At 38.7% G+C, this 72089-nt stretch overlaps 2 protein-coding genes and 1 long non-coding RNA gene across 11 annotated transcripts; 2 read left to right on the forward strand and 1 right to left on the reverse strand.

The window, feature by feature from the left end:
• The first annotated feature begins 9597 nt into the window (after positions 1–9597).
• Positions 9598–19300, forward strand: LOC107775323 (uncharacterized). Its single transcript, XM_016595050.2, has 8 exons — positions 9598–9753; positions 9923–10419; positions 11233–11611; positions 12133–13523; positions 14579–14692; positions 16877–17031; positions 17652–17762; positions 19042–19300. Exons 2-7 carry the CDS (start codon positions 10009–10011, stop codon positions 17698–17700), a joined length of 2499 nt encoding a protein of 832 aa, XP_016450536.1. The 5' UTR covers positions 9598–9753; positions 9923–10008; the 3' UTR covers positions 17701–17762; positions 19042–19300.
• Positions 19301–22101: 2801 nt separating this feature from the next.
• On the forward strand, positions 22102–42878 carry LOC107775324 (L-aspartate oxidase 2-a, chloroplastic). 4 transcript variants are annotated; one of them, XM_016595053.2, is made up of 10 exons: positions 22441–22584; positions 24192–24305; positions 25196–25388; positions 25488–25631; positions 26018–26372; positions 33006–33248; positions 33443–33499; positions 33607–33687; positions 41202–41263; positions 41687–42878. In XM_016595053.2, the coding sequence occupies exons 4-10, from the start codon at positions 25501–25503 to the stop codon at positions 42690–42692; spliced, it is 1935 nt and encodes a 644-aa protein (XP_016450539.1). In that variant the 5' UTR covers positions 22441–22584; positions 24192–24305; positions 25196–25388; positions 25488–25500; the 3' UTR covers positions 42693–42878. The 4 variants fall into 4 exon arrangements, with proteins under 4 accessions (XP_016450538.1, XP_016450537.1, XP_016450540.1 ...); XM_016595051.2 differs by lacking the exon at positions 24192–24305 and having other exon boundaries at positions 22209–22584; XM_016595054.2 differs by lacking the exon at positions 25196–25388 and having other exon boundaries at positions 22350–22584.
• A 1329-nt stretch (positions 42879–44207) lies between these two features.
• On the reverse strand, positions 44208–56824 carry LOC107775326 (uncharacterized). 6 transcript variants are annotated; one of them, XR_012694320.1, is made up of 7 exons: positions 56165–56824; positions 50977–51041; positions 49343–49474; positions 47384–47511; positions 46256–46327; positions 45189–45286; positions 44208–44726 (listed from the first exon to the last, which is right to left on the reverse strand). It is a non-coding gene; the product is annotated as an uncharacterized LOC107775326 (long non-coding RNA). The 6 variants fall into 6 exon arrangements; XR_012694323.1 differs by lacking the exon at positions 49343–49474; XR_012694318.1 differs by lacking the exon at positions 49343–49474 and having other exon boundaries at positions 46191–46327; positions 47349–47511.
• Positions 56825–72089: the final 15265 nt, after the last annotated feature.

Below are 72089 nucleotides of genomic sequence, written 5' to 3' on the forward strand. Positions count from 1 at the left end.
TGACCGCACGAGTAAGTCCGTAAGGTGTTTTCTAGATCATATGAATGTTTGGTTTGGAGCCCCGAGGGCTCGGGTGAGTTTTGAGTGGGGCCTGGGAGGTCTTAGACATTAAAAATGCAGGTTCAGATATTGCAGGCCCCAGTGCGGCCGCGGCCATTTCCGCGCGGTCCGCGCTGGCAGGTGCTTTCCTGTGCGGTCCGTGTGGTGGGGTTCAGAGGGTCGGTAGCCAGGTCGACAAGCGCGACCGCGCACCAAATCAGTGCGGTCCACGCTGGGTGGGTTCAAAGAGCCCACTTCTTTCCTCCCTCGGCGCGACCGCGATATGTTTCTGCGCGGTCCGCGCCAGCCCCCACCAAAGTATATAAACTCGGGATTTTCAGTCATTTTTCCACTTTTCAAAAACCGAAAACATAAGAGGCGATTTTCCAAACAACTTTTCTTCTCCAAAACGATTGGTAAGTGATTTCTAACTTAATTCCTTTATTCCTTGACATCTTTTAACATGATTTCAACTTGAATCAAGAATTTTCATAAATGGGAATTGGGGGTTTTGGTTAGAACTTAGGTTTTTCTTAAATTTGGGGAGTTGGACCTCAAATTGAGGTCCGATTTCAACACGAAGCATATATTTGGATTCATGGGGGGATGGGTAACCGGGTTTTGGTCCGAACCTCAAGTTTTGACCATGTGGGACCGGGGGCATTTTCGACCTTTTTTGGGGGAAAAACCTTGTAAAAACCATTTTTATGCATTTGGGTTAGTTCCAATAGTATTTATTAATGCATTCAAGTAATTTGTGACTAGATTCGAGCGGTTGGGTGGTAAATTCGAGGGGTAAAGCTATTCTAGAAGCGTGAGTTGAGTTTGGAGCATTTGAGGTAAGTGGCTTGTCTAACCTTATGTGGGTCCCCTTAGGATGTGCTATATTTGATAATTGAAATGCCTTGTACGTGAGGTGACGAGCGCGTACTGGAGCTAATTGTTGAAAATACGGTTTTTCCTTAAGTATTTCAATTGAGTTCTTTTCTTGTTTTATTCTACTTGTGAATTTAGCATGTTGCTAGTCTAGAAAGGCATGTTTAGTTGACTTAATTGCCTATTTGCTTAAATTGCCTGAATTGCATTACGTGAAGCATGTTAGGCTAGAAGTAAATGTTTACTTGGTACGAAATTAGCGTTTAATTTAATATTCTTGTGTTGCTGCTCTGTGTTTTAAATTGGGACTATGGGTTAGATTCCCGGGAGATTCCCCCTGCACATTTACTTTGGGACTACGGGTTAGATTCCCGGGAGATTCCCTTTGGGACTACGGGTTAGATTCCCGGGAGATTCCCCCTGCACATTTACTTTGAGACTACGGGTTAGATTCCCGGGGGATCCCCCGCACATATATTGAGGATACCGAGAGATTCTTGGGATACCAAGAGATCCCTAGTACATATTGAGGATACCAAGAGATCCTCGGGATACCAAGAGATCTCTGGCTTATATTGAGGATACCGAGAGATCCTCGGGATACCAAGAGATCCCTAGTACATGTCGAGGATACTAAGAGATCCTCGGGATACTTAGAGATCCCCGGTTACTTTCCTTATGGTTTGCTTTCATCATTGTTTCCGTTATTGTACTCTTATTATCCTGCATAGATTCTTACTGTAGGTTCTCAATTGCACTACTTATCTTATCCTGACATCTTTATATTTTATATAACCTCAGTAGGGCCCTGACCTTCCTCGTCACTACCCAACCGAGGTTAGGCTTGACACTTACTGAGTACCGTTGTGGTGTACTCACGCCTCTTCTGCGCATGTTTTCATATGCAGATCCAGGCACCTCTACTCAGGCGCACTATCAGTGAAGCAGGAGGACTACGGAGACTTCGAGGTAGATCTGCTGCATCCGCAGACCGACGGGTCTCCCTCTTTATTCTATCTTTAGTACTTAGTTCTCTTTCCTTCCGTTTGTTAGATATTTTGGAGTTTGGAGCCTCACTATACATTTCTGTAGCCTGTGTTTTCCCGTGAGTTTCCGGGTTTTGGGATTGTTTTAGTCTTGAGATATTGAGTCGTATATGCCGAGCGGCATTCAGTACAATTTCCTTTTTAGATAATTAAATATGGTATTCTATTTTTCCGCAATTATTATGTTTCCGCAAGTGTTAGGCTTACCTGGTCACGGAGACTAGGTGCCGTCATGACATGTTCACGGTTGGTGAACTAGGGTCGTGACAAACAACTTCGCTTTCCCCATAATTTAACTCTATACGAATGCAGAGCACCACACGCGAACCCGATGCACTGGTTGCTCACACCTACGAGATTGCGATTGTCCTTACGCGACCGTGAAGAGAAATACTTAAACTTCACTGCTGCCTCACTTACTCTACACGAACGCGTCCTAGCACACGCATTCGCGATGCACAGTCTAATAACTATACACGATCACGTCCTCATATTCGCGAACGCGAAGAACAACCTTAGCTGGTCTCTCAGGTACTCTACGCGATCGCGAGACCTCCCTCGCGAACACGATGAAGGAAATGTCTGCAGCAAAACACCAGAAAATTTTCCAACTCTCAAAGTCCAAAAATGATCCGTTAAGCATCCGAAACTCACCCAAGGACTTCGGGACGTCAACAAACATTCCAACCAATCCTAAAACACCATACGCACTTAGTCGAGCCCTTAAATCATATCAAACAATTCTAAAATTCTGAATCACCTTCCAATTCAAACTTAAAGAACTTGAAACTTCAAATTTCTACAATTGATGCCGAAACCTATCAATTCACGTCCGAATAACCCCAAAAATTGCATATAAGTCATAATCAACATTACAGACCTACTCCAACTTCCGAAATGAGATTCCGATCCCGATATTAAAAAATCCATTACCGGTCAAATCTCCAAAAATCTGACTTTCGCCATTTCAAGCCTAAACAAGCTACAGACCTCCAAAATACAATCTGGATACATCCCTAAGCCTAAAATTACCCAACGGAGCTAACGGAATCGACGGAACTCCATTCTAGAGTCGTCTTCACACAGTTCCGACTATAGTCCAAATTCTAAGACTTAAGCCACTATTTAGGGACTAAGTGTCCCAAAACACTCTAAGAACCAATATAAAACCTCCCGATAAGTCACAATAGCAGAAAATAGATACCGGGGAAGTAGTTAATAGGGGATCAGGGCTATAACTCTCAAAACGACCGACTAGGTCGTTACAAAAAAATAAGATATTAAGTAGTTCGATCTCTTTAATGCAACTTAGAAATTGGATCTTAAACATAAAAACTTGTTCTTCAAATTTTAACAATCTAACACACGATTAGATGCCCAAATCTACTCTAAATGAGCTCAAATTTGAATTAGTACTTTCAAATATCATAAAGAATAAATCATAATTATCAAATTGACAAAACAACAACAAATCTATCACTCATTTTGCAACTAAGAAGAAGAAGAAATCCTAAGCACAACCTATAATGGTGTTTTTCAATTAAGTAGAAGAAGACATAACCAGCTTTTGGATATATGGGACATGGAGAAGAAGAAAGCAACATTGTATAACGACACAACCGTTCGTTTTGAACATTTACATTTCGTTCAGTTGTTTGAAGTCTTAAGTAACTTCATAAGATGTATTATGGCTTGCGTGAATCGTCAGTTTTGGTTTTCAGGTGATGCACGATTGATTTGGAATAATGATTCTCAACTAGGAAGCTTTAAGTTGGACGAGTTGATCAAGTTTGACTTTTATGTATATGAACTCAGATCGGAATTTTGATGGTTCTGTTAGGTCCGGATAGTGATTTTGGACTTGGGTGTATGTCCGAATTTGCATTTGAATATTTCTAGAAGGTTTTGGCACTATTTGGCAAAAGTTGAAAACTAAAGGTTTGGAATGTTCATAAGTTTGATCGGGAGTTGACCTTGATGATATCGGGTTCAGATTGTGGTTTTAGGGATTGGAATAACTTCGTTATGTCATTTGGGACTTATGTGCAAAATTTGAATTCATTTTGAGTTGATTTGATGAGGTTTGCCACGAGTTTTTGAAGTTGAAAGTTCAAAAGTTCTTCTAGTTTGATTTGATGTGCAATTTGTCGGTTCGATGTTGTTATGTGTAATTTGAGGCCTCAAGTAGGTTTGTGTTATATTTTGGGACTCTTTGGTGCATTCAGACGGGGTCCCAAGGGGCTCGAGTGAGTTTCGGACGTGGTTCAGATCATTTTGGATCATTTTGGCTATACTGGTTTGGCTGGAACCTAGTGTGACAGCATCTGTGGATCCTTGGGCCTAGGTGCGAAGTCGCAGAAGAAACACTTATGGCCAGAAGCACAAATTGGAGCTTGGGGCAGGAGTCCGCAAATGCGGTGATTTCATCGCATCTGCGAAGGCGCAGACGTGGTATCTTAGGATCAAAAGTGCAATGGGTGTTGATGCAGAGCATTTCCTCGCACATAAGAATGACCATAGTTGATTTGGGGGCCCATTGGTAGGCCCGATGAGGATGTGTATTTCTATACCGGGTCAGATTTGTTGACTCAGCACTATTAGTGTTGAGGTGTGTGTCATTCGGTTAGAGTTGAGCTTGTTCGTGCTCTGATATGTTCTATGTGTTACTCTTCTATGCTACGATGAGTTATGATCTGTTGGTCATATGCACACATTATATGGTTTTGTTTGGTCCTTGTAGCGGAATTCAAGCGAGATGGCTCTTGGGATGTTAAATGGTTGATTGTACCTTGGTTATGATCTTTCTGAGTTTTGATATATTGTGTTATTCGCTTCTCCATGGTTATGGTCATGCACTTCGTGTACTTGATGTCGAATTGCCTGTGGTTGTTGATTTTGAGCATTATAACTCGGGGTATTTCATGTGGACCGATGTTTAGATTGGGTCATGCATTGCAGGTGGAGTTATGTTGGGATATGATCCTTTGTGTTGATTTCGCGTGTTTTGATTCTCCCTTGTATGATGGATTCATAGCATTGTGCTTGTGGTGGTATCTGTTGAACTTGCGGAATGGTCCTCTCATTTTAGTTATTTTCCATTTTTGAGTACATTTGAATTGTTGTTTCTTGATGCACGAATTGCATGGTTTTATGTTGTATTGGTGTGACATATTAGTAGAATAGTTGTGTTTGATGAGATGAGGTCATTGGACCTAGAAGGGGTGCTATCGGATTTGATTACGATATATTTGAAAGAATAATATCAGAAGTTGGCTTAGAATTTTGCTATGGTTCTTGTCGGACGAGAGAGAACTCCATGACTTGTTGATCCGACGAGTGATTATGAGTTTTATTCGTGTTTCATTCACCATTGGCAGGGTACGAAGGCTTGGAATAAGGTTTTAGTTGATATTAGGTTTGTTACCGATACCAGGTTTGTTTTGAGGAAGCTATTGTGGTCAGAAGTTATTGCTATGAGTATATGAGTTTATGTGGTATATAATGTGATTACATCTTGGGTTATGGTTATAGCTCGGTACAACTTGTTCAGACTTATGCAGTGTTTGGACTTGGGAATTGGGTCTTATAATAAATTTCAGATGTTGAAAATTGGGTTTCAAGGTTTATGGACTAAGGTTGAAGGAAGAATCTTCAGTTATGTTGAGTTGGTGGACTTATATGGATTGGGGTGACGTGGGATCACCCTCGAGTGTGTGCATGATAAGGTTACACCGTGATTTGATGGTTTTGTAACGACTCTTGGCACGTTCGAGGACGAACGCATATTTAATGGGGGAGAATGTAATCAACTGGTCGTTTTGAGCATTTACATTCCGTTCAACTGTTTGAAGTCTTCAGTAGCTTCATACGATGTATTATGACTTGTGTGAATCGACAGTTTTTGTTTTCAGGTGATGTAGGACTGATTTGGAAGAATGATTCTCAACTAGGAAGCTTTAAGTTAGAAGAGCAGACCAAGTTTGACTTTTGTGTATTTGACATCAGATCAGAATTTTGATGGTTCGGTTAGGTCCGGATAGTGATTTTGGACCTGGGTGTATGCCCGAATTTGCATTTGGATGTTTCTACAAGGTTTCGACACTATTTTGCCGAAAGTTGAAAATTTGAAAGTTAGGAATGTTCATAAGTTTGACCGAAAGTTGGCCTTGATGATATCGGATTTGGATTGTGGTTCGGGAATTGGAATAAATTCATTATGTCATTTGGGACTTATGTGCAAAATTTAAATTCATTCCGAGTTGATTTGATGAGGTTCGGCACGAGTTTTGAAAGTTGAAAAGTTCTAAAGTTTTTCAAGTTTGATTTGGTGTGCGATTCATCGCTTCGATATTCTTATGTGTAATTTGAGGCCTTGAATAGGTCCGTGTTATATTTTGGGACTCATTGGTATATTCGGACGGGTCCCGAGGGGCTCGGGTGAGTTTTAGACGTGGTTCAGATCGTTTTGGCTATGCTGGTTTGGTAGGGACCTTATGTGACCGCACCTGCTGAGCCTTGGGCGCAGGTGCAGAGCCGCATAAGCGGCACTTGTAGCGCAAAAACGCAAATTGGAGCTAAGGGAGTCCACAGCTGCAGAGATTTCATCGCATCTGCGAAGGCGCATATGCGGTATCTTAGGCCCAAAAGCAGGACATGCGCTGATGCAGAGCATTTCCTCGCACTTGCGATGTCATAGAAGCGAAATATATTCCGCAGGTGCGAGATGTCTGGGATCTATGATTTGTCGCAGAAGCGGAGGTGTTGTTACAAAACCGTGATCGCAGAAGCGGTATGATGCTGAGTTGGGTCATTTTCGTAAAAGCAAAGGTTGGGGCCGCACATGGGTTCCGCATAAGCGGGAATATTGTCGCAAGTGCGACTTACCTGGGCAGACTCACAATATATCGAGGTTTTGGCTCTTTTTATCATAATTTGAGATTTGGAGCTTAGTTTTGGCAATTTTTGTAGAGGATTTTCATTGTATGGATTGGAGTAAGTATTTTTGACTCGATTTTTATTATATTCCATGATTCCATTTTCGAGTATAGTATTTGATTGATGATTTTAGAAGAGAAATTTAGGATTTTTGTCTAAATTTTTCTAAAGTGAATAATTGAGATTTGAACATCGATTCGGAGTCAGATTTGAGTAAAATTAGTATGATTGGACTCGTAATTGAATGAGTTATCAGAATTTATGGGTTTTTTCGGATTTCCATGTGCGAGCCCGGAGTTGACTTGGGGCTTTTGATTAAAGATTCAACCTTTATCGATTAGATTTGTTCCCTTTGATATTATTTGATGTTTTAGCTGTTTTTGACTAGTTTCGAGCCGTTCAGAGGTTGATTTGCACAGGATGGTATTTCTAGAGTGTTATTTGGCTTGCTCGGTATTTATTTTGACTTGTACGAGGTAAGTAACATTTCTAAACTTGGAATTGAGGGTAATTATCATTTGGAACTATGTTATCTATGATGTGTTGAGGTGACACACATGCTAGGTGACGAGCGTGTGGCGTACACCATGGTAATTATGATTCAAGTTGACTTTTAGACTAGTACCAAACTTGTTCTGCTATCATGTCCTGTTATATCCGTATTTTCCCCTACTTGTTGGTTATTTGAGCTGTGATTCATGTTAGAAATTATGTTTAGGCTATATGCTGATTCGATTGAGAATTAATAAGGCTATTTCTATTATTTTGAGTTATCTGATTTAATTGTAATTATATACTCAGTCATGGTTCTTAATTTTCATATCATATCTTAGTCTTAGCTCTTCATTCATTGTTATATTGTATTTTGTTATTGTTTTCCATATGTGGTGCTATTGGGCTGAGTGATATGAGATTGTGAGCCCTTGAAACTTGAGAGGTTGATGACTGAGGTGGGCCTTAGAGCCGTGTTGAGAGTGTTATTTGGATCGGGATGCACGCCGCAACAGGCCATATTGGCTTTTATTATTATTATTATTATTATTATTATTATTATTATTATTATTATTATTATTATTATTATTATTATTATTATTATTATTATTATTATTATTATTATTATTGTGTACAGGTTAATGTAAGCGACCTGCCTTAGACTTTTGATTAGCGCTTAGGCGGGATCCGCCCTCCGGAGTCTGACATACCAGCAGTGAGCGCAGTCATAGTGATATATATACACGTGCTTTGGTGAGAGGCTTATGGGCCAAACACCCGTACATTGCTGAGTAATTGTGTGTATGGGATGTAGTGGGTATTTGAGACGGACAACGTGAGTACGTTGAGGGTGAGAGTACCTGGGGATATCATCGTAAAATCATTCATTTGACATGTAGGCATTGAGATATATTCCTCATGCTAGATGGTATATGATAGTTGATGACTTGACATGTAGGCACAAAGATGTATTTTTCTCATGCTAATTGGTAACGAAAATTTTTATTTGGTGTTGTGAATTGGGAATACAGTTCTTTTGATAAACTCATGTTTAGTTGATTTTTAGTTGTAATATCTGGACTTGACTATTATACTTGGAAAACATGTCTATTTTTTCGTAAATGTGAACGAGCTAAGCATGATATCTTTTGAGTTGTTACTTTTACTGCCTCCTTTATATTATTATGAATTTATATTGGGTATTGATGTTGGACACTAACCTTCTTCCGAGCTCGTCATTGCTTTTAACCTAAGGTTAAGTTTGTTACTTATTAAGTACATGAGGTCGATTGTACTCATACTATACTTTTACATCCTGCGTGCAAATTTTAGGGCTGATGTTGCTATGTTTGGCGGGAGCTGACATCGAAGAGGATCCTGCTTCCGGTTATAGCTGCCTCTTATTCTTGGTAGCTTTAGATTTGTTAATCTGTTTATGTATATTTTGAACAGATAATGTATTTATTTTGTACCAGCTTTGTAAATTCTTAGTCTTAGAAGCTCATAACTTGTATTACCAATCCTTAGAATTTTATATGTAAAGCTTAGTTAGTTTATTTATTGACTCCTGTTATCCTATTTGAGTTGTGTTGTCTATCATTTGGCTTACCTAGCGGGTTGAGTTCGGTGCCATCACGACTAGCGGGATTTTGAGTCGTGATAGCCTCTATTTAACAGTCATCATCACCAAATAAAGCAAGTCAATCTTCTCCTTATCTCATTCGCTAATTCGGCAGGGTGATGTGGGGTTTGAGGGGGAGAGGTGCTAAGATTAAATGCAATTACGCATAGTAATAGGCATGGCTGTATTGGGTATTTTTGTTTGGGATTACTTTTCATATCGCAAGCGTTCGATAATATTCAGCTAATAAAATTATTTTATACAATGTCATAATTTTGAGAAATTTAGATTCGTCAAATACTTAACCATACTATTTAATATTTTATATAGCAAAATAACTTTTTAACTATTATTAATGTTTTCTTCCGTAGCTACTAATGCAATGCATAGTTCAATTATATTTTAAAAAATTGTATCTAGTAAAAAATCTTCATTAAAATGTGATACGATGGATTAGGGCATAATATAATAATAATAATAGGTGTAATAAACGAAGAAGAGATTAGCACGGAAATAGGGCGTGCAGCAACTAGTGCTGGAAAGTAAGAAGGAAAAAAAAGTAATAATACTAAACCCGGGTTCGAAGTCGAGCTCCATCGGTTTTTCTCTCTCTAAAAACAAAAACGAAAGGCTTCCCTGCTCCGAGGTTGCGACCCTTTCTCTCTCACGCACACACCTACTCACTTACATTACACACTTCACAAATTACACCACCAAAAACAGCACAACTCGCAACACAAAAAGGTAGAGTATAATTTTTAACCCATCCCTAAATCTTAATCCCCCTTATTATTTTTTCAAATTTTCTCACAACGTCACTCCCTCCCTCTTCCTCCCTCCCCCTTTTTTCCTCTCTAGGGTTTCTGATTCTCCCCTTCCCCCCTATGGCTTCTTTTTTCTCTCGTCTTCACAGGTTTCGCGAAGGTTCCACACTAATTCAAATTGCATTGCAACGGCGTCGTTTTTGTTGCGTCGTCCATCAGGACTGCCTAGGGATTGATGGATTCAACGGTAGATATTCAGGCGGAGCTCAGATCGGACGGTGTGGGAGATAAGAGGCCGGCGGCTGATGATGTGGAATTGGAGGATGCACCGGCTCCGAAGAAGGCGAGGGGCAGTATGGTGATAGGGACTATGAAGAAGGTTGCTGAAATGGTGCTTGTACTTGCTTCTATGGGTAAGATACGAGGAGGTAGGGTTCCTACTGCTGCTGAAACGGAGATGATGGCGGTGGCAAGGGAAAAGTTGGCTCATGTATGCCAAACTTTCGCACCCAAGGATGTGTTTCCACGCGATGCTTTTGGTGCTGTCATTGAGGATCTTGGTCTTAATAAACTGAAAGAACAGAGGTTAGGGTTTCGCCCTCCCAAAATGTCCATTGCTGACAAGTTACTGATGGCTAAAAGAAAGGTAGCTCAACTTTTTGTTTCCGTATCCGCTCAAGTCGTATTTACTTTTTCCACTGATAGAATCGAAATGAATGATGTATTTTAGTGTTTTAAACAAGTGTATGTGCATAGCAAGTATATTGAGTACATAAGCGTGCTTGTTGTGTTTAATTAGTGGATTGTTATTGGTATGCTCGTTTGTTAGTTATGATACTTCCGGGAAAAAATGATTGCCCCAATGTTTCTCAAAGAAGGGTGGTGAAGTTGGAGGTTGTGATCTTCTTTCTAAGTGTAGGGGTTGAATAGCATTTTTCAATATACTTATGGTTTGAGCCGTGGAATCAGCCACTGACGCTTGCGTCAATGCAGGATGCCTACTTCATATTCTCATGGGATGCTGCCCTCTCCCCCCCTCCCTTCCACCGCCTTTTTTTTTCTTTTTCTTTTTCTACATATGCTTATGATTTTTCTTGCAGAAATGCAAGGTAAGGCTACGTACAATAGACCATTGTGGTCCGCCCCTTTCTCGGACCCGCGTATAACGGGAGCTTAATGCACTAGGCTGCCCTTTCTTTTTTATGCTTATGATTTAGATATCCCTAATTTAATAGGACATCGGAGATGTATAAATTTGCCTTTTTGAGGGATAGGGATTATATCCGGTGCATGTAGAACTTGATTTTGAAGTTGCAAATTAGATTCACTGTTCTTCAATTGTAAAGTCTTGCAATTTAGGCGATTATAGTTCCAATATAATCGAGTGGAAATTGATTTTATTGGGCTGTGGCTTATATATCTTATTGAGTTCTACTTTATCTTTCCCTTGTGCTTATAGTTGGAAAAAACTGAGGAATTTTCTGTACCCTCTGCCACATATTCATCTCAACGATCTCAAGCTAATACGGCTACAGCAATTGAAAACCGTGGTCCATCACATGTTGCCCGTATGGTTCCTCCCGATAAGCCAAGTCATGTGATAAATCCCTCTGGAAGCTTCCAACCTGCTTCACCTTTGGTTCATGGAACTTCGGCAAGCTCTGGGACTTTACCTTATCAACTGCCTACCAGTGAGGTCAGGCCAGTAATCTCTAGTGGAGTTGTCTCTGGTAATCCTGTAAGGGATTCTTCTCTAGTTGCATTGCCCAGAGTTGAAAGGCCAAATTTCAGAATGGATGGACGACCAAATGGATATTCCCATACATTGCAAGTTCAAGGTAACAAAAATACGTTCCTTTTAACTGTCAAAGGTGCTCAAGGATTTACCCTGGACTTGTATTTTGACTTCCTATATGGGGGATCTCTTATCCAAATTAATCATGGATATATATACAGAGGTAGCTTGTGGTGGTAGTATAATTGCTATACATGGTCATTTCATCCAAAAAGAAAATTGCTACACTTGGTCTCGTAGTTGTACCATGCATCAAACAACTTATAAAAGGGAATTCTATGTGGTTTCTTCATTAAGCATGCTTACTGATTTGCATCCTTCTCATTCTAGAAATTGATTCCAATATTAAAGATTACCATTTGTATATCATCATAGGAGGCGATCTCATTCTACCTTTATTTCATCTACTAATTCTTGTCACTTTTCTTTGTAGTAAGATGCATATAAAGCAATTTAGTATTCTGGTGTTGGTACGAGGACATTAGTGATTCCATCTTGTTCGTTGTTTAAACTTTTTATTCTTACTGTTGATCTGAATCGTCACAAGTATATTGTTTTTTACAGCAACTTCTGGAGATCACTCAGGTGTAAGAACTCCAACCTGGTCGGTGCAACCTGCGTCAGTTCCAGCAGCTAAACGTGGACCAGATAACAGGATAACAGCGCAGACAGCTATTAAAGTTGAAGGAGGAGCTGATGCCAAATCAGGTATGGCGCCCCAAATAACAGCATCTAGGCCATTTATTTCTCAGGCCACAGCCGGAAATCCACCAACTATTCACCCACGTTTACAAGGAACAAGCTTTGTCCAGTCTCCGCCTATGAGCAATGCTCATGCTGAAATTGGCAAGATTGTTCAGAAGTTTCTACAACCCCGGCTCTCGGAGCGGCCTGCCTGGACTCCTCCGTCTCGCGACTATATGAATGAGGCTTTGACTTGCCAAATGTGCAAGTCAACGATAAATGAGGTTGATAATGTACTTGTTTGTGATGCTTGTGAGAAAGGGTATCACTTAAAATGTCTCCAGACGACAAATCAAAAAGGAGTTCCTAGAGGGGAATGGCATTGTGGAAGGTGCTTATCGATGACTAATGGGAAACCGCTGCCTCCTAAATATGGTCGTGTAATGAGGAATATCAATGCCTCTAAAATGTCTACAATTGCATCAGCTGTTCAATCATCACCAGATAAAAAAGCTTCTGGTCCAGATGAGAAGGTCATTCAGCAGAAGATAATAGCAAATGGAAAGGTTCCTTTGAAGAACTCTCCTTCCGTTACTATGGCAAATAACGATAGGAATCTACCATCTGAGCCAAAGATGGAAAATGACAAAGAAATGGGAGGAAATATTATCACGTCAGGTAAAGAAAATATGGAGAATAAAGATTCCTTGAGATCCTGTTCAAATAATCTGACAGTCATTTCCGGTGATAAGTGCCTTGCTACATCTGCTGGTTCATCAGTTGATAGATCTTGTGAAGAGAAAGTGGTCGAATTGAAACCTCAGGCTCCTGTAAAATCTGAGACAGTTTGCCATTCATCTGATTCCTCGCAAGCTCTTAATCACCTGCAAGCTAATGACTATGCAGGGGTGGCAAACACGACTGAGATGCCATCTGAGCAGTATCATGAAACTCAGCCCATGGCCAGTGATGCTAGAGAATACAGCGCTAGAGCAAGTGTAGGTAACAGTTCAAGTGATGAATCTAAAAACATAGAGCAAGCTGTTGGGCAAATAAATCCTGCTGAAACTTCTGTAGCCAACAAGGATGCTGAGTGTGGTAGCTCATCATCTGATCAATTTCAAAATGTTGACTGGATTGGAAACGTTCTTCAAGTTGCAGATGACAAGTATTATTATCACTCTTGCCGTGTTAACGGATTCATATATAATGTTCAGGACTATGCTCTTGTTCGTTTTGAAAATGAGAGATTGATTCCTTCAAAGCTTCTGGTAAGAATTTACTTCATCTGAGTTTGACCTTTCTTTCCATTTAAAAAATTTATGATTTCTTGGTTTTTTGGGTAAGGATGATATCCAGGTAGGGGTAAGGTTTGCGTACACATTACCCTCCCCAGACCCCACTTGTGGGATTATACTGGGTATGTTGTTGTTCTTGGGTAAGGATGATTTACTTGTTCTTTATGTCAGTGTATGCAATATTTTGGCTGATTATCAAGTAAAAACTTTCTTGTATAGGGTCAACGATAACACTGTTTTCTTAACGAAATGTTGAGCATTATTTGTTCCAATGTTATAGCATTTCTGGCGTTATAACCGCTCTGAATTGTACCTCAACTAGGTTCAATGCTGAGAGTATTGCCTGTCATATTCTGATATGACCCATGTAGCTATGTCAGTAGCTTGTGCAGGTTTAGCATTTGCGTGCAAGTTAACATATTTCAACTTTGAAGTCCTACCAATATGCTTATGCAAATAATTCAGGATATCTTTTACTTAATTTCAGTTACTGTGACTCCTCTATTTTGGGATGTTTCAACATGCTTGACCCCTTTCCACTAAATACTAATAGTATACTTTAATAATTTTTAAACAGCCTTTATGAATACAAATTTATTCAACTATTCAATTTTTGTACTTGCTGATCTAATAGTTGCTCTGTCAAACTAACTTTATAACCATTATGTTAATAATCTTCTACGATTGCTAATATAGCATTTAAGTCACATGACATCTAAAAGGCTGTGTCCAGTCAATGCTGTCATATATAATGGAAGGAAGGAGTATAAAGATAGAAACTTTTATTTCTGTCATTGGGTGTGTGCAAATTTGTGCTTTTCCATATTGTTTGCTAACTGCGATGGTTCTGCTAACGCTATTTGCCTAATAAGCTATTATGTAAATTTTCCTGTTAGTCTTTGCGAGCATATCAAATATCGCAACCTCTGCATAATTATGGCCTCGGTAGTCTTGTTACCACATATATACTTTCTCTTGATATGTATCCCCGTGATTCATTTGGAGAAGCCTCGACTTTTTACTTGCAGACTATGTGGGAGGACAAAAAAGCGGGAACAAAGTGGGTCACTGTCAATCAATGTTACTTTGCACGGGAATTACCACAATCTGTAGGCCGCCCGTGCATGGAGAACAATAATGAGGTAAACAACTAATTAAATTTTGTTTTCTCCTTGTGTTTTGGTATACTTACTATGGCAAGGGATGCCATGATTTTTGATTTTTCATGATTGTGTGGTCTTTTGTTGTCATCATCATGCATGTAAATTTTGCTTTAGATAAACGCATATCTGCTTGAACGCATTGATGTGCTGGAGATGCAGTGTACTTGTGCATAGCTCATTTAGGGTTTAAAGCATTAAGGATGAAAATGAAGATGCGTCATCACTAGTAATGTCTGTTGAAGTTATTAGTGTCACCACCCTTTTTTTCAATTTGTGCTTTATCCATTTGGGTGTTGTATTTGTTTTTTTCTGAATATGGAGCTCAAATGAAACCTTGAATGATTCTAATCTATGTGGGAGGTTGCTATGAGTCTCAAATGTTATGAAGGGTTGGCGATGGTGAATGGTGATTGCTGTAGATTTGATTTGTTTAACTCCGATGATACTGATTTTGTACTCTTTTCTGTTAGGCTCTAGATAATTTCCTGTAAGAAGTCAAGTTAGAAACACCCTCCAAAATCCCGTCTGATGACCCCCCCATACCTATATCTATTCAACCTTGCCCTACTGGCCCACAGTCTTCTACCATCTCATCCCATAGCTGTCTGCCATCCCCATACCCCAAGCCCTAATTTTCAACCCCACCCGTCCGTCCATTTCTTTCCTTTTTTTCACGCATTATTTCTTCTCTTCTAATTTGATTATTTATGTATTTTTCCCCTGATCTTCTAAACCCCCCCTCTCTGGCGACCGTCTTTCCAACATCTCTGATACCTCACCTTGTCATCACACTAGTCTCCTTTGTTCCTATGTCCCCAAGCCCTAATTTCTCTTCCCCACGTCCGTCCATCTCTTTCTTATCCTAAAATACATTACTTCTTCTTCCAGTTTATTCTTTTTAAGTTTTTTGATCATATCTTGTTTAATGCTAATAAAAGATTTTAATTTCTTGTTCAAAATTGTCATCTAAATTTTCTGCTGTTTCCTTCTGCACTCATAGCTCTAAATTATCTTTTTTGTTAATTGTACATTTTGGCTTGTCGAACCTGTGTTCTGATATTTTCTTCTGTAATTTACCTGGTGAAATTTTGTAAAATTTGCCTAGGGGTATTTCAACTACAACAACAACAACATACCCAGTAAAAATCCCACTAGTGGGGTCTGGGGTATTTCAGGAATGAAAATCACAATCCATTATGTAAAAATCCCAATTTGATGCATATTCTTTTATACACTTCAATATGACAGGATATGATATCCCCCATAACCTCATCCTGCGTGCCATACGACAACTGGGGAAAAGGGTTCTTTAATCTTGACTTAAACCGATGGAACTTGGGGAGGAGTGATAAATTAGAGAAATAGTGTTGTTTTGAGACTGGAGGGACTATGAAAACATGCAGAAACTGAGAGTTGCTTAGAAGAAATTAAGAGAACTAAGAAAGGGAGAAGAGGGAGAGGAGCATAATAGAGCCTAGACAGGAATCACATGAGAATATTTGCAATATTCTCCCCTCAAGTAGTTTTGGGATAAGCCTTTACTAGGGGAAATTACTTAGTGACCAGGTAGGACTTGAAGGATAAGCTGTCCAGCAACTTTTTCAAAAGATCTCCAACCATTTGTCAACTAATCTTGCTGTCCATGTTTCAATACAATAAAATAAAGCTTGGATTGACCAAAATATGAAGCAATCTAAAGGCAGACACATACATGACTGGACTTGGAAGAAAACTACCCTAAACATTTTCAGGTGTAGAGTCCTCCTAAAAGACAGTATGAACTTATTGAGGTTTATCTTACATCATGTACTCTGTTTGAGAGATTCTAGTGTTCACTGCCGTTCTGTAGCAAGGGGGCCCTTTTTAAATTTGCAAGCAAAAAAGCGTGCTCTTTTTTGGTTGTTTGTTATTGAAAGCATCTTGAGTGATGAGTTGAGACATTTTTTATGGTAAACTAATGGAACAAGATACTGAATCATAAAGATGGTTGCATATGACTACAATTAATTGACTAAAGCTACAAGATTTTGCAGAAAATTTATCACATATAGCTTACCAACCTGCATCTTTGTCTATCCTGCTAACAATATAAATTTAGCATGCAAGAGATAATATATGTTCCATGCTGTAGAATCTTACGTATCACTGCATGTCCTTATACAGGTTTATTTGTCTACTTATATTAGCGTAGTAATGGCTGGCTCGATACAAGGCCCGTGTGAAGTACATCCTCCAAGAAAGTTTACCGAGGAAAGTGAGAGGAGAGCTCGCCTAGCAAAGGGGTCTAATGATGTATCACGACCTCTTTACATATGCAAGTATGTTGAACTTTTTTCATTTGCACTTCTCTTTCTAGCCGTGGAGCAATTTCTAAATGTTTGATATATTTTTGGTTCTTCTGCTTGCTTCAACTTAGATTTGAGACATTTACAATGAGTTGCAATTTTGTTTGAGTTCTGGTGGAGCAAGGAGGAATCTAACTTCGATTGATTGTTTCATTAATTGGTTTTTTAAATATTAATTGCATCTTCTAAGTTGATTAGGGGTGATGTGGTAGCAAACTGTTAGATTGCTGGAATCAATTGTGTTGATAAACTACTACACTTCAATATAAATGAGGTTGCTCTAGTGGAAACAACACTCCATCTCCAAACACGAGGTTGGGAGTTGGAGTTACCAAGGGAGCAAAGTGCAAAAAGGGCCACTTTAAACTTCTGGGCATGGGTTTGCTAGGTGGGGTTTAGCATGTCAAAAGAAAGGAATATATGATACACTTCAGATTTTTTGGATAGAGAATTGATTATATGCAGCAACCTACTTTTTTTAAATAAAATTGATAAGATGCAGACAAATCTATGAGCAGTGGAACCTTGGAGATTCCCTAGTTTCAGATCTCTCATTTGTAATGTTAGTTGACAAAGTCAACTTTTTTATGCAGATGGATTTATGATGAATCAAAAGGGCTATTTCGTGATATCTCTTGTTGATAGAGGTCAGATGATAATTATCTGTTTATTGCAACTGCTGCTTGGCTCGTGGCTTCTATCAGGTACATGAGATATGGCACATCTATTTTTAATTTTTAGCTATCTTTCTTTGTTAATAATGGAAAATATTGGTTCTCTTTCTCGCTTGTTTCACTTCCTTCCCTCCCCCCTACTTTATTCCTGTTGGCGTGTGGGCCAGAGAAAGGTGGGGATTCATGCATTATATCCAAAGAAATCTATCATTGTGGCAAAAATGGGAAACCTCTATAACCCAAAACTTTAAGCACATGATAGACATTATTTTGGAACGCTGTATTATGTTCTACCAGATGTAGAGTCGTGACCTTATTATATACGTAGTTGTTTGCTTTTCACAGTTAATTTATTCAATCTGTTGTTTTTAATTAATGATATTATCATCTTATATCAAACAGTCACTTTTTCAGCTGCATCGGCATACTTTTTTGTTGCCGCTCTTCTTCTTTTTTTTTTTGTGGGGGTGGGGTGGGTAAAATGGTGTCCTTCTCTCCTTTTAAGGATATGCTTCCTCCATCATTTTGGGTGCCCTATTTAGGCTGTACCCTTGTACTAAGCTAAAAGATTTGAAAATCTTTTTCCATTTATTGAGAAGACAAATTTATTATTTTCCCGTATGAAATATGATGAAATGGAAAAAGAAATACAGATTTTTGGAAAAAAAATAAAAATATATATATATATATATATATATATATATATATATATATGAGAGAGAGAGAGAGAGAGAGAGAGAGAGAGAGAGAGAGAGAGAGTTTTATATCTTTCTTAGGGGTTTACAGAAAGATTACTTTGTGGAAGAAGACATACTTTTTGTACAAGTCAAAGTAGTAGGATAATAATGGTAGAATATCATATGTACGCCTTTGGACATTGGTCCCCAAGAAAAGATTATCATTTGCACCTAATTCTCGTGGTTGAAACTTTTCCCTGTGAACTTGCGTCTTGCTCCATTTTACTTGCCAGGTTAACATGTTTCTCCTGTCGGGATTTTCAAGTTCACATTTACATTTGTCATCCCACAAATTCTTTCTTCTGGTTGATTTGAACTGTGAACTTTCAAATCCTAAAGTTTTGTTTAGACTGAAAACTGTATAAGTTGCTAAACCTGTATATTAGGGGTAGGTGGAGGAGCGGCAGAGGAAAGAAGTGAGGAGGAAAACATGAAGAAAGTTTTTTACAGCAACCTAAGATTTTTAACTAATATCTAAGTCATTTAAATTCCACTTTTTCTTACAATATTGCAAATTAGCTCTTCTAGTATTGTTTTATGATTTTAACTTGCATTTAATTCTCTAAATGCAGCTTGTTGCAGCACTGACCCCTTGACATTTGTGGAGGAAGTCTCAGATGGTGTACAATATTTAGCTCTAGGTCCAACCTGTATCATTCTTCCAGTAATTGTGTCCTGACCCTCTAGTTATTTCTATTTTGTTAGATTATAGCAATTTGAAGAGTGAGAAACAAATCCTTTTATATGTTGTAACTGCCATCCCAATAGAACAGTAGGTTAAATATCATTCATCCAGCAAAGTATGAAATAAAAATGCCCTTGCTTTCGACATTCCATTTTACATTCATAGTTCTCAAATCACTCCTGTCCCCGCCATTCCCCTGGATAAGCGCACACACTGTCAAAAGGCTGTCATTAGTAGCGTTGATTGGACATCCAGAATAAGATTCAATATGCTATGTTCCTTCCTAGTTCAGTTTGAAGATTTATCATCAATTTAATATTCACTTCTCTTTTAAGTCTAAAGAATGTTATTTGCACTTGTGACATATAATCAAGTGGTGGAGCCTGTTGAATTGAAGGTCAGTGAGTTCTTTGCTGTGAGAACCTCCTGGATTAGAAAAAGAAGTTGATTATGGCTTGTTACAATGATAATTGTAGTTTTAACAGTTTTTCCTTTTAACAGTTATTGAAGGCATGGAAATTATGTTAGGCTATAAGATTTTTGGTTGGAGAAAGTCCTTTGTACATATCCCAGCACTTGCTTAGTGCTGCAAGTAATTTTGATTCTTCTTTCTAGATGATATTGACTTGCACTTGCAGAAGAAAAAAAAGGTTAAGATTCTTTTGAAAAGCTACGGGCCAAATAAAAGAGATATGACTGGAGTTGTGCCACCATGAATTAAGAATTGGAAGGGTTGTGGCCTTTATCTAGCTGGACTATCGATAGAGTAAGCTGAATAGGAATGACAATGGGGCGGGGCGGGGCGGGTTTATACATATGCGGGGCGGGGCAGGTTTATACATATGCAGGAGGGTCGGCAACATCAAAACAAATTCAATTTTTTGCGGGTGCGGTGCGGGTTAAGAATTACAATTTTCAAATAAGTACAACTTTTCAGCTATCGATCACTAATATTCAACCAAGAAACATTTTTTTCCGATTTTCAACTTATAATTCCGTTCTCCTACGAATTGGATCATTGTAGTCTCAAATTGATTTAGTTATTTAAATTGATTTATAGTAGACGTCTATTCAGTTGATTGTAAATATGAATGTTTCTGCTAATTGCATCACTGGGAAGAAAAGCTTGTTTAATATTTTATTTACTGTTCCAAAGTCTCACTTTTAACTATATAGTTAATTTGTTTTAAGCTAAGTTCATGTATATGATCTCCTTACATTTTACAATCTGAATTATATATTAGAATGAAATACTAATAGCATCCGGTAGGATTTATAGTTATTCCTTAGTTATGGCTAATCAAAATATAACTTCTTTGGTTTGCCACTGGATTCTGATGGAAACTTTTACATTAGCAATGACATATATAAATATAATTGAAAAGACAAATAAATATAAGACAAATTGAAAAAAAAAGCGGAAAATTTTGCAGGGCGGGTAACGCGGGTGAAAATGTAATGCGGGATGGGGCGGCTTGAAATTTTGCGGATTAAGGTAGAACCCGCCCCGCGCTGCGCCAAATCGTTTGCCATCTCTAAAGCTGGATATGCTATTCCATTTGTAATTCACGTCTTTTTAATTGTCTTTAACGTTTGAATCATGACTAAAGAATCCAAATTGAAGAGATAAAGGGCAGTCAAGCCAACTCCTGTTCATTTGCATTGGGAAGTGGGAGGAATATTGTATCTGGGCTTGTCGCGTTGATTAAACTTTAGCGAGATTTTAGTCCATGTGGTAGTGGCTAAGGTTGTAAGCTTGAAAGATCTAATTTGCTGTATGAAATTTTAGGTTTAGCTTTTGTTGTTGTTTCTGGTAATTGGAGGGAATGGCGTGTCTTTATATTAGTTTTTGAAAATATTATTTTGGAGGTCTTGTGTGTTAGTTGGGGGGACATTGACAATTGACATGCTCAAATTGGTGGGTTAGAATAAGTTAGGAACCGTTATCAATTTTAGGTTCCATCTCTTTTTATTTTTTATTTTTAAAATTACTCACTCCCTTTCAATTTACTTAACAATTTTTCTTTTTTGGTATATCCCAAAAGAATATATTTCTATTTTTAGAAATAATATAACTTTAAAATTCTCTTTTTAACCTTAATGAGATAATTTACACCCATACAAATATCTACGGTTATTTTAAGTCATAATTTTTTTTTATAAAAAACTTTATGTTAAATCAAACATCGTCACACAAATTAGGATAATTGAAGTACACAACTTTGAAATGTCAGCGACGAGACCCTCCGCTTCTCAACTTATGACATACACAACTTGTGAAATGTAAGAAGGTTCACCAAATAAACTATTCCTAGACCCAAAAAGTGGTATCATATTGGATCTGAGTAGTTAAACAATTCGTAAAAATAGCACATGCTAGCCAGTTTTTGTATTGGTCATTCAAAAATAGCCAGCATAAGTCATTGAAAAATATCCAATGTTTAGCTGCAACACGGAAAGTTCCAGTATAATATACTGGAGATCGGTACACCTGTGTATGAACTTCCAGCATATTATGCTGCAACTCCAACACGCAGAAAGTTCCAGCATAATATACGAGAGATTGGCGCACATGTGTATCAGTGTATGAACTTCCAGCATATTATACTGGACGAGTATATTATACTGGAACTTCAACATAAGTATACTGGAACTCCAATATATTATACTGAAGTTCCAATATAATATACTGGAATTCCAGTATATTATGCTGAAGTATTTTTCGGATTTTGAACAATATTTTCGATCAGATTTATCTTTATATGAAAAATAGTTAAATTTTAATTAATTTTAAAATTGTAGCTATTTTTGAACGAACGTAAATCTAATTGAATTTCTCCAAACAATTTTCTTCCTTGTTCGCGCTCAACTACAGGATTCGGTGCGTTAATGTGGATCTATTATTAAACTGTACTAATATAAGTAAGATAACAATAAAGGAGGAAACAACCTAAAAGGTGCGGGTTTCCCGATGCCGACAGGAGAGTCAAAAAGAAAGACTTGTTTATTTCGACCAAGAAAATATAAAAAAAGACTGGATTCGTGTATTCTTTTTGTGAAAGAACAAATTGGATTCCATTTCCTAAAAGCGAAGGCTCAAACTGAATTGTCCAAATTGGTTGTGGAGGAAAAGCGACTGGGGTCCTCCGCAACTTCCTTTTTCTTTAACGTCACAGATTTTACACCACGGAAACTGCATGCGATTAAGTTAACGCATTGATTAGCTAAAAGGCCATAATTTGAAAAGGAGGTTTTTTTATACAGGGTGGATTCCAAGGTGACGACTGCAGCTTTTCGTTATATATTCCGGCTCTCTCTCTTCAGTTCTCTAATTAGCTCGAATTCTGCTTCCTTGGCCAACAATCAGTTAATTTGTAACTTCGAATTCGAGTTCAATTCTACTTCGGAGCGCCATTTTTGCCCCGTTAAGGTAACTGTATTGTTCAAAACTTTTTTTGTTTTGTCGATCTATTTTTTTTTGTTTTGTTTTGGAATAATAACTATAGTTGTAATTTTTTGGGTGGGGGATGTGGTTGTAATTTAGTCTAGGGTTCTGTTAGGTTGGGGATGCTAGAATCTTGAGAAGCTTTATAAATATACGAACATGCAGTTGTATGATAAACTGATAGCCGGTAGATCCTGTTGTTGCGAACATGCTATGCTAGCTCAATTCTGCTCTCTGTTCCCTTTTTCTACTGTTTTCTTTCCCTGGTAAAGCAACACAGGCTGACACAATCCTAGCCCAAATGAGAGTAACAAAGTTTCCAGTCTTTAGAAGGTGAAATCTATAAGCAAATAGATGTGAATGTAAGTGCCTTCTGGGGCATACGATTAACAAATAGACGTGAATTTAAATCACTGCAGGAATTGAGAGAAGAAATATAGAGTGTGTTCGGTATAACTGAAAATGTTTTCACTTATTCTCCAGTATTTGGCTGGTGAGGGCAAAATATTTCCGGAGAATATTTACAAATGTTTGTTTGGTGAGTGGAAATTGTTTCCTAATGTTGTTACAAAATAATTTACTTTTTGATTTCATTTAGGCCCCTTAAAGTTCTTGAAAGATTAACTGCAGAAAAAAGTATTCAACATGACATGTCATTCTTGTAAGAACAAGTCATTAAGAAAAAGAAAAATAATATATTAAAATTAGAAAGTTTCTAAATATATGAAAATGTCAATCTTTTGTAAATAATTCAAGAAAATGAATAATGACAGTAATTTAAAAGTATCACAGATTTACATAAAGAAAGGAAAAGGAAAAGAGAGAATGGTACATGAAATTTTAAATGCTTTGGCTAGATTCAAATTCCATACTCCTATTAAAAGAAATGCCTGACAGGTAAGAACATATAGGTACTGTTGTGTCAACATGCAATAGCATTTGGTCACTTTGGAGAGAGTATAGAGAAAAAGAGAAAATGGCAGAGGGAAGTGGGAGGGAGGCAAGAGCCGATTGTCTAGCGCCAAAAAGTTTGATATGTTCTGGATATTGGAAATTGACTTTCCTTGGGTTCTTAGGTAAGTTAGTTTCATCAAAATTAAAGGAAAATGTTTTCTTTAGGAAAATGTTTCCCCAACAATTTAGGCCAACCAAACATGGTAAAATTGGAAAAGATTATCAAGAAAATGTTTTCTTTCATACCAAATACACCCATAAGTAGGAGGGATTGTGATAAATTTTGCAAGTTGTTTATGTATTTTCAGAGATCTATTTACCTGTCATACATGTTCTACAAAACACGAGTCCATGTATATATCATTGCACTTCTCCTTTACAACTTATTTAATTTCTATTTAAACAGCTTTAGCGCGTAAGAGCTGTTCATTTCCTTGAACACCATTGCCAAAGAACGGTTTAATGAGGGAAAATGAAAATTTAGCTATGTTGGCAAGTCCTGAGTCTTAGAGCAAATGATCTTCATTGGGTCTTATTGTTTCCTTGCAATACTTGTTCAGTCTTGTAAGTTCTGATTTTCGCTAAAACAACTCTTTTTAGTCGTCACTTGTTACTTACAATTTCCTTTCTCCTAATAGAAACGTGTCCGGAAAGCTGACTTTTGGCCCTGTATGTGTTTCTGGTTTTTGGAGCCTTCAGAATGATAGTACTAGCTGTTCAGGTGTCTATTGAGGGTCTTCATCAAAGCAACAGTAAGGAAATAGTTAGAAAAACTGAAAAGGACTTCTCCTTAACGTGTTTCAGTCTCTTGATTTTAAAGGAAATGCATTTTGTAGATACATTGGCATTCATTGAAAATGGCCTTGACTCAATACCTATGTCATGTGACATCAGGAAGGGAAAGCAATGATTTCTCTTTCTGTTTCAGTAATAAGTGATGAAGTCTTGTGGCAACTTCCATTTGTAAATTCATTTTGTACAAGTGGATTATAGAAAATTAGTTGATAAGTTCATACCTTTCTTTTCTCTACTTTTTCTCTTGCAATATGAGATATCACAGGTTAGAGACATGATGCACATTCATTTGTGGTTCACTTGAATGAGAAAAAAGTATATGTTTCTTCTTTTTATGTTTCGTTTCCTTTTGGTTTTCAGTATCTGGTATCGAAGTTGTGTAATAAACAGTTTGTTCCACGCATGTGCTGCTGCAGCATTAACATGGACTAGCCATCTTGTCGTAGGAGTTCAATTTGTGGAATTCCGGTTTAAGCCCATCAACTGTGGAATCTCTAAATATTTTCATTGAATTCACCATACGTTAGATGATATGTTTTCTCATGGTCCTTTCAAGCACTTCTCCTTCTGTTTAAATGTCTCCACATGCTTTTCTGCCCCTTCAATATCAGAATTTGTCTAAAAGTTCCTTTTTCTTTAATAAATCTACTGCTCCAAATGAATGATAGAAGAGTTGTAAAGAGTTCTGACTTCAAGACCAAGCACAGTTTTGGTTGGGCTTTCAAATTAGCTTATAGGAAGTTGTTCCTAAGATCGTCCTGAAACAAAATCTTTTCTTTTTGTAGCTTCTACTGTATTCATTCATGCTTTAATGCAATTTATAACAAGGTTTCCCCTAAATATCCAGAGTCTTTAATTTTGCTTTCGAGTCCCAGCTGCGCAAAACGTATTACCGAAGAATAGTTTTCTGGGAGATGTTACAAGAGTTTGGTTAGAAGGGTCTTTCCCTTCTAAAGTGTTTGGTTCAAGTTATCTAAATGTCAAGAGCCAATATTTTGTTATTAAGCTCAATTCCTTGCCCTGTTTGGGTGTTTTTAGAGGTAATCAAGATGATTTTTAAATGTTTAGTTTCACTAACATTCTAACCTCAGAATTGGGTGTGCCAATCTGATATCAATTCCTTTGACTTGGATTGTCAGTCAGGAAGATCATATGGCAACTGGTATCGCTTCAGGAAGCGGACAGTTACATTTGAGGAAGCCTGTCTACTGGAGGAGTAGCTATGGAAAAGCTCACTGTCATTCCAATGCGATCCTGAATGGCATGCAAAACCAGATCCCTTGGTCCGTATTAGGATGATGTTTCTTCGCCTATCTCTCCTCTCTATCTTTCCCTGCTTTATTATCTTCATTCTATTGCCCCTTCTCCTCTCTTTTGGGGGAATAATTGTCAAAATGTTTTATTTTGGAGCTTTCAAGATGTTATTACATTCCAATTTGTACGGACATAGGCATTCACGTGTTGGCTGTTGGACTGTTTATTCCTCCCATGAGAACTTACTGGAAAGAATCTTTGTATACGTGTTTAGGCATAAACCAGTAATATCTTTTTTCATGAGATACCAGAATCCTAAAAGTTTTTTTTTTGAGTCATTTCCTGATTCTTTAGGAAAAAAAGAAAGGTTATCATTTTCATTTTCTGGTGGTGATATGCTACTTAAATTTTCCAGGTCTTATTGGGTTTCCAAATTCTTGCGAGTTCATAGAAGTAACTACTCACAATGTCAAGTGAAAACAAACTGGAAGTCTCACACCGGAACAATCAATTCTTGCCAGAGAGATGGCTCAACTAGGTATTTTGATTTTGCTGTGATTGGTAGTGGAATTGCTGGCCTTAGATATGCTCTAGAAGTTGCAAAGCATGGAACTGTAGCTGTGATAACCAAGGCTGAGCCTCATGAGAGTAACACTAACTATGCTCAAGGTGGTGTAAGTGCTGTGTTCTGCCCTATGGATTCAGTGGAGAGCCACATGCAAGACACAATTGTGGCAGGTGCTTACCTCTGTGATGAGGAGACTGTTAGAGTAAGTTCACAGAATATTATTGTCTCTTCAGTTCCGTGAAGCAGTTTGCCCTTTTTCAGTTTTTTCTCTTTGGAAGCTGTTTCCTTTGCTTTTCCAAATTTTTCCAGGACTGCTTGGTTGGATGAATAGGAAAGTTCTCCATCTTTCAGGTTGAAACGAAAGGAACTTTCTGTTTAGACGGCTTTTGCCACAGGATCTAGAACTGCCAAAAAATGGAAAAGGGTAAGAGCAATCGGGCAGTTAGGCTTGTTTTCAATTAGAAGCTGAAGAGCCAAGCAATAATACTAAAGAAAGGCTCTATGCCTATTCCTTCCTTCTGATGTAAGTGCTTACAAGTTGGAACCGAAGAAAGAGTTGGAGAGTTGAGAAACCAATGGTTGGTAATATGGACGACTTCCTCTGGTTTATGTAGTGCTCCTATTCTTCATGGTTCAGATTGTTGAATTTGTCTTTGAACATCGTGAGAAGGCACGGGAGAAAATATGATTGATATTATTCTCATATGTTAAACATGATACAATGAGCCCTGTATATACATAACATGTCCTACTCCTAATACATATGGGATTAGGGTTACATAACTATTCTAACACTCCCCCTCAAGCTGGTGCATATAAATCATATGTACCGAGCTTGTTACATATGTAGTTAATACGAGGACCAGTGAGAGACTTGGTGAAAATATCTGCAAGCTGATCATTCGACTTCACAAACTTTGTAGCAATATCTCCCGAGAGTATCTTTTCTCTGACAAAATGACAGTCAATCTCAATGTGTTTAGTTCTCTCATGAAACACTGGATTTGATGCAATATGAAGAGCAGCTTGATTATCACACACAAGTCCCATCTGACTAATCTCACCAAATTTCAACTCCTTGAGCAACTGTTTGATCCAAATTAGCTCACATGTCACCATAGCCATTGCTCGATATTCTGCTTTTGCACTAGACCGAGCAACCACATTCTGTTTCTTGCTCTTCCAAGATACCAAATTTCCTCCTACTAAGACACAATATCCAGAAATAGAACGTCTATCAGAAGGTGATCCTGCCCAATCAGCATCTGAGTATCCAACGATCTGCTCATGGCCTCGATCCTCAAACAATAAACCTTTGCCTGGAGCTGATTTTATATACCGAAGAATACGAACAACTGCATCCCAATGACTATCACACGGAGAATCCATAAACTGACTCACAACACTCACAGGAAAGGAAATGTCAGGTCTTGTCACTGTAAGGTAATTTAATTTACCAACCAACCGCCTATATATTGTAGGATTGCTAAGAGGCTCCCCCTGTCCTGGCAGAAGTTTAGAATTCGGATCCATCGGAGTGTCAACAGGTCTACAACCTGTCATTCCTGTCTCCTCAAGAATATCTAAGGCATACTTCCGTTGTGAGATCACAATATCTGAGCTAGACTGAGCGATCTCAATACCTAGAAAATACTTTAGTTTGCCCAGTTCCTTAGTCTGAAAGCGTTGAAAGAGATGTTGCTTCAATTTAGTAATACCATCCTGGTCATTGCCGGTAATAACAATATTGTCAACATAGACCACCGGATAAATATAGAGACTCGAAGCAAAATGCCGATAGAATACAGAGTGATCAGCTTCACTCCGAGTCATGCCAAATTCCTGGATAACTATGCTGAACTTACCAAATCAGGCTCGAGGAGATTGCTTTAGACCATAAAGTAATCGGCGCAAGTGACATACTAGGCCACGAGACTCCCCCTGAGCAACAAACCTAGGTGGTTGCTCCATATAAACTTCATCCTCAAGGTCACCGTGTAAAAAAACATTCTTAATGTCCAGCTGATAGAGTGGCCAATGGCGAACAACAACCATGGATAGAAAAAGGCGGACTGATGCTATCTTAGCCACGGGAGAGAAGGTATCACTGTAATCAAGCCCAAATATCTGAGTATATCCCTTGGCAACAAGACGAGCCTTAAGACGATCAACCTTATTATCCGGACCAACCTTGACTGCATACACCTAACGACAACCAACACTAGATTTACCTGAAGGAAGAGGGACAAGCTCCCAAGTACCACTCGTATGTAAATCAGACATCTCGTCAATCCTGTCGCCATCCTGGATGAGACAATGCTTCACCTGTAGACTTAGGGATGGAAACAGAGGACAAAGAAGATAGAAAAGCATAATAGGGTGAAGACAAACGATGATAACTTAAACCGACATAATGGGGATTAGGATTAAGGGTGGTCCGTATACCTTTCCGAAGTGCAATCGATGTACTAGGAAGAGACAAGTCCGCAGTAGGACCAGGGTCAGGTGCAGGACGTGAATCAGCTGGGCCTGATGCTGGGTGCAGATGACGATGGTATGTCAAGAGTGGTGTTCCTGTGGCAGGGAGTGTAAGAGGAGCCACACTAGACTCCCCAACGGTTGGAATGGGTAAGACTTCTGTGGCGGAAGGTGAAGAAGGAGATATAGTAGAATCCTTAAAGGTCGGTATAGGTAAGACCTCAGATATATCAAGGTGGTCAGAAGAGGTAAAGAAAGGTTTAGACTCAAAAAATGTGACGTCGGAGGACATAAAGTACCTACGAAGATCAAGTGAATAACAACGATATCCCTTCTGAACACGAGAATAACCAAGGAAGACACACTTGAGAGCACGAGGAGCTAACTTATCTTTCCCAGGGGCTAAGTTATGAACGAAACAAGTGCTCCCAAAAACACGAGGGGAACAGAGTATAAGGGTGACGGGGGAAACAATACTGCATACAAAATCTGATTCTGGATGGGAGATGAAGGCATCCAATTAACCAAATAACAAGCTGTGAGAACTGCATCGCCCCAAAAACGCAACGGAACATGAGATTCAATGAGAAGTGTGTGAGCAGTCTCAATGATGTGCCTATTCTTTCTATCTGCAACCCTATTTTGCTGAGGGGTATAAGGACAAGAGGTCTGATGAATAATTTCTTGAGAAGTCATAAACTGGTAAAATTGAGAGGATAAATACTCTAAGGCATTATCACTGCGAAAAGTGCGAATAAAAACACGAAATTGATTTTTAATTTCAGCACAAAAATTCTGGAATATAGAAAACAACTCAGAACGATCTTTCATTAAGAAAATCCAAGTACATCTTGAATGATCATCAATAAAACTAACAAAATAACGAAATCCCAAGGTTGAATTGACTCTACTAGGACCCCATATATCAGAATGAACTAAAGAAAAAATAGACTCTGCATGACTCTCAATACTACGGGGAAAGGAGGCTCAGGTATGTTTCTCGAGCTGACATGACTCTCATTCTAATGTAGATAAACTAGACAAACTAGGCACCATCTTCTGAAGCTTGGATAAACTTGGATGTCCTAAATGTCTGCGAATTAGGTCTGGAGGATCTGTAACTAGACATGCCTTGGAGGAATTGAGTGAGTTAAGGTAGTAAAGGCCTTCTGATTCAAGTCTTGTTCCAATCGTCTGTCCCGTACTGCGGTCCTGCATAATAAAAGAATCATCAATAAAATATATACCCCAATGGAGGGCACGAGTCAAATGACTAACAGATGTAAGATTAAAAGGACAGCCAGGGACATAAAGAACGGAATCTAGAGTGACAGAGGGTAGGGGATTCGCTTGTCCAACACCTTTTACTTTAGTTTGAGACCCATTGGCTAAAGTAACAGTGGGAAGAGACTGTGAATACGCAATATTTGACAAAAGTGATTTATTACCAAAAATATGATCAGAAGCGGCTGAGTCCACAATCCATTGTCCAAGAGTACTAGACTGGGAAACACAAGCAAAAGAATTACCAGCAACAGAAGTATCAGTCTGAGCAATAGAGGCTACTTGTGGAGATGTTTGCTTATTTGCTCGATATTGAAGGAACTCATTATACTCCCCTTCAGATAAAGAAAATCCCTGGTTACCTGTAGTCTCGGTCTGAGCAACATAAGCATTTTTGGGTGGGCGACCATGTAAAGAATAGCACACGTTACTAGTGTGTCCAAGTTTATGACAATAAGAGCACTTGAGTCTAGATTTCCAAAACGACCTCCTCCTCGTCTATTCTCCATAGTTTGAGATGCCCGATTGTCCACTGACTGGGATACGAGGACAGATGAGTCAAGTGTCTGTGATGAGCTCACTGGGTGACTTGGTGCTGCAGCAAGGCGAAGTAATCGAGAGAATAATTCATCAACTGTGGGGACAGTCGGTCTAGCCAAAATCTGGTCACGTACTGAATCAAGGTCATTAGGGAGTCCAGCGAGTGTAAGAACTACAATATCCTCTGTCGTTGCTCTTGTTGCTTTTCAATACTAGCAGAAACTGGCATCAACGTCTCAAATTCTTCCATGACTGCCTGTACTTGTTCCAAGTAAGTAGATATATCCAATTCCTGTTTCTTCAAGCTTGTCATTCGCAATATTACATCATAGAGACGAGATATGTCATTAGTGTATAAATTACGAGCCTTTTCCCAAACTAAATAACATGTATGGAATGGACGGAACAAGAGCATCAATTTGGAATCAATAGATCGCCACAAGATACTACATAACTGAGCATTGACCTTCTCCCAAAGTGTTTTGGCCTTTTCATCACCTTCGCTAGCCTTTTTTGTTAAATGATCTTGAACTCGTTGACCTTTACACCACAACTCGAAAGACGAAGCCCAAGCTAAGTAGTTTGAACCTCCCATTAAAGGTTCTGAGGTAATCGTAACACCGGAATTGCCAGAACCCGGGTTTTTAGACCCGAAAGCATCGACTCCCAAAGACATCGTTGGATTATCACCAAATAACAGAAAGAATCAACTGACAACTTGCTGAAACAGGTGAAGGAAACACTGTTTTTGCCGGAAAATTACTGTAGCTGCCGGAAAAAGTCGGTGTAGTCGCCGGAAAAACTCAAAGTGGTCGGAATCAAACGAAAAAGGTATGGAGACTCGGAATTACTAGGCGATCCGACTGTCCAACTGGAAGTTTTTCAAAAAAATGGTTGGAACAGTGCTCACGCGCCAGTGCGTGGGGCGCTTGGGTCAGATCTCGCCAGAAAGTTTTTGGCGCGTGAGGGCGCGTGTACGTGAGTTTTCCGGTGGGGTTTACTAGGGTTTGGTCGCCGGAGCCTGAGGAGTCTTGTGGTGTTATTGGTTTTTTGCACACACCAACAAAAATTGATGTGATTACGAGCAGCCTTCTAAGTCGCCGTAAAATTGCACGGCGACGAGGTCTTTCTTCCCGGAAGTCGCTGGAATGATGCACAACGATAGGTTTCTCACTAAAGCTCTGATACCATGTGAGAAGGCACGGGAGAAAATATGATTGATATTAAACATGATACAATGAGCCCTATATATACATAATATGTCCTACTCCTAATACATATGAGATTAGGATTACATAACTATTCTAACAAACATTATGAAAAGAGAGTGAAGGTGACATGCAGGAAGGAAGAGATAAGGATAAGACAGGAAATTCACATGTGTTGTCTTTTGGTTTTATTTTGGGATTTCATTTAGTTTGTGCCACAGTACCATGTTTTTTTTTCTTAATGAGAACACACTTCTGACTTCCCTAAATCAGCACCAATTTTCTGAGGGTAACTGCTGATAAGGATAGACACTCCAAGGTTATCCAGGATTCCTAGCTTAAGTTGTATCATATAAGTTTCTCTCCTATCCCCTCAAGAGTCCTATGTACAGAAAACTCTATCCCTTCTCTCTCGAGCTTTAGCTCCGGAGTCCATTTACTTTTGTTAATGCTAACAACTCTTGCGGAGTTGTGAAGTGCCTTCTTCTGCCGAGAGTAGTAAGGCCCAATGGACTTCGCATCTAGTAGGCCCATTATCAACATACAATGAGGGAGAAGGGATAGAGTTCTCTGTATATAACTCTTGTGGGGATAAGAGAGAATCTTATATGATACAACTTAAGCTAGGTGTTAGCGGAAACGTAAAAGAAAGAACACAAGATTTAACGTGGTTCGGATCAAAATAATCCTACGTCCACCAGAGAACAATTGCCCTTTTAATATTAACAAAGGAAGGGGAGATTTCCCAATTACACTTAAGAGAATTTCTCTCTTAACTCTCTACTCACTACAATGTATTGTATTATTTTGGGATGATTTCTACAAGTGAAGGAGTGCATCTATTTATAGAGGTAAAGACCTCCTCTTGATGTCATGGGTGACATCAAAGGAGGAAGCTTCCTCCTAGCATCCACACCAACTCTTTCCACCAACTCTTCCAATTGGCATGCCATTGTTGACTAAACATAAACCAACATTTTCAGCATGCCATTGTTAACTAAACATAAACCAACATTTTCACTAGGGATCCTGGATTGCCTTGGAGTGTCTATCCTTATCAACCGCTTAGTTTGCTGTATACTATTTTCATTTGTCTCTGTAAATATATACTGGTTTCAAGGAAGTTTTGTGTTGTGCTTGGTAGATGGGATATCACAACTAATATCTTCTTATCAGTTGATAAAATCCTGGTCCATGTAATTCTGCTTTTTATGCAATCTATGTTCTAAATGAAATTTATGAGATGGCTGATTTATTACTCCAAAATTGTGTTTAGTCTACTCTTTTAAAATCTTCGTTTTTATAAGTATATCTCCTTTCTCCAGGTTGTGTGTACCGAAGGACCTGAGAGAATTAGAGAACTGATTGCTATGGGTGCTTCATTCGATCATGGGGAGGACGGGAATCTGCATCTAGCCAGGGAAGGGGGCCACTCCCATCGTCGAATTGTCCATGCTGCTGATATGACTGGCAGAGAGATAGAAAGGGCCCTATTAGAGGCAGTTTTTAAGCATCCTAATATACATGTGTTTCAACACCATTTTGCTATAGATTTTTTGACCACTCAGGTAATTCTTTTCTTTGCTCTTCTTGTTTATTATTGAGAAAATACTTCTGCTCTAGCATCAATTTGGTCCAAAATGAAGGGTTGTTGCTATAATCTAATTAGTCTTGGCATTATTCTTTTGCTTATGTTGTTTGTGCAGTTGAACTGTTTTTCCATGTAAACATTTGCTAATGTTAATTTGTATGCCAAATGCAGGATGGTTCTGACATAATATGTCATGGCGTTGATGCTATAAACACGGAAACGCAGGAAGTAAGTACAGTTGCTTTCACTCATGTTGACCTCCATGTATTGAACATTTCCTCACAATGACATAAATTGATTTCTTAGGCTTCTGCGCTCTTACTGTGAGTTTGTAGGTTATAAGATTCATTTCAAAAGTGACTTTGCTGGCATCAGGTGGAGCTGGGCATATCTATCCAAGTACTACTAATCCACCGGTATGAGTTTCAATATCTTTTCCTCCATAATATTTTCATTTATGAGGGATGTCACTCCTTATAATCAATAAGATAATCAGAGTCCTAAACAGTGATATGGGGGGAGAAGGTGGGAAGGGAATGGTGGCTAATACTGTAATAGTTAATTTCATGACTAGCATACATTTGCATCTTATTGTTGGCGATAAGCTTCGTCACAAAGTATCTTTCGTAACTCATAAGGACCTTAACAATTGACATTGGTGCAAACAACATTCCCTAGAGTATGAAACATGGCCTGATTTTAATTATTTAAACCCTACAGCACTTGCATGTTAAGCTAATGTGCAATTAGAAATAAGGGCTGGCTGCCCTAAGCCACAAAAAGAGGAAAAACCCAAATATACCCCTGTACTTCGTGAAAAGGTCTAAGATTTATTCTCCCTTTGAAGTTTGGCTCGCTGGTGCCCTCGCCGCTAAACTTTTGGACTATATTTACCCCTATTTGCTAATGGACCTTGGTTTGAGACTTAACAACAACAACAATATACCCGGTGTAATCCCACAAGTGGAGTCTGAGGAAGCGTGTCAAGATAATAGAAGGAAAAAGATATTTAGGAGAGAAACAATAAATTGCACAAGACAAGACAAGATTTAGGTGGTTCGACAATTTTTGCCTACTCCACGGCCACACAAAGAATAGCTCTTTATTAATTGAAGAGAGAAAGAAGAAGTTTTGGGATGATCTACAAATGAAAATGTAGACCCCTATTTATAAGCATTTGAATGCCCTGCCGAGGTAAGCGCTTACATCATAAGAATGCCGATGTAAGCGCTTACATCATAAGAATGCTGAGGTAAGCGCTTACATCACAAGAATGTCGATGTAAGCGCTTACATCATATTTTCATCTCTTTTCGATTTTTCTTTCTTTTGTTTTGTCTACTTTCACATACAACAACAAGTTTGGTCCTATCAATCTCCCTCTCAAACCTATGTTACATCAAGAAAGAAAATAAAGAAAGATTTGCTATTCTCTGGTGGCGCCTTCACTCTATCAGTCTTGAAGGCTAACTGAGGCAGTGCACAGCCTCAGTTTGTCAACACCGACAACTTTGGTCAACATGTCTGACGGGTTCTTTAATCCTGGTATCTTTTGTAGGGAAAGAGTTCCTTCATTTATCAACTCTCGGATATGATGATACCTCAACTGGATATGCTTCGATCTTGCATGAAACACTGGATTCTTGTCAAGATGAATTGCACTCTGGCTATCGCTGAAGAAGCTCACAATTGTCCTGCTCTTTACCTAGCTCTTTAAGAAAATTCTTGAGCCAAATCATCTCTTTTCCAGCTTCTGAGATTGCCATGTACTCTGCTTCAGTGGTAGATAGAGCAACACTTTTCTGAAGTCTGGACATCCAACTAACAGCAGTACCACCAAAGGTGAACATGTAGCCCGTGGTACTTTTTCGACTATCCAGATCGCCACCTAAATTTGCATCAGTAAAACCTTGTAAGATAATATTGCTCTTTTTAAAACAAAGTGCCATACCTGAAGTGCCTTTGAGATATCGCAATATCCATTTTACACCTTCCCAATGCTCCTTTCCTGGATCTGACATGTATCTACTGACAACTCCAACTGCATGGGCTATGTCAGGTCTAGTGCAAACCATATCATACATCAAACTTCCTACTGCTGAAGCATACAGAACTTTGGACATGTACTTCCTTTCTTCATCTGTCTTAGGTGATTGGTCCTTTGACAGATTTAGATGACTTCCAAGTGGAGTGCTTCTGGTCTTTGCATCATGAAGACTGAACCTGCTTAGTACCTTCTGTATGTACTTTTCTTGAGACAACTTTAAGGTTCCTTCCGACCTGTTTCTGCTAATCCTCATCCCAAGCATTTGCTTAGCTGGTCCTAAGTCTTTCATTTCAAACTCCTCCGCCAGTTGTTGCTTAACCAAGTTGATCTCATTTATGCTAGATCCTGCAATTAGCATATCATCAACGTACAACAATAAAATGATATAGGATTCATCAAGATTTTTGATATAACAGCAATGGTCCATCTCACATCGTGTGAAACCATTTTTATGCATGAATCCATCAAATTTCTTGTACCATTGTCGGGGAGCTTGTTTCAAACCATACAAACTCTTCTTCAACTTACACACAAGGTTTTCTTTACCAGAAACTTGAAAACCTTCAGGTTGCTTCATGTAGATGTCTTCTTCAAGGTCACCATGCAAGAAAGCAGTTTTAACATCTAGCTGCTCCAAATGCAAATTTTCTGCAGCTACGATACTTAGCACCAACCTGATAGTAGTTAATTTGACTACAGGAGAGAAGATCTCGGTGTAGTCAATTCATTCCTTCTGCTGAAAGTCTTTTACTACTAATCGTGCTTTGTATCTCTTCTTACCATCATGCTCTTCCTTGACTCTGTACACCCACTTGTTCTGCAATGCCTTCTTTCCTTTTGGTAACTCCGTAAGTATCCATGTTTTATTCTTTTGAAGAGAATTCATCTCTTCTTTCATGGCTAGCTTCCACTTATCAGAGTCTATCACCTGCATTGCTTCAACAAAATGCTCTGGTTCTCCAGCATCAGTAAGAAGTAAATAGTGAAGAGAGAGTTAATTTATTTGGAGCATTCGTGACTCTTTTAGATCTCCTCAATGTAGGTTCATGAGTAACAGAATCCGAATTTGATTCAGGTCCTGATTCCAGATTTGGTTCTGGATTTGATTCTGTCTCTGGTTCCACTTCAGGTTCGGCTTCTAGTTCTTCTTCAAATTCGGCTTCTAGTTCTTCATCTTCAATTTCAGAATCAGTTGTAATCCCTCTAGCTACTTCATTTTCTGAGATTTCTTCTAACTCAACTGTTTCAGACATTGTCTGTTTGTTGGTGTTGGTTGGTTCTACTTCAAGCTTGTCCTTGTACATCACATTTTCATTAAATGTGACATTCCTGTGTCTTAGGATCTTTCTATTCGGATCATCCCAAAACCGATAACCAAAATTATCATCACCATAGCCAATAAAGAAACATTTCTTTGCTTTAGGATCAAGCTTATCTCTATCATTAGAGTTTACATGCACATAAGCAACACAACCAAAAATTTTCAGATGTGAGAGAGTTACCTCCTTTCCTGTCCATACCTCCTCAGGAATTTCAAAATTCAGCGGTACAGAGGGTCCCCTGTTTATGAGGTAAGCTGCCGTGTTAACAGCCTCAGCCCAAAAATACTTCGGCAATCCAGAATGTATTCTCATACTTCTGGCTCGTTCATTCAGGGTTCTGTTCATCCTCTCAGCAACACCATTTTGTTCCGGTGTTCCAGGAACTGTCTTGATCATTCTGATCCCATTCTCCGAGCAAAATGCTTTGAACTCTTGGCTATCATACTCTCCTCCATTGTCAGACTTCAGACATTTTAACTTTAGACTTGTCTGATTTTCAACTTCAGCTTTCCATCTTTTAAAGGTAACAAATACATCAGATTTATTTTTCAGAAAATAAACTCATACCTTTCTTGTGGAATCATCAATGAAGGTGACATAATAGCGTGAGCCTCCTAGAGAGGTTACAGGAGCTGGTCCCCACACATCTGTATGCACTAGTTCCAGCTTCTCTTTCTTTGGCGTCCTTCCCACCTTTGAGAAACTAACTCTCTTTTGTTTCCCGTAAATGCAATCTTCGCACAAACCTAATTCAACATGTTTTAGGTTTGACAACTTCTTTTTGGATGCCAAAAGCTTCATTCCCTTCTCACTCATATGCCCGAGCCTCCGGTGCCACAATGTTGTATCACGACCATGATCAACTGTTGCTATAGTATCTCTTTCTATTGCAGTTGCATACAGTGTTCCCCTTTTGAAGCCTCGTGCCACAACCAAATTCCCTTTGGTTATCTTCCACGATCCGTTGTCGAATGTTGTTGTATATCCTTCATCGTCAATCTGACCCATAGATATCAGATTTTTCTTGAGGCCAGGAACATGTCGTACATTTTGCAATTTCCATAGCGTGCCTTGTGAAGTCTTTATATAAACTTCACCTTTTCCGGCAATGTCGAGAGGTTCGCCGTCTGCTAGATAAACTTTCCCAAATTTTCCAGCAATATAATTATGCAATAATTCTTTGCATGATGTAGAGTGAAAGGACGCACCTGAGTCCAGAATCCAAGATTCAACTGGACTGTCTGCACAACAAATTAGTGCATCAAAGACTTGTTCAGCAATTACATTTGCTGAATTTTCTTCCTTCTTCTTCTTTGGTTCTCTACATTGACTACTGTAGTGACCCTTTTTATCGCAATTCCAACAAGTAATGTCCTTGCGATTTTTGGATTGTCCTCTTCTCCTTGACTTTGATCTGCCACGACCATAAATCTGTCCTCTTTGGTTGATTCTCCCCTGCTTTCGGTACTAAAAGCAGATCCTGGGGAATCACTTGATTCTTTTCGGCGAATATCTTCGCTTAGAACCAAGTCTCTAATATCATTCAATTTGAGTTTGGTACTTCCTGATGAACTGCTAACTGCAGTTACTGTTGCAGACCAACTCTCCGGTAGAGATGATAGTAGAATCAACGCCCTGATTTCGTCATCAATTGTTATATTAACAGAACTCAACTGAGTTAATATTGTATTAAACTCATTGATATGTTCCGTGACTGATCCACCTTCTGTCATTTTTAAGTTGAACAATCGACGCATCAAATAGACTTTATTTGAAGCAGATGGCTTCTCATACATATTTGATAACGCCTTCATCAGGCCTGCAGTGGTCTTCTCGTTAATGATGTTAAACGCCACATTTCGTGTTAGCGTCAAACGAATCACACCAAGAGCTTGACGATCTAATAGATCCCAATCCGCTTTGGACATAGTCTCCGGTTTCACCTCGGTCAGAGGTAAGTGTAATTTTTCTGGTACAAATAGTCCTCTATTTGCATTTTCCAGAATCCAAAATCTTTGCCATTGAACTTGTCAATCTTAACCTTCCCTTCTTCCGATGCCATTTTTCACAAAAATAATTTATGTGAATAGTGCTTGTGAATAGTAACGATGATCAATAGTGTCGCACTATTCTTGTGAATAGTACCTGCACCAATACTGTACTTTTCTACCAGGATTACACTGTCTGTGCTCTGATACCAATTGTTGAGGAAGCGTGTCAAGATAATAGAAGGAAAAAGATATTTAGGAGAGAAACAATAAATTGCACAAGACAACACAAGATTTACGTGGTTCGGCAATTTTTGCCTACTCCACGGCCACACAAAGAATAGCTCTTTATTAATTGAAGAGAGAAAGAAGAAGTTTTGGGATGATCTACAAATGAAAATGTAGACCCCTATTTATAAGCATTTGAATGCCCTGCTGAGGTAAGCGCTTACATCATAAGAATGCTGATGTAAGCGCTTACATCATAAGAATGCTGATGTAAGCGCTTACATCATAAGAATGCTGAGGTAAGCGCTTACATCATAAGAATGCTGACGCTTACATCATATTTTCATCTCTTTTTGATTTTTCTTTCTTTTGTTTTGTCTACTTTCACATACAACAACAAGTGTAATACCCGGGTATATTGTTGTTGTTGTTGTTACTCATACTGCTGCTACTCATCTACGTGATCGAGAAGTCACAACAACAAATTCTGGGCAGAACCAAATTGGTACAACCATCCCAGATATTTCAGAGGAGGAAAGAAGACTCTTGGATGCAATGGTGAGTTCTAATCCCTTAAATCCTGTAAATCCTACTTGCTTCTAGCACTGGAATGTTGAGTATGAGCAGGAACAAATTGCAAAAAATAGAACAACATCAAAGCAAGGCAATGGTGACAAATACACTTGGTCAATCTGCATTGAAGACAATTGTTATCGACCAAAATGTTCCACAACCTGTGCACCTGGGGAGAGACTTGTATGAAGACGGAGAGGAAGAAGCAATGTTACATCAGTGTAGAGCAGAGGCAGCAAGAAAAGGGGATCTATCACCAATGCATAGCGGCAAAGGTAAGAGGACTCATACAAGGAAATTTAGTTGGGACGACAAAGTTAGTGATTTTTTAAATGTTAGGCGACCTCCAATGAGAGTTGCCAAACAAAAGAAGGCCGCCCCAACTACATCTACAAAGTCCAATCATTCAAAAAAGAAATCATGAATTTTGAATACATCTTGAAGAATTGGATTGTGATGAAAAAGAGTTACAAACTGAAGAAATTACAAGTTCGGACAAGAAGGGACAACATTTTTTCGGAACAAGTCGGTGAAGGTTCTATTACGGCCGATAGAGGGGTGGCGGCTCGTTGATGGGGTTGTAAAGTTGTAATGGTGGTGACCGGTGAAGGTTCTATTTTGGTGAGACCATGGAATTGAGAGGGGGAAGGTGCTAGCTGAGAAAGTGTTGAAGTAGTGAAGCGGTGAGGGAGTCTCTGTGGGGAGCTGTTGGTGGGTTGGTGAGGTTGTTTGGCGGTTTCAGATGCAGAGGTGTAACAAGTCGGACAAGAATTGGTCAGACAGGGCAGTTTTTCTGGCAATTTTTTTTTTTAAAATTTTTTTTGAAGGTTCTGTGGTGCTCAAACTTCTATGAAATTTTCAGGGATGGTTAATTATGGTTGGGGTGGTTGCTGCCTAGAGGATTAGATAAAGGTGGAAGTGGTTGTTTAGTTATAGAGGGAGTACTTTGGGCGACGGTGGAGAATGGTTTGGGGTGAGACTTTGGGCAGCAATTGTTTGCGAATTGGATGGTGAAGGTTGACTAGATGAAGTGGGTTTTGGGCAACAACATGTTGGGGAATGGAAGCATTACTGTGTTACAATGGAGAAGGGGAATAGATGGAGATCTTTGCGGGAAATGGGGGAAAATTATCTCAAGATTTCTGATTCTTCGCGCTTCCTTGAGATTTTCTATTTTAATTTTGGTTTGAACCGGAAGGTGGTGACCTGGATTGTTCTAGATGTCGACGGCAACGGATAATTAATTAGAGAACAAAAAGAGATCAAAGGGAGAAAATGGTTAAGGCGTATAAGGGTAGATATAGTCCAAAAGTTTAAGGGCACCAGTGAGCCAAACTTTAAACCAAGGGTAAATCTAGACCTTTTCACAAAGTACAAGGACAAATATGGACCTTCCCTCCTACCCCTCCCCCCAAAAAAAAAAAAAAAAAGAAACAATAAAGATTCTGGGTATTAACAGATGATCCTTTCCTTGGAAGTGTGGATTCTTATCTCATAAGAGATGAAGGTAATAAATTCTTATTCTATACACCAATATTTTTCTGTACAATAAAAGCAAGACACATTGTTCAAAGTTGTATAACCTGGGTTAGGCATCTACTGTGGCGCTGTTATGCTCGTTATCAATTGTTTTTCTCTTACGGTCATTTCTATAAGTTTTTGGAGCTACTAATTGGTGGTGGGGCCCGATTCTTTTTTTATATTTGACCATTTGTGCCTTTATTAAGGAACAGAAAAGTTTTAATTTGTTGAATGTGGGCATGCTGGCTGTAGGTTGCAACTGGAGATGGAATGGCTATGGCTCATCGAGCTCAAGCTGTAATTTCCAACATGGAGTAAGTGATCCTCAGTTGCATTGCATTCTTATTGTCCAATATCACTGTGTCTGCTTTAGTGAGTTGTGCTGTAAAATCTGCTAATCTAGATTTCATCCATTTTTTGCTTTCTTGATTTCTGCATCCTGTTCTGCAATTCATTCTGAATTTGCACTTTTGACTAAAAATACAAGGTATGTTCAAAATGTTGTGCGGGGTGACATTGGATCTGACTTGAATTTTTCAGGATAAAGGGCATCAAATTTTCTTCATTGAGGGGATTTAATTGATATAGAAAAGATTTCTCGACTAGCAGTCCGCTCTCTAATTGATGGTCCTCCTTTGATCGTCTTTTGGATGGTAGACAAGTCTTTGTTTGCGAGGTTGATGAACTATCCCCAACGGTTGCATTATTAATTACAATTCTCTTCTTCATGTTGCCAGGTTTGTGCAATTCCATCCAACTGCCTTGGCTGATGAAGGCCTTCCCAACAGACCAAGTGCCAGAGAGAATGCTTTTTTGATAACTGAAGCTGTCAGAGGTGATGGAGGCATCCTTTACAACTTAGATATGGAGAGATTTATGCCAATGTATGACAAAAGAGCAGAGCTTGCCCCGAGAGATGTGGTAGCAAGAAGTATAGATGACCAGCTCAAAAAGCGTGGCGAAAAGTATGTTCTTCTTGATATCAGTCACAAGCCCAGAGAGAAGGTTCTGTCTCATTTTCCTAATATAGCTGCTGAGTGTCTCCGCCATGGGTTAGACATAACACAGCAGCCGATTCCGGTGGTTCCTGCTGCTCACTACATGTGTGGTGGAGTTCGTGCTGGACTTGAGGGTGAGACTAATGTGCAAGGCCTTTATGTGGCAGGTGAAGTTGCATGTACTGGTTTACATGGTGCTAACCGACTTGCTAGCAACTCGTTGCTTGAAGCACTAGTGTTTGCACGAAGAGCTGTACAACCTTCAATTGATCACGTGAATGTGTCTAGAATTGATCACTGTGCTTCAAGTTGGTGGCCGCGACCTGTAGCCCCAGTGGTAATAGGAGATACAGTACTTAACAAAGTCATTCGTCGGACAAGGGAAGTGAGGAAAGAACTACAGTCAATCATGTGGGAATATGTTGGAATTGTTAGGTCTACCTCAAGACTAACCGCAGCTGAGAAGAGAATCAATGAGTTGGAGTTGGAATGGGAAACATACCTATTTCAGCATGGCTGGGAACCAACAATGGTTGGACTAGAGGCTTGTGAGATGAGGAATCTCTTCTGTTGTGCCAACCTGGTAGTTAGCAGTGCTCTTTCTCGACACGAGAGTCGCGGGCTTCATTACACCATTGATTTTCCTCATGTTGTGGAAAGCAAGAGGTTGCCAACAATCATTTTTCCTTCACAGCGAAATAGCTCGTGGAGCTCACGGCAATTACACAGGCAGCAGATATGTTAGATGCTCTTACCTATTTGCCAATCCTTCCTGCTAAAACTTGTCAAGCGCAGGGCATGATTAGTTTTTAGGTAAAGAAGATGCTTATGGGTTATTGTCATTCTTCCTGCCATTACTTTTGGGGCAGGGCAACGTCATTCTTTGGTGAAAAAAATATATATCTATACATACAACCCATATAATTTTGAATGTGTTTCCCTATTTTATTCTTATATAGCATATTTTATTATCTGCTAACTTCAAGCCTGTCTAGTACTCACACGTCCCAAAAGAACAACAGGTTTTAAAGTAAAAAGTTAAACCATTTAATTTTCTGTCTCCATATAGACATCAATTTTTTGAATCTTTTTAAATAAAATTAAGGGAGATTTGCACATATACACAGTCCAACACACTGTATTGCACCTATGTAACTAAGTTTTTCACTTTTCACCTGCATAGCCAACATTTGTTTTGCAACAATGTATATACATCTTTAAACATTATTGTATATTTGTTGTAAACAATGTATTAACCTTGTATAAAATGTATAATAGTAAGGTGTTTATACATACTTACACTGTTATATAAATTATACAGTGTTATACAAAAATTGAGTGTTTGATTCACCTTAGAAGCAGTTTTAGCTGGCAAAGATCCCCCCCCCAGTCTTTGCACTCTCATCCTTGCTTATATTCTGCACTAATTTTCTAGTTGTTCCCTTGATTTCTTTGTTTGGGATGGAGAAAGGTGTGTGGAGGGAGTTGGTTCGATGACTTCCGTTTGAGTTTCTTCTTGTTTCTTGGTATGATCAGACTTGGTTTTGGTAGATGACCTGGTACTAGACTTGGGTTTAAGGGTGGTTTGGCTAGATTTGATCATGGTGAATTTTCTAGGTTTAAAAATTTTCTTAGAGCCTTACAGGGGAGAAGTAGGGATGGCAATGGGGAAGGCCGGGCGGGTTAAGTCTTCACCTACTAAATTTTTGCCTTGCCTTGCCTCGTTTAGTTCTTTGCCCCATTTAGATCATGCCATGCCCTGCCCCGTTTAGCCCTAAACTTAATAGTTCTTTCATTTTTATCCATCTAACTAGCGCAATTGTTTCTAATAATATTTAGTAAATGGTCTCCTACTTCATCGATTCTGTAGGAGCCTAAATTGTCTAAAAAAAAAACGCCATCTTCCTTCGTGCAGTTTGGTATCTTATACCAATCGAGAGAGATAATGTTTTTTCCGTACTTTGTAAACGAACTACAAGTCAACATTATGTTGAACATTTCGTACTCTGTAAACGAACTACAAGTCAACATTATGTAGTACAAGTCAACATTATGTATTCGACGGGAAGCGTCACAGCCTAGGTTAGGAACACCTCCGAGAAACCTTACAATAGGCAGATCACCTCTTTTATTATAGTAGATAGACAACATTTGTGGACTACGATAAATGTTTTCAACCAATCTGACATTGTAAATGCACATGTAATGCCATGTATCAGTTCATACATGTGGTAATTTAATGAAGGATTGGAAATATACATTTTTATTTTACAATAGAAGAATGCTTTATTAGTTCTTTGTGCTTGCCAATCTGAAAGAAATCATTTGATATTCTGTGGCATCATGAAGTCAACACCAAAAAAAGTTTAAATGGTTGATAGATTCTTTTTGTCAGTTTTCACACAGGTAACATCTGCTGCAAATAGAAAGTCCTCTTCTCTGCCAATTATCTTGGCTAAGACATGCTGCCTCGACAGCATTCCCCACAAAGCAGGGAATTTTGGTGTGTTGTTTTTGTCCTCCGTGTTATCTTTTACCATCCAGCTTTTGGAGAAGATTGTAGCAACTTTGGACACCCTATACAGTACCTATATCATAATCAGAACTACTGGTCTATAAACTCCATTACTTTTTCACTTTGTTCCGCAATCACCTTTGAGGTTGTTGTATAGAGCAAGATTGAGGTTGTCGTAAATGTATATTTATCACCATGACTGTTTTCATGGTAAATGTCCTGATTAAGGTGGCAAGACCATAATGCATGTGTTGAATTTACCATCTGCACATATGAATGGAGAAGAAAAAATGTTAAAACAAAAAAAGAACAAAAAAAGACAATGGTAATAAAGACGATGAACTAAGTTCAAAGCGGCTGCAAAAGTGTGAAAGGTGACTGTTCTCTATCATTAAAGTTTATCTTAAACTATTGATGTCATTCAGGGTTGACAAAACAGTCACCAAATATAAGCATTTTTGTTCGGGGTTGAACTACAGAGAGTAGGAATTCATCCTTCAATGTCCCTGTTTCAATCCAACTATGTGTGCAAAATTTTATCTTCCTTTTAATCCCCATATTCAACATGATACTGCTGTATCACGTTGTTTAGCTGCACTGCTAAAACATAAAATTGTAGGGAGCATGTAAATTTTACATAGCACATCCTTCCATAGATGTAACAGGAGGTGTATATAAAAGAATGTATAATTTGCCATCAATCAGAAGTAAAGGTTATGCACTAACCATTCATAGAAAGTGATATAATCGATGTACTTGATGCAAAATTTTAAGGTGCTCTTCAAATTATCACGGCAAAAAGGCAGGACCCTGATCTTGTATTCCTGCGAGGTTGAGAAAAGGAAAACCGTTCTCAGTCAGGTTCCCAAAATAGTGAAAGAGATGAATACAGAGAATGTAGGTATGATTCTTACTTCTCAAGAAAACATAGGTACATTTACCAAATTGTAACGGCAAAAAGATTTATGTGAAAGGTTTTAGCCTTGACTATGAAGAAGTCGCATTTGAGATGAGAAAGTATCGCCAGCTATGGTGAATTATAGTAACTAAAGGTGCCTTGCATCACATATCATGTCAATATGTAGATAGTTTATATGTAAATAGATAACTCTCATGTCTTTTTTTTTTTTGCAAGCACATATCATCCCTGAATTGAGGGGATTGAGCTTGCTGTCAAAGCATAAACTCCTGGAAAAGCTAAATGAAGTCTCTGATTTGTAGTGCAGAGTATGCAACATTGAACTCGATTGGAGCAAAGGAAAGAATTGTACAGATACTTTATTTTCTTCTTTTTTTCTCTTTCAGAATATAGATACTTCTCTTAGCTAGAAAGAAATTAGATGTACTAAATCAAAGTCGTAAACTTACGTCGACAAATATGCTATGTTGTCATTGAACACTTTAGAACTGAAGAAATAGGAAGCTTGTCGTTATGTATAGTAGCATTCAAGTCTCAAGTCAAAAACAACAAATAGTAAATCCAGTATTATGAATAAGTCATACCAATATAACTAATGACTTCAAAAGAAATGTAATGTAGTAACATCACTTAGAAAAGAGGGTAAATCTTATAGTTAGGACAAAGACTTCAGAGAGAACTGAAAAGATATTTTTAGTAATGTTAAGATGCAATTGGTCATATAGATCTGAATTTGAACAGATAAGAGCTCAAAATGACTTGTAAAGAAATAGAAAAATAAAAGTTGTAAACTGAAAACTCATACTTACAGTTGGACAGACGTGTCGTGTCCTAATAAAAGTCCTATTGACGCTATTAAGGGAGAGTTAATAACCTCTACTTCACAGTGCTGGAAGAACTTACTGGCTGCACATGAATCTCCTGTGTTTTCTTTCATATTTCACGACTTAAAAAACCAAAGAGGGGAAAAATAAAAGTTAATTTAGTCTTTCTAACCAACAAGCATCATCTATACAATCCAAATTAACAACGCACCACAAATTACATTAAATTAAATGAGCCAGTGTTGGCTAATAAGTGTTAAATTTTGTTGCAAATATTCACTGCTGCCTTACGGAATGAGAGACAAAAAACTAAGCGTAACTAAATACACATTCAAAGTGTTCAGTTTCCTACACTTGTGTAATATTTTTATGTAACGCGTAAAGTTTACAAATATACATTATTGTACTCAAATAGTTATGCGCACAACGTCCATTCTCATAACCAAGTTATACTCCTTTCAATTTTTTGTTCACTGCCTTTTACATCTATATTGGCTGTTCTGCATTTCAAGAATATATGGCACAATAACATAGTTTGTTAACTGCTATAAAGGAGCTAAAATGATCAACTACTTGTACCATTGGTATATATAATTGTAGAAAAATTTGGTTAACTTATCAGACAGTAAACATCCTATTCATTTGAAAACCTATTCCTACAAAATAACCAGATTTAAAATAGCAAACAGCAAAAACAAAAATAAAAAAAGGTAGCTTTCACGAAAGTCATTCAAAATTGTGAGACCTCTTTCAGCAAAGTATCACGAAACTACCAAGTAGTTGATGTAACATCTGTGCAAATATGATTCCTGAATCGAGCTATTAGCACAATAGTTTAACCCCTTTGTCACAGTCAATTCCTATCGTTTCCCATTATGACTATGTACTACTATTTTTATTGTCACTAATAAAGTGCGGAAAAGAAAAATATTGAATACTCTTCAAATCCAGAAGCAAATTGGAGTTTGATGATTCTTTTTTGGCATATGCCGTTTGATTTACACATAGTGTACACACATATGGACTCTTCTAATGTATAAACCACATATAGATGGAATGTAATTACGATTAGTTGCAAAAAGAAGGAAAGGGCAAGGGTAAAGAAATAGAATTCAGAATGAACAAGAGAAATAGGGGCCAAACCTTGTAAATGAGGACATGAAAGAGATTTAGATTACCAGGGAGCAAGCATGTGCAAGAACTATCTATCCAACGGAGTAAAAGCAGCAGCACAGGAACTAATCCATTGTATGGCAGTTTCGGTTGAAGACATGCCCCTCCCTTCTCTCTTGGAATTGCAGCAGCTCTGTAAACGAGGAAATTAGTTCATGACAAAATCAACTCTGAGTAGACAGAAGCAAGAATTAAAATCTATCAGCCAGTGTTAAAAATGGTGTGAAGCGAGGAAAAGCGACAACCCCATTTCACGAAAAGCGAGAAGCGAGAAGCGCCCGCTTTAAGCTTTTTTGAAGTGAAGCGGAATTTAAAGAAAAAATTTAAAATAAATATGGCACAGACAACACATGTAATTGTAAGCAAATGTTCAATATTTGAATTAAAAAGCTAAAGAGTAGCATCAAATTAGACATCTAATGGCCATCTTGTTGGTCTCGCTAACTCTTGCCGAGTAAGCCCAAGCCGGGTCTTTCCTATCTTCTTTTGGCACCATTAGAATATCAACTACATAACACATAAGAACTAAGAATAAAAAATATATAATTTGGCAGAAATTGGGCAGAATCTGGGCAGAATTTGGGCAGAAACGGGGCAGAAATTTTCTGGAAAAAATTCGCCAGCATTTCAACGCTTTTTGGACGTTTAGAAAGAAAAAGAAGAAGAAGAAAGAAGGAGAAGAAGAATGAAAATAAAAACATACCTGTTGAAATCGTTGGTTTTTTGAGGAAGAAAGGGCTGGTTTAAAACCCTAGGTTGCTGCTGAAGAATGACTAAAACAGAAGACTCACTCGATTTGGGTCTTTTAATTGAAAAAGACTCGTTTGGGCTGTTTATTTCAAGAAGCGATCGCTTCTTCCGCTTTTCCCGCTTCTCGCTTTTTTGGTAGAAGCGACCGCTTTTCTGTAGCTGAGTCGCTTTTAGTACAGGTAGCGACACACCCGGCGAAACATTATATTCTTCCTCCTATTCTATGGACAAAACTTGTAGATTTCAACAACGTTTCCCTGAAAAATCCAGAATGAAAGAGCATTCTCTTTTCGCAGTTTATGAACCTTTCAGTTTCATGTTTAAATTAATTTACTAATTCGTAAGTCTTTTTTGAAATAAACGATTTAGCTAAAACCATATTTCTCATTTCAATAGTTTCTTCTGTTCATCGATATTAAGATTATATGGTGGGACAAGATGCTGTTATAACATATATAGAGTACTTTTAGTAGCTCCCTCAGGATTTTGTATTCCAGGAAAGCAGGTAAATGCTGACTTAAACCTCACAGCATATGTTTTGCTGATAAGGATACTCTCACCCTAGTTCAGGAATAAGGGAACTAATTACTTGGTTTAACGGTTAAGTTACTGTGGAAGTCCAAGCAATAATCCAAAATATATAGTTTCAGTCAGATATTATATTCTTTGACGGCACAACCCATCTTTTTGACAACTGATTGAGAAATCAATACACCATTTGAGGAATATATGATTTTTGTGAAGATTAATGTGCTAAATTTAGGAGCAACTGGCTAACAATTTGGTAGCACAGAGTTCATGTGTCAAGGTATTCATTCAATAAAGAAAAATTACTGACCACTGGCTATTCATTCAAGGTCTTCTTCTTCACATTAGTATGAAGTTTGTTTTCGCAATAGAACAATTTAAATAACTACCCTTCTAACCGTGTCTAATGGTGATACAAATCAACAGTCTAACTAAGGGTATGCGGAAGAAACCAAAAAGACTTTACTCAAATGGCAACCAAAGAATGAAACCAGAACATGAATATGAAATCTAATAGAAAAACTGATTGAAATTTTTTGTCAAACACCTAGAGAACAAAATCTATGAACATATTACACTTTCTCTATGGGAATTCCGTCGCTACTCGGAGGAAAACACAAATACCTAGCATATTGTGAAGGACTGAAATAATTAATACAAGAAATACAAGATGAGAAAAAAAATACCCCGTAGAAAATACCAATCGACAGAGGGGAGGACAGAGCTGAAGTATTTATCAAGAGAAGAGGTGTTTGCAGAAGAGCTGTTCGCAAATGAGCTTTTCAGGAAGTGTGTGAGAGAAATCGGCGACTTAATACCTGTCAAAATTGGGGTACACGTGTTGAGCTGCAGACAGAAGGCGTATAGGATAATAATGGGCCAGGCAGACATGTTGATCATGAGCTGCCTGGTTATCCCCATTTATAGTATAGGAGAAATAGAAATAGATATTATATCCAGTTCTTTTTTTTTTTTTTTTTTTTTACTTTTGTAATTTTTCAATTTGTGTAGTTACTGATTGTTATTTTAATTAGATTTCTTTGTAAGAATTTGATTAGTTAAAAAGCAATAGTTGAACATGGATTAGTGCACAGTAAATACTCAGTTTTATTTTAATATTTAGCTCATAATCAAAGTATGATAAGCAAAATGGATTAATCTCATCTTCAAACATCCAAGTTAATTAATATTTTGAAACCAAAAAAGAAAAAGAAAAAGGAGTTAAGGCTATATGAGAACTCGTTACTCTGTGTTCCTTTCCATATCAATTCATTTTTATGGACTTCAGTAGAATCAAAGTTCATTATATGCAAGAATTGTTTTAGAACCTGCTAAATAGTACAGGAAATCAATTAAGACTCTTGAGTAATTCTATTTTGTATAATACAATAATAGATTTGCGACAATGGCAAAGCTGAACAATTTTATTTGATTCAAACATTTAAGTTGCTTAGAAGAAATGCTCAATGTATAAATGATATATCCAATCAAAAATATTCTGAGGCAAGACCCATTTGGGAACTTCTGATGAAAGACTTATTTGGGATCTCATGGAAACAAGCTGTAAATCCTTTTTTCCCATACGAGAAAACCTTATTTTTTGATAAAATTTTGATCCCCTATATGCTGTCACGATTAAAAAATCCCAATCAATCGGGGTCGTGATGGTGCTTAACAATGCTTGCCAGACAAATCAACAGACAACAGATAAATAGAAAGAATCACTATAAAAGATTGACAATGGAATAATAACATAATGTAAAGGCAAATTTGAGATAACCGTAATAAGACTAAATCCAACATCTAACGTAAACCATCCCAAGATATGGAGTCACAAGTACATGAGCTTCTAGATAATACTAAATACAATATTTTGAAAAAAGTACAACGCTGTCCATGGAAATAGTACAACAAAAATAGAAAAGTGACTTTAAGACCTGCGAATCAAATGCAGCCCTACCGTAAATCACCAACTGGTATCCGCTAAGTACCTCTTGGGACTTGTCGCGACCCCAAATACCCCGATCGTGATGGCGCCTATCACAGCACTAGGCAAGCCAACCCAAAAAGTAACCACATTGAATTCTTTTTATAAAACCATTTTCTAAAACTGATTAAGTCTCGAATTTTCATAAGAAATATATAAATCAACTAAAATGTGCGGAAAACAGTACAAAAATATACCAACACAACCCAACAATCTGGTGTTACAAGTCAAGAGCCTCTAAATACAACCCAATCTGACTAACTAATACATCATAAGTCTAAGAATGCATAAAACTAAGATAGGAAGGAGGAAAGTAGGGATGCGAACGCCTACCTTGCAGTCTCCGGTCAACTCTGAGAGTGCTGGGGACCCTCACTCTGCTGCTCGGGCACCTGGATCTGCACACAAGATGTAGGGAGTAACGTGAGTACGCCAATTCAGTAAGTAAGTAACTAAAGTAAATAAGGTCTGAGTGCAGTGACGAGCAGTAAAAACCATATAACAAGTCTCAACAGAAATTTAAAGTAAAAAATCTGCAATTAAAAACTAGCCATCTCGTAAAAACTTCAGTTTCAATTAAAAATACTCGGAAATCATTTATTTAGCAGTTTTCAACAGAGGCTCAATATAAAATGAAGAGTGAAAGCAACAAAATATCATAAACGGGCCCCTCGAGCAAGGTATCACTCATAAATATAGCCTCTTGGGCAAGCCTCTCACTCACTCATGACCCAGCTCTCGTCAATAGTACTCACACTCAGCACTTCGGCTCAATAATATCTCATAATAGTAATAATCATAATAACCGCTGCGGTGTGCAACCCGATCCATAATTTATAGTCGATTACGCTTACTGGGGGTGTACAGACTCCGGAGGGACTCCTATAGCCCAAGCGTCATATCGCTGCGGCGCACAATCCAATCCAATATATATATCGTTGCGGCATGTAGCCCGATCCATATAAGTATTGCTGCGGCGTGCAGCCCGATCCATAATATATATAATATTGCTGCGGCGTGCAGCCAGACCCATGATATATATACAATCCTCACCATTAGGTCCTCAACCTCTCTCAGTCATTAACCTCACAGCCACTCGGGCATATCAGTGGAAATCAGGGAGCTCAACCCAAACAGTTTTCACATATAATAAGTAAAGTGATAAAACCGAATTTAAACAATAAACAGGTAAAACACGACTGAGGATATTCTTTCAAAATAAATAGAGTGAGGAAAATAGTAAAAATACCCCTAAGGGTCTAAACAGGTCGGCACAAGGCCCCAAACATGGCATACAACCCAAAATATAGTATAAATCTCTAAAATACGGGATATCATATGATTTCAAATCAAATACGCAGCTTGATAGTTGCTACGTGACGGACCAAGTCACAATCCCTACCGGTGCATGCCCACACGATCGTCACCTAGCATGTGCGTCACCTCATTTATCAAAACAATATGAAATACCAGGGTTTCATACCCTCAGGTCCAGATTTACAATAGTTACTTACCTCAAACCGGATGAAATACTACTCTGCGATGCCTTTGCCTCTCGCCTCAACCTCAACTCACGCCGAATCTACCCAAAATCAGAATCATAACATTAGAATATGCTAAGGGAACAAAGCCCATGCGAAAATAATCAAATTATACCAAAAATCTCGAAATTGGTCCAACCCAACCCACGGGCCCACGTCTTGAAATTCAATAAAAGGCACATTAATGGAATCCTTATCCTCCCACGAGTTCATACATACTAAGAATGTCAAAATCCGACCACGAATGACCCCCCAAATCACTAGATTAAGGTCTCCAATTTTCAAGCCCTAACTCCCCAATTTTAGGCTTCAAATCCCCCAAATTTCATGTTTAATTAGGTAGGAATCACAATAGGATCGAGTATTAAGTCCATAATTTTTACCTCCAAGAAGTTCTCTTTGATTCCCTCCTCAATTTCCCTCAAGAAGCTCCAAAACCGAGTAAAAAAATGGTGAACTTAGGCCAAAAATTGCGAAAATGGCCTTTTAAACATTCTGCCTAGTGATTTGAAATCCTTCTTCGTGAACGCGGTCAAAGCCTCGTGTTCGCGAAGCACAAAAATATCATTGACCAAAAATCCTCTTACGCGAACGCGACGACCCCTCGTGAATGTGATGCCTCAGCAAATCAAACCTTCGCGAACGCGACATCACCATCGCAAACGCGTTGAACACAGACCCAACCCTTCACGAACGCGGGACCCTCATCATGAACACGAAGTCCAATACTACTACCTCACATCCTAACCCTTCCCGAACGTGAGGATCCTCTCGCGAACGCGAAGGCCAAATACCTACAACACCAACAACAATTTTTCTGCAACTTTTTCCAACATGAAATGATCCGTTCAACCACCCGAAACTCACACGAGGCCCTTGGGACCTCAACCAAACATGACAACATATCCCATAACCTCATTCAAACTTGTTCCAACCTTCGGAACGCTCAAAACAACATCAAAACAACAAATTTACATCGGATTCAAGCCTATGAATTCCAAAAACTTCCAAATTCTGCTTTCGATAAAAAAGTTTATCAAAGTTTGTCCGAATGACCTGAAATTTTGCACACACGTCACAAATAACACAATGGACCTACTCCAACTTCCAGAATTCCATTCCGACCCCTATATCAAAATCTCACCTATCAACCGGAAAACGCCAAAATTCCAATTTCGCCAATTCAAACCTAAATCTACTCTGAACCTCCAAAACCCATTCCGATCACTCTCCTAAGTCCCAAGTCACCTCCCGAAGCTATCCGCACCATTAGAATTCACATTCGAGCCCTCTTTCACATAAGTTAACATCCGATTGACTTTTCCAACTCAAACTTACTCAAAAGAGACTAAGTGTCTCAAACCTTACCAAAACCATTTCCAAACCTGAACCAACCAACCCAATAACACATAATACAGCTGAACAAGTCAATAAGAAGCAGAAATAGGGGAAACAGAGCGGTAACTCATGAAACGATCGATCGGGTCATTACATCCTCCCCCTTTTAAACAAATGTTCATCCTCAAACGAGTCAAGAAACATACCTAAAGCCTCAAATAGGTGAGGATATCTGCTCCGCATCTCCCGCTCAGTCTCCCAAGTAGCTTCCTCCATGGGCCGACCTCTCCACCGCACTTTCACTGAAGCTACATCCTTTGACCTCAACTTTCAAACATGACGCTCCAAAATGGCTACTGGCTCCATATCATACGTCAAATCATCATCTAACTGAATCGTGCTAAAATCCAAAACATGAGACGGATCACCAATATACTTCCGGAGCATAAAAACATGAAATACCGGATGAACACTCTGTCACACCTCCTTTTTCCTACACCCGAAGGGCATGAGGGAGTTTTTCCAATTAAAGGACAATCGAAACAGGATTATTTATATTAAGAAATTCAGAGTCGCCACTTGGGATATTTATGGTGTCCCAAGTCACCGGTTCAAATCCCGAATCGAGGAAAAGGTTGACTCTGTTTTACAGTCTGTGGATCAGAAATCCGGGTAAGGAATTCTGTTAACCCGGGAGAAGGTGTTAGGCATTCCCGAGTTTCGTGATTCTAGCACGGTCGCTCAACTATTATTATTGGCCTAATTATCTGATTTTAAAACACTATCAAACCTATGTGCATTTTCAACTATTAAATCGCTTTTAAATCACTTGATTTATTCGTAGTTAAAGAATTGAGTTACACGTACGTATACTCTTTTCCTTTGGCACGTCAAAAATTATGTCACGCGAACGCGTCCACAATTAATAACACTTTGTTTATTTATTTAAGAAAATTTGATTGAGGTTGCACGAACGCATCCCTCGAGTCTTTTTTAGAGTTAAATTCGCAATTATGTTACGCGAACGTATACATAATCACAATACTAATCTAAATCGAGCCTAAAGCAAACTACGAAAATTATTATTTATTTTTCTAAAGCTAATTTAAGATTATTATGAAGGCCATGGTATGGAAATTAATATAGAAAAAGAGATAGATTATTTACAGAAAGATGAAACTAGCTTGTGAATTTTTATTAGCTCTTGGCCAATCAGACTTGAATTATCTAAATCCAAACGGCCAAAAATCTTCATTGCTTCAAACCAAAATATGAGGTTCGGTTGCTAAACAATTTTTAAACAAAAGGCTCAAGTATGGAAATAAACCATCTACTAATTGAATGCATAAAAAAAAGATGGATCAATCATGCCAAACAAACAACAGAGAAAGAAACTTCACAATTGCGTACATTTACTCTAATTTATGTTATACGTAATGTGTAATGCTGAAAGAGAATCTTTACTCCATCACTTGGGTGCACAAACACTTCAATCTGATATTTCAAGATACTATAGCCAAAAGCAAAAGCAAAAGCAAAAGTAAAAACAAAAGCAAAAAGCAAAAGCAAAAAGCAAAAAGCAAAAAGGGTGCTATTATTTTAACCGTTTTTAATATTTCGGAAAAAATTCAAAGTTATTTAAAACACATCGTAAACCACGCTACATAAATGTACCCGCGGTTCACGACACGTTCTATTTAACCTTGTTGCAATTAGAACCGAGTCACATGAAATGCACCCCCAGATTTATATAAATCAAGCATCAAAACTACATCACGGGAACCATACCCATAGCCATGATTGTTTATTTAATCGCGCCTAAAGCAAGCTACGATGTTTATGAATTGTTTCTTAAACTATTTTGAGATTATTGTAAGGATAAAGAGTTATGGATAAAAATATTGTGAATCATCTGCAGTGTCGTGCATAGCAGAACTCAAACGAGGAAACGATTACAACGAATCGAAGAATAACCTCTTACTCTGTGCTGGTTGCTTTTATAAATTGTCACTACTCATAAAGAGCTAATCAGAAAATGAAAGATTATTATAAAAATAAGTGCATGAAATGTTGCATTTCATTAAGAAAAACAAACAAACAAGTAGTTATGCATTTTCCTACTTCAGTATCATTTGGAGAACCAAATTAACTTTGCCAATATAACAAAAAAAAACTTTAAAATATTGGGGTTGTAGGCTTGTAGCACAACGTAAAAGACTTTTATTTTTATAAAAATGAATTAGTTCCCGTAAATCAACATGAATGTCCAATGTATTATTATAAGTGCTACAATGGGATAATGGATTACTGACTCTTTTATAACTAAATTATGGTACAATACATACAATCTCACAAAATCTAATCAATGATAACTTTTCAGATGTTTTACCATTTCACTAAAAGGATCGCGAGAAACAGAAAATACTAGGAATTCGTTTAATGGAAATCTGACACCTAATCTATAAATAAAAATAACTTTAAGGTAAAATAAAATAAGCAAAGCACAATAGCTTTGTTCTTCAAGAGGAACGAGAGCACAAGTAATGCAATCAGAGAGTAGAATCGTACCAATAATCACCATTCACCAATTGAAAGATTGGTTAATCAGTGTATGTACAAACAGTAGGCTGTATCGAGCATACCTGAAATGAATAAAAATTGAAAGCCAAAGCAGAGGCTGAAAAAGACGAAAATAATGCCGGAACTCAGCTACTGGACACAGCGTAATCGGCCAGTTCCCAATCTCAGCTTTCGCAGCTTCACCATCCAGAATAAAACAAAGATATAAACCTTAAATTTTCAGCAATTAATTCTTCTCAAAATCCGGTCCGAAATCCTTATTTCTTTCAGCTTTTTCAGAGATTTTTTTTCATTATTTATTTCCAAATCTACTTTTGGAACTTTCCAATTGCAGAATCCCTCTTTCGCTGTCTCGTGTGTATATTTCAAAATGGGAGTGAAGGGAGAGAGCTTAAAGGAGGGGAATGTCTCGATGGGTGTTCAAAATGTAGAAGAAGGAGCTAAAGCTGATGGGTGTTGGTTTTTTTTTGAGGTGGGGTGTGTGAGGAAGATGAAAATAGGGGGGGGGGGGGGTCGTGTCCTCTCCGAATATCCTCCTTATGTGATTCTCAGCCCCCTTAAATGGGCATTTAATTAGTGCATTTTCCACTACAACTTATCTTCTCCATATTTTAAACCCAAATCAAATAAGAAAACTCAAAATATTTTGGTCCCCTCCCTTTTCCCCGAAAATCCTCCTTATCTCTCAAAGTGTTGTTCCCCACTTTCTCTTTTTTTATTCTTTTTTTTCCCATATCTATATCGTGTGTGTATATATATTGCACAAAAAGCAAAAGATAGGAAGAATTGTGTGAACCACATGTGCTTGTACTATTGTCCATTCATGTGCACTGTATTTTTAATTAAATATGTATGTTTGGAATGTGTGGACCCCTCTAGATTGTTGTTGGAATATTTCCACAAACACACGAAGATAACTTGGAAAGGAACACTTTGAAATTTCATTTCCTAGCATTTCTGCTTTGTGCTTCGTTACTCTTTTTTCAATTTTCATTGTTTTTCTTATTTTGTTTCGTCTCTTTTTTTATTTTATTTATTTTTTGGTTAAAGATAGACCAACATACTAATTATTTAAATAGTAAGAAATAATTAAAAATGAAAATAAAATAGCCATAAAGAATTTTAAAAACTACTCAATACTTATTAAAGGCTTTCAATTTTAAACTAAACTAAATGTATATATTTATTTGAAATCCTTCGTTTAATCTTTTTGGAAATTAAAATGCAAAGACTATTTTTATATTTTTCAATTTTATGAAAAGTAAGAAAACATTAAAATCTTGATATTAAAACCCAATTAGCTAAAATAATATTAATTAACTTCAAACAATAATTATCATAAATAATTAAATACTAAATTAAAAGAAAAATCACACAATTTGACAAAAAATACAAAAATATGTTATTTTTTGTGAATTTTCATTTTTGTAAAACAACAATTTACTTAATTAATCTAAAAATGTAAAACTAAATTCTAAATGCAGATGCTATATTTTTGTATTTTCAATGCATTAATAAAATTAAATATGCACAAAATATGCAAACACTCAAGCAAATTGCACAGTAATTCCTAATAAAAAAATCTAATTTTGGAAATTCTTTTTGGAGTAATTCATGTGAGGCAAAAATCACGTGCTCACAGCTGCCCCTCTTTGTACGGAAACACGAAGAGTTTTCGTGCAAAGATAAAGTGAGTGGATACGAGCGATTTTTGCCTGTTTGAATACTCCGTGAGAAGCATTTTTTGAAAGATTTGACCGAACCTCTGCTTCAAAGGTTTCCTACATATCCTTGGCTATAAAGGAATCAGGTCAATGTAGTTCGGGAAGTTTTGGTAGCTGGGACTACGATGAAGCTGCAGTTTTATTGTTACTGCTGTTGCTGCTGCTAATACTGCCTATTGACCTCCTTATTACACCATGAGAAAAAATGAAGAAGCTAGACTAAGCTATAATCTATGCTTTACAAAGATTTATTTTCAAACTTGATCTTGTGACTAATGTTGCCTCGTTGACTTGTATTTTCCTTAGAAGTTCCTTTGTGGCTGACTTGAATGGTATTTTTTTTGAAATGCTTTCCCTTCTTCTCCAGGCGGGCACCTGATTGCTGAACCTTTTAAATATCTTCCTTTGACTATTGTTTCCTTTCCTCTGTTCTCCAGGCGGGCTCCTGATTATTTGAAATTTTAATTGTATTCCTTTGCTCTCCAGGTAGGTGCCTGATTGCCGAAACTTGAAGTGTATTCCCTTGCTCTCCAGGTGGGTGCCTGACTGCTGAAGCTTGAATTGCATTCCCTTGTTCTTCAGGTGGGCTCCTGACTGCTGAAACTTGAAATGTATTCCCTTGTTCTCCAAGTGGGCTCCTGATTGCTGAAACTTGAAATGTATTCCCTTGTTCTCCCGGTGGGATCCTGATTGCTGAAACTTGAATGTATTCCCTTGTTCTCCAGGTGGGCTCCTGACTGCTGAAGCTTGAATTGCATTCCCTTGTTCTTCAAGTGGGCTCCTGACTGCTGAAACTTGAAATGTATTCCCTTGTTTTCCAGGTGGGCTCCTGATTGCTGAAATTTGAAATGTATTTCCTTGTTCTCCAGGTGGGCTCCTGATTGCTGAAACTTGAATGTATTCCCTTGTTCTCCAGGTGGGCTCCTAACTTCAACAAAATAGATAAAAAAAAGAAAATTTTCTGCCCCAGTTTGGTAGCTGGGCACATATGTGAACGTTAACCCATCTCATATTACCAAATATCAATAAGAACTTGAGGGCTGAAACTGGAATTGTACTCCCTTGCTTTTCAGGTGGGCGCCTGATTGCTGAAACTTGAACCGTTGTTCCTTGTTCTCCAGGTGGATGCCTGATTGCTGAATCTTCAACTGCTGTTCCTTGTTCTCCAGGTGGACGCTTGATTGCTGATATTTGAATTGCTTTTCCTTGTTCTCCAGGTGGATGCCTGACCGCTGAATCTTTAACTGCTTTTCCTTTGGCTTGTTTTCCCTTGTTCCTCCAGGTGGGTGCCTGATTACCAATACTTGTGCCAATCTTCCTTGAAACTTGATTTGTTTTCCCTTGTTCTCCAGGTGGACTCCTGATTACTTGATCCTAAACTGCTTTTAATCCTTAACATCCGTGTTGTTCTTCGCTCTTCTTCAGATGCGCACATGACTTCAACAAAATAGACAAAACAAAGAAAAATTTCTACCCCAGTTTGGTAGCTGGGCACATCTGTAAGGGTAAACTGAATCATGTTACCAAATATTACTAAGAATTTGAAAGTTAGGTCCCATTATCCAGGGAGGTCCTGACAACTCTTAACTACGACAATTTTAAATCTAAGTTATATTTTCTAAAGGTGTGACTTCCGCTAAATCTTGTTATCTAAGAAGGTCTTAAACTATTCCCCATTGTCCATGAGGGTCCTGAAAATCGAAAGTCAAGTTTTATCGAAAGAGTGACGTTTCTTTACAGCTGAACTACATTACCCTATAACAGAACTTACGCTAAATTTCATTATCTAATGGCAGTCTTAAAACTAGGTCCCATTATTCAGGAAGGTCCTGACAACTCTTAATTAAACGACAATTTTTAATCTAAATTATATCTTCTAAAGGTATTACTTCCGCTACATCTTGTTATCTAACATCAATCTTAAAGCTAGGTCCCATTATTCAGGAGGGTCCTAAAAACTTCTAATTGAATCCTATCTCCAACATGCGAACTTTAAAACCATCTTATATTCCTTGGGGTATATTTATGCTAGATTTTACTACTCATGATTGTTTTAAATTTTAAACTAGGTCCCATTTTCCAGGAGGGTCCTGAGAATTCTACAATCAAACCTGCATGGTACTTGCTTTCCTTATAGGGTGCTTCCTGAAACAAATGCCATTTTTGCCCCTGTTTCAAATCAAAGAAAATCTTGTCAGTTTAAAATGTGGCGATTAGTTGTGGCATTCTTGCTGGGGGTGGTTTTCTCTTTGCTAGGCTTTGCTTCGTTCCGACTGCCTTGAACATGGTCGAAGGATTGTTTTGACCTTCTGACTGATCCTTAACTGCAGGATCCCCAACTGTTGTTCTCCATTTCTGACCTTTCTGTCTAAACTTGTATATATCCCATGACATTACTTAACCATTCCATGGATTCAACTTTTGCTTATACCCTATGTCTCATTTTTCATCATATTATCTCTGGCATGTCCTAGCCGCATCTTGCTTTGTGCAATTTTGAAACTGGTAGTAAACTTTGAAATTCCTTCTTATTTGTTGAAACAAGGCTAAACTTGGAAGAGCTTTAGAGGAGTAAAATTAACAACAATGAAATGCAATGATTTTGAAAATTAAGAATAAAGAAGAGAATCCAAATTTGGATGACTGTTGGATATAGGAAAAAGGAACTTATCTGAGTGGAGTCACTGGCACCAATGATCATGGTATGCATTTTGGATTAATCAGCCCAGTCTATTTAACCAATATCTTTTATAATTGGTTTACTTTGTGCTCCAAGATCTCCACAACCCAATTTACTTTCCGCCAACTTACGGTCCTTGTTCGACTTGCAGTGCCTTGAAGGGCTTTCATCGACAAACCTCTCTCATTTGTTCATTCCTCAATTCCTTGTCGCCTCATGGCACCAGTGAAGGTTTTCACCGATAAGACTCTCTCATTTTTACTTTCTCTTAGCTTTCATCGCCTCATGGTGCCCATGTGGGTTTTCACCAATAAGACTCTCTTATTTTCATTACTTTTCTTGCTTGGACCAGAGTGTTACCCTGATATGAATCACTCTGTACATTGCTCGACTTGGCATCTCTTAGAGACTGATCGGAAGGTCTTTCTTTGGACCGTAATGTGGGCTTTTGTATGGGGTTAGAAAGAAAGGGTATCAAAGGCTCAAAACAATTTGACATGGGTTTAAAATTACAACTTTTGGAATCACATTTCTTATTACAAATCACAACTTCTGCCCCAGTTTCTTGCTTGGGGATCTTTTGATATTTTATTTTACTATGACCGAACCATGAGGCTGCCTATGTATCCTTAACAGGAATCAGGTCAAACGTAGTTCACAACATAAATTTCCTTGTTGTTATACTTTTTTTCTTTTCTCTTTTTCTTTTCTTTCTTTTTCTCTCTCTTTTTTTGTTATTGATTCCAAAAAAGGGGTATGAAAGAAATAAATAAAGATCAAAAGGGGGAACAAAGGGTAAAGTGTTTAGATAGCAGAACGAATTGCCTTCGTCATTTCAATCTTTGAAACAATGCCCGGTACAAACAATCAACAATTATAACAAAGAAATCATACATAATATCTCTTGACTGCATCGGAATTGATGGCCATGTCTATGCATTTTCCTTCGATATCTGTTAAACATAGAGCACCATTGGACAATACTCTGGTTACAATAAATGGCCCTTGCCAATTCGGGGCGAACTTGCCTTTTGCTTCAACCTGATGTGGAAGGATACGTTTCAGCACTTGCTGACCCACTTCAAACTTTTGAGGACACACCCTTTTGTTGTATGATCTTACCATTCTCTTTTGATATAACTGGCCATGACATACTGCTGCCAATCTTTTTTCATCAATCAAGTTCAACTGCTCCAAACGGGTTTTGACCCACTCATCATCATCAATCTTAGCCTTAGCGGCAATCCGAAGGGAAGGGATTTCAACTTCTGCAGGTATTACTGCTTCAGTGCCATATACCAACAAATAAGGAGTTGCACCTACCGAAGTACGGACAGTAGTGCGATATCCCAACAACGCAAATGGTAATTTTTTGTGCCATTGCCTCGAACCTTCTACCATTTTCCAAAGTATTTTCTTTATGTTTTTGTTGGCTGCCTCAACTGCTCCATTCGCCTTGGGACGATATGGGGTAGAATTGCGATGTGTAATCTTAAACTGTTGACATACCTCTTCCATCAAGTTACTGTTAAGATTAGCACCATTATCTGTGATGATCACCTTTGGGATTCCGAATCGACAGATGATATTTGAGTGAACAAAATCGACCACTTCTTTCTTGATCACTGATTTGAAAGTTTTGGCCTCAACCCACTTGGTGAAATAATCAATCGCTACCAGAATGAATCTGTGTCCGTTGGATGCTACTGGCTCAATTGGTCCAATGACGTCCATGCCCCAAGCAACGAAGGGCCATGGTGCCGATATTGTGTGCAATTCCGATGGTGGAGAATGAATCAAATCTTTGTGTATCTGGCACTAATGATATTTGCGCACAAAATTGATACAATATCGTTCCATGGTAATCCAATAATAGCTTGCTCGGAGAATTTTCTTTGCCAACACATATCCTCTCATATGTGGTCCGCAGACTCCCGAATGTACTTCAGACATGACAACCGTAGCTTGTCTAGCATCTATGCATCTTAATAATCCAAGGTATGGTGTTCTCTTATACAAAACTCCTCCACTTAAGAAGAATCCATTTGTCAACCGTCGAATTGTTCTTTTTTGATCCCCCGTGGCTTGCACTGGATATATCCCCATTCTAATGTACTCCTTGATATCGTGGAACCATGGTTCGCCATCAAGTTCTTCTTCAATCATGTTACAATAAACATGCTGATCTCGGACTTGAGTATGCAGAGGATCGACATAAGCTTTGTCCGGATGGTGCAACATTGATACCAGGGTTGCCAAAGCATCGACGACCTCATTATGGACCCTTGGAATATGCCTGAACTCCACTGATCGAAACCGTTGACAAAGATCATGCAAGCATTGTCGGTACGGTATGAGCTTCAAATCTCGCATTTCCCATTCTTCTTGAATTTGATGTACTAGAAGATCCGAGTCTCCCAAGACCAAGACTTCCTGGATATCCATGTCTGCAGCTAGCCTTAGACCAAAATACAGGCTTCATACTCTGCCATATTATTGGTGCAATAAAACCGAAGCTGAGCTGTAACAGGATAGTGATGCCCTATTTCAGAAATAAGCACAGCTCCTAATCCGACTCCTTTCATGTTGGCAGCCCTATCAAAGAAAAGTTTCCAGCCTGGTTTTTCAATTTGCTCCAGTTCATCGATATGCATCACATCTTCATCGGGAAAATAAGTTCTCAATGGCTCGTAATCTTCATCGACCGGGTTTTCGGCCAAATGATTGGCCAATGCTTGGGCTTTCATCGCAGTCTGAGTCACATAGATGATGTCAAACTCTGTGAGCAAGATTTTCCACTTTGCAAGTCTTCCTGTCGGCATAGGCTTTTAAAAGATATACTTCAACGGATCCAAGCGCGAAATGAGGTAAGTAGTGTAGGATGACAAATAATGTTTCAATTTCTGAGCCACCCAAGTTAGGGCACAACATGTCCTTTCCAGATGAGTGGACTTAACCTCATAAGCCGTGAACTTCTTGCTAAGATGATAGATGGCCTGTTCCTTTTTGCCAGTGATGTCATGCTGCCCCAGTACACAGCCAAATGAATTTTCCAAGACTGTCAAGTAAAAAATCAAAGGTCTTCTTGGTTCTGGTGGAACCAGCACGGGTGGGTCTGACAAGTATCCTTTTATCTTATCAAATGCTTCTTGACACTCATCAGTCCACTTGACCGCAACATCCTTCTTCAGCAATTTGAAAATAGGCTCACAAGTTGTCGTGAGCTGAGTAATAAACCTGCTGATGTAGTTCAACCTCCCTAACAGACTCATTACTTCAGTCTTGTTCCTCAGAGGTGGCAATTCTTGGATGGATTTGATCTTTGATGGGTCCAACTCGATGCCGTGCCGACTGACTATGAATCCCAATAGCTTTCCAGATGGAACACCAAATGCGCACTTGACAGGGTTAAGCTTGAGATTGTACCTGCGAAGTCTCAGGAAGAATTTCCTCAAATCCCCAACGTGGTCGACTTGACGCTTTGACTTTATGATCACATCATCCACGTATACCTCAATATCCTTATGTATCATATCATGAAACACCATAGTCATTGCTCTCATGTAAGTTGCCCCGGCGTTCTTCAAACCAAATGGCATTACCCGGTAGAAATAAGTTCCCCATGGCGTGATGAATGCCGTCTTTTCTGCATCTTCTTCATCCATTAGAATCTGATGATACCCGGCATAGCAATCCACAAAAGATCCTATCTCATGCTTGGCACAATTATCGATCAAAATGTGGATATTGGGTAGTGGGAAGTTGTCCTTCGGACTTGCTTTGGTGAGATTGCGGTAATCGACGCATACTCTGATCTTGCCATCTTTCTTTGGCACATGCACGACATTAGCCAACCAAACAGGATATCGAGTGACCCGAATGACCTTTGCATCCAACTGTTTGGTGATTTCTTCTTTAATTTTCACACTCATATCAGTTTTGAATTTCCTCAACTTTTGCTTGACGGGAGGAAACACTGGATCAGTGGGCAATTTGTGGACCATAAATCAGTGCTCAAACCCGACATGTCGTCATATGACCATGCAAAAACATCTTTGAATTCGATGAGTGCTTTGATTAACTCTTCCCGGATCTTTGGCTCGAGGTGGATACTTATTTTAGTCTCTCGGATATTATCTGTGTCTCCTAAATTGACGGCTTTTGTATCATTCAGGTTGGGTTTGGGTTTTTCTTCGAAGTGAATTAACTCCTTACTAATCTCTTTGAAGGCCTCATCCTCATCGTATTCTGATTCGTAATCACAATCTACTTCTTGAACTATTATTTCGGAATCAGATTGATTTTTAAGACTGGGCTGAGGATTCCTTATGCATGCCATATCATTAGAGCCAGCGCAAAAAGAACTGTACAAAAAAGAAAAGAAAAACAAAAGAAAAACAAAAGAAAAACTATCAGGAATGATAAAGAAAGGGAAACTGCATTTCATTCAATGATGAAAGATAACAAGGTTTGCACACTTCAAACAGACTGAAAGATAAAAATTTGGATTACAACCTTGGAATAATCCAGACAAACTGAAGGAAAATCAAAATAAACTACCAAGACTCCTTTTGAATAGGGAAAAGAGTGACTTTCCAATTATTAAGCTTTGTTTCTGGCCCAACGAATTGAAATTCTGCATTGCTAGGACCTTCACCACTTTCCACCATGTTCACACCATCAAACAACTTTTCAAATCTTTCAATTAACTCCTCGTCAGGATTAATCATAGAACTGGGAATTGTTGTTATTGGGCGACTTCTGGTACCTGACTTGACAAATGATTTGGAAAGACGTGGGACTGGCTTTGGAAGGACCCATGTCTTCTGTTTTAGCTTTTTGGCCTTTCTTATGTCTGCGACAGTGGGCTTGAATCCCAGACCAAACATTCCCAAGTTTTCAGGAAGGGACACCTGTTGTATGATGCCTTGCAAAGATGAGCCCAAACCTTTATCGAGTACAAAACCATTCTTCAACATCTCATAGTCTACCATGACTGATGCGGCGGTTATCTTTGGATTTGGAATGTATTTCCCCTCCGGAACTTTCTCTACTAATATCATGTTAGAAACCTGGTAGACCCATGGTCCCTGGTCATCTTCCACTTCAATGACCGGTACAATGGCATTGCTGCGAGCACATAAACTGTCTTCCCCATGCACCCCTATTTCTTGTCTATCCCATTCAAATTTGACTGTCTGGTGTAGTGTTGATGGGACTGCTTTAGCAGCGTGGATCCATGGTCGACCCAACAGCAAATTATAGGAAACAACTATATCCAGCACCTGAAACTCCATTGTGAACTCAACTGGCCCTATCGTCAGCTCTAGCACTATGTCCCCAACTGAATCTTTACCTCCGCCTTCAAATCCCCGCACACAAATACTGTTCTTATGGATCCTCTCATCTTCTATTTTCAACTTGCTTAGAGTGGAGAGAGGACAAATGTTTGCGCTTGACCCGTTGTCAACCAATACCCGGGTCACCACAGTTTTCTCACATTTTAATGTGAGGTAAAGAGCTCTGTTGTGCTCAGTACCTTCTACAGACAATTTATCATCGGAAAATGTGACTCTGTTTACTTCGAAGATTTTGTTGGCTATTTTTTCTAAGTGATTCATGGAGATCTTATCGGGAACGTGTGCCTCATTCAAGATCTTCATTAAAGCTTGACGGTGCTCATCCGAATGGATCAATAATGACAATAGGGAAATTTGAGCAGGCGTCTTTCTTAATTGTTCCACGATAGAGTAGTCCTGTAACTTCATCTTCCTCAAGAATTCTTCTGCTTCTTATTCAGTTATGGCTTTCTTTACTAGTGCTGGATTATTTTTAGCTCTTCTTAACTCCTTGGGAGTAAAACACCTTCCCGAGCGAGTCAAACCCTGTACTTCACATATTTCTTCTTTGACTTCCTTCCCTTTGTACATCACTATTACCCGTTCGTAATTCCATGGAATAGCCTTGCTGTTGATTATTGGTAACTGGGTTACCAGCTTTATGATAACATGGTCTGCATGAGCACCTTCCACGATTATGACGGGTTTGCTGGCCGCTCCTTGTACAATCAGCTTCGCCCCTTCTTGTTTTGTCGCAACTTTGCTTAAAGACCCCTTTTCAACTGCCAGAGATGGCTCAACACTCTTTTTGCTTGGCTTGATCACCAACTTTTCACTTGCTGATTGTTCATCTATCTTGACTCCACTAGACTGAATCATCATGACGGTCTGTGATGGCTTCTTGGGCTCTCCCTCCGCATGCACTATTTCGATCATATTTGCCTCCTGGTGGGCTGGCATTGGATTCTTGTTAATATTGGGCGCCTTGGGAGCTTGAACTTCAATTCTATTGGTATCAATAAGCTCCTGTATCGCACTTTTCAAGTGCCAGCATTTTTCTGTATCATGACCCGGAGTACCAGAACAATACTCACAACTGACAGTATAGTCAAGATTCTTTGGAGGAGGATTTGGCAGTTTGGACTGTATTGGCCTTAGCATATCTAGCTATTTTAGCCTGTGGAATAGACTGGTGTATGATTCTCCCAACGGAGTAAAGGTTTTCTTTTTCTGCAACCTTTCACCCTTGAATGCTTGACTAGGCCGGAAACTTGGTCCGGGAGTGCTTTGGTAGGCTCGTGGATGTGGATAAGTATTTTGTAGGACGGGAGTACACCATTGAGTGTGGGCAGGAGGTTGGTTGTATGCTTGTGCATGGTGGACGGAAAAATGAGGTTCTGGTAGGGAATAGTAGTGTTGGGGTGGATTGTGGTGATAAGTTTGTTGGTGGGATCGAGGATGATTGTAGTGGTAAGGCGAACCTCTGGATCCGGACCAAGTTCCTGAATCAACCATTGCTACTTCCTCTCTCTTCTTCTTCCCAATCCCTCCTATGCCGCCCTGCATAGCCTGAGTAGTCGCTTTGATAGCCAAATAACTCATGATTTTATTCTACTTGAGGCCTTCTTCTACCATGCCCCCCATCTTTACTACTTCATTGAATGACTTTCCCACAGCTAAGACCAAATGGCCATAGTAAGTAGGTTCCAAAGCATGTAGGAAGTAATCTACCATCTCACTTTCCTTCATTAGGGGATCTACTGTTGCTGCTTGCTCCCTCCATCGGAAACCATATTCTCTGAAGATTTCATTGTGCTTTTTCTCAAGTTTAGTCAAGGACAGTCGATCTGGAATGATCTCAAGATTGTATTGGAAGTGACAAGCAAATGCTTGCGCCAGATCATCCCATGTGTACCATCTCCCATGGTCTTGGTGGGTATACCATTCCAATGCTAATCCACTCAAACTCTGACTGAAGTAAGCCATTAACAATTCATCTTTTCCTCCAGCTCCCCTCATCTTGCTGCAAAAACCCCTCAAGTGGGCTACTGGATCACCGTGCCCGTTATATAGATCGAACTTGGGCATCTTGAAACCTACCGGTAATTGCACATTCGGGAATAGACATAGGTCCTTGTAGGCCACATTGACTTGCCCTCCCAACCCCCGCATGTCTCTGAATGATTGTTCTAAGCTTTTAACTTTCCTGAACATCTCCTCATGTTCGATATTTTTGACTGGTTTATCAGCTTCTATCGGTAGGTCAAAGCGAGGAGTATAGGAATGGGTTTCTGGAGATTTGAAAGTGGGCTCCGAGGGGTAGTATTGATTGTCCTGGGCCTGGAACATAGGCTCGCTAGGAGATTTGTGGAGTGTAGCTGGTGGAGGTGCTACGAAGACAGGAGTTACTGGGGGAGAAGGGTATGGAATTGGTTTAGGGGGTGGAGATTATGGTGTATGAGAAGTGGTGCCCCGGTAGTGTTGGTAAATAGGCAAGCTCGAGGATAGATCGGTGGTAGGATGATCCTGAATTTGAGCCGGTGGTGGATGAAGGTAGGGTTAGCCGGGTAAGCGGATGGTGGTTGTCCTTTAGCCCAAGCCTGATACATTTCAACCATTTGTTGTTTTAATTTGTACATCTCTTCTTTTATGGCGTTAACGTCCAACTCTTCTCCTTCAATGACACAGGTGTCTACATCTGGGATAGACATGATTATTTCTCCTTTGGATCTAGTTTGGTAGGGGTGGGTTGCCAGTATGCTTAGGTGTACTAACTGCTTGAATTCTGAATAACAACAACCAAACTTGTTAGTGATCAGAGTTTTAACAAATAAACAACCACACATAGGGATGCAATGCACCTAGGCAATTAGTCATTTCTACCATGCATTTGCTCGGTTGCTTGTGTCATCCCAGCTTTTCCTGACCTTTCCCTTTTATTGTCACTCTCGCTTATCTTTTATTTCCCTCCCCCTTTTTCATTTTATTCCTTTCTTTTGGTTGTGGTCGAATTTTATGAAGATTGCCTACGTATCATGACCTTGCATGAATCAGACCGAGCGTAGTTCTAGTGGAAACAATTATTATTATCTCTATTTATTTTAACAAACAAAACAGTACAATGATAGAAATGACATTACATTTGGACAACACTTTAAGAAAATGGTTTAAAAGACTCGACATGGACTCAAACTAAAACATGACTATTATATGAAAAGTTCCAACAACTATGACTAGGCTTCACTCCACAATCTTTTGCTTTCAATCACTGGAACATCTGCTCACGGTGGGGCTTGACCCGGCTGTCCTCCTAGTGTACGGTACATCCTCTCTAACTCCATTGCAAGATGACGGGCAAAAATAGGTGCATGCTCTAAAAACCTTTCATAATCCATCCCTTGGCAGTTTACATAACTTTGAGAGGTGTAAACAGCCAAATCATGGATTTATGCTCTGAAGTTCTGGAGATTCTAGTCTTGGTTTTGTAACTGCTGTTGACGAGTGGTGGCTATATCTCTTATGTGGCCCTCGCGATCTAAAGCCGACTCCAATTGAGCCCGAAGTCTGGCCTGATCGAGTCTTTCCTGTGCTCTCTCCCTGTCAATATCTGCATGCTGATGTTCTCTATTGTACCTTCTGATTTCTTCCAACTGTGCATGGAGTTGAGCTTTTGAATGTATCCAATGGTCCTTCTCTCTCTCTCAAATTGAGCCATTTCTTTTTCAAATCTCATTACTTGGCGTTCCTCACTAGATTTGGCCTCCTCATTTAACTGTATGATTTTTTCCTTAGCTTTGTCTAACGCCTTTTCAGTCTTTGTCAAGATGGAGTCATAATCTTGCATTTTTTCCATCAGATTGGCCATGATTCTCTCTTTTCGACTTCTTACTGGCGCTTCAGAGGCTTTCTTCATCTGTTGAAGCTGAGCACGGAGAGTTTTATTCTCGCAAATCAGAATCTTCTTTTCGCCTTTTGCTTCTTGTGCTTGTAAGTCTTTCTCAAAATTGAGGTTCCTCAGGCTTTTTTCTAAGGCATGAATAGTCGCTTTGTATCCCTTTTCTTTTTCACCCCAAGACAACCGTTCTTGGATTTTGTCATCAATGGCTTAGATATGCGGTCTTTTTATGGGCCTTCTGGGATCGGGTTCTGGCTCATTATCCACACGAGATCTTTTCTCAAACTGCCTAGCATAACCTGGATCTACCTCACCTTTTGCAGGATCTGGAACTTGGGTATCATCTTTCAAGTATCGACTACCATTCCAAATCCGCTGGATTAAAGCCTCAGGGAGTGTGGCTTCGGGGTGTAGCTCAATCACTTTCACACTCAAATCTTCATCATCAGGCACCACTTGGTATTTCCCTTGCTGTCTTAGAACTCTCTGTGGCACATACGGCTAGACACTTCTTAAACCCAACATCAACAAATAACTCTTTAAGGTTGACATGTGTATCACCTCTTTTACCGGGAGCCATCCCAAAGTCCACTCAATTTGACTTGCCATTAAAGATCTTAAATGGGATATCCAGGCTTCCACCCCTTCTGGAGATTTATAATCTTTTATTCTTTCTTCATAACTCTCGATGAAATTGTCCTTGCTTGGACCATACTGCATGAACTTGGGGTGATGTCGGAGATGTTCAGTCAACCACATTTGCAACAAAATATTGCACCCTTCGAAGAATTTTGCCCCGGACTTACACAAATTCAACGCCCGATAAATGTCTGAGAGAATGATTGGGGCAAGAGTGTGATGTTCCTTGGTAGTGAGGACTTGTACTACTCTGGCTATGCGAATATCAATCGTCCGCTCTTTGTTTGGGAAGACCATGATTCCCAGAAAAGCCACTATGAAAGTGAAACGACGGTGAATCTGCCAGGTGTCCTTGTTTTGTTTGTTAGTAAGGCCCTTTTCATGAATTTCAAACCCATCCGGCTTTCTGAACCTTGAATATAGGAAGTTGAAAGAACAACACCCTTTGACAACATTGCTTTTTCTGATTTGATTACTGATATTCAGAAGACCAAAGAATCGGTGTACAGAGGGAGCTTTTGGGAATATAAGATTCTGGTTTCTCAAATCTCCGTCAAAACCGGAATATCCAGATATTTCTTCTAAAGTGGGAGTAAGCTCAAAATCAGAGAAGCGAAAGACATTATGAACTGGGTCCCAAAAAGTCACTAGTGCCGTAATCAAATCATTGCGTGGTTTAACTTTCATAATATCTGTGAGAGCTCCCAAATACTTAATGACCCATTCCTGACCATCTCCTCCTAATTCATACCACCACATCTGGAGCCGAAATAGAAACTCATCTACATCTATGCATGGTGGGTTCTGAATGGTGCTCATTTTGTACCTGTGAGTGATTTTAATTTTAAAAACAAAAATCAAGACTCATTTTGACTCAAAAAAAAAGAATCATCACTATAAAAAAAATTCATAAAAATATCCGGCTTTGTCAATACGGCCTTTCAGCACTTCGATGAAGAAGATTTAAAGGCTGTATTTGCTAACCGACCCGATTTTTTTTTAAAAAAATGACCAAAAGGCGGCTGTTCTTGCAAAAACGGCCTTCCGACACCCTTTTGGGGACATTTGGAATATTTTGGACAAGAATGACATCGCCTTACTTATGACAAAACAACAATATTTATGTATCCACATCTTTTGTGATTATTATTTTTATTTATTTATTTTCCCCTCTTATTTTCAAAAATAGCTGGGCCCGATGTGGGTTGCCTACGTATCTCACATCCGGTGAGAGTCAAACTTACGTAGTTCGTAAAAAGACCACTCTTAAAAGAAACACATTTTTTTTTAAAAAAATTTCGGCAGAATTTCAATATTATTTTGGAAATTGTTTTTTTCAAAAACAGACAATTTTCTCTCTCGGTTCTCACATTGATTTTCCTTCTCTAACTTTCCCCCTATAAGCCGGTCAACATGCAAATCCAAAACAAATGAATGCACAAATAGCAAGTAAGATGCATCAGGATGGTCTTTTTGTTTCGGGTACACCTGTCCTAGACAAACCCAACCCCTGTGTTGAGTCTCCAAAGTCAAATGCACATGATGCAATCAAACATTCCTACTAGGGATCCGACATGAAGTTGAGTTATTCTAAGTGTAAAACCTGGGGTACATTGTTCTAAACCCGGCTTACCCAAGCGGACAGCTTGAGCCGAAGTGAGGGCAATGTACCGGAGCACAAAAGTTTACCTGGCTTAGTTACTTGACCCA

This window comes from Nicotiana tabacum, chromosome 8, assembly GCF_000715075.1.
Source record: "Nicotiana tabacum cultivar K326 chromosome 8, ASM71507v2, whole genome shotgun sequence".
Lineage (NCBI taxonomy): Eukaryota > Viridiplantae > Streptophyta > Magnoliopsida > Solanales > Solanaceae > Nicotiana > Nicotiana tabacum.

Bases quoted from the DNA above. Each gene is read 5' to 3' on its own strand.
- LOC107775323 (XM_016595050.2), top strand. From the start codon at position 10,009: ATGGATTCAACGGTAGATATTCAGGCGGAGCTCAGATCGGACGGTGTG. The intron at 10,420-11,232 runs GTAGCTCAACTT...TTGTGCTTATAG, and splicing joins TACTGATGGCTAAAAGAAAG to TTGGAAAAAACTGAGGAATT. The intron at 14,693-16,876 runs GTAAACAACTAA...GTCCTTATACAG, and splicing joins GCATGGAGAACAATAATGAG to GTTTATTTGTCTACTTATAT.
- LOC107775324 (XM_016595052.2), top strand. From the start codon at position 25,501: ATGGCAACTGGTATCGCTTCAGGAAGCGGACAGTTACATTTGAGGAAG. The intron at 33,249-33,442 runs GTAATTCTTTTC...TGCCAAATGCAG, and splicing joins TAGATTTTTTGACCACTCAG to GATGGTTCTGACATAATATG. The intron at 33,688-41,201 runs GTATGAGTTTCA...TGCTGGCTGTAG, and splicing joins CAAGTACTACTAATCCACCG to GTTGCAACTGGAGATGGAAT.